The sequence below is a fragment of the Tamandua tetradactyla genome, chromosome 2 (assembly GCF_023851605.1).
Source record: "Tamandua tetradactyla isolate mTamTet1 chromosome 2, mTamTet1.pri, whole genome shotgun sequence".
In the NCBI taxonomy this organism is placed as follows: domain Eukaryota; kingdom Metazoa; phylum Chordata; class Mammalia; order Pilosa; family Myrmecophagidae; genus Tamandua; species Tamandua tetradactyla.
Window position 1 is genome coordinate 22,510,538 of NC_135328.1, and position 72,089 is coordinate 22,582,626.

Consider the following 72,089-nt stretch of genomic DNA (forward strand, 5'->3'; position numbering starts at 1 on the left):
CCTCTACTGAGATCACCCTCTTATAAATCATTCACATGGCACAAACATATCTTCACGATTTTCACCCATTAAGAAAGTTCTACACACATAGTTCTCCCCCACCAATTTTTGACAATTGGTGTCAAAAATTGCTTGACACCAATTTTTCAATCATTTTCCTTCAAGTCTCCAACCATACAGCCAAACCCTTGGCAACAGCCCATGGATCAGTATGTAAATGCATTTCTGGCCATTTCCCTGTTCAAGCAAAATGAACCAACTGGTGCACTGCTAAAGTTCTGCCCACTGGGAGGATGTCCCTTTACCAGTGTTGTCAAGAATGTTCCATTCTTGACAACAGCTCTCCAGTATTGGCATATTGCACAGAACTGTCTGTGTCTTCAGGGATGATGGAACTGCTCTAACAAATTTATTCCTCACAGTTGTGGTGAAAGGAGTGCCTTTGTACATTTCTCTGGTGGGTGAGACGGTCTTACATGACGTCACTCTAACATTCCAATTACTCAGAGACTTTGATTATCAGTATGTTTTGTTTCAGTTTGTTAATGCTGCTGGAAATGCAATATACTTGAAATGGGTTGGTTTTTATGCAGGAAATTTATTAAGTTACAAGTTAACTGTTCTAAATTCATGAAAATGTCCAAACTGGGATGCATAGGGAAAGATACCTTGATGAAGAAAGGGCAATCTGGGGAGGCACATGGCAGGTGTCTGCTGGTCCTTTGGCTTCTGGTTTCAAACAGATTCCCTTGTGGTGTTTTTTTTTTTCTTTCTCTGCATCTCCAAATGTCTCTGTCTGCGTCAGCTCTTAACCTTTCTGCAAAATGAGTCCCTCTCAAAGAACTCCAGTAAGTGACCCACCTTGAATGGGTGGAGACACATCTCCATGGAAACCACCTAATCAAAAGGTCCCACACACAACTGGATGGGTCACATCTCCATGGAAACAACTTAATAAAAAAAGATCATACCCAACAATATTGAATCAGGATTAAAGAACATGGCTTTCTGGGATACACGGCAATTTCAAACTGGCACATAGTATATCATAGTGTGTTGACATTTCAAATTCACTCAGTGTAAGCCACCCTTCTGTCCGTGCTTCAGGCAACAACCTAACGAATTGTTAGAGAGTGTTCTAATCCTTCAAGTTCCAATACTATGCCCAGAAATGCTGCTTAATTGGTCCACACCAACAAATTTTAGCATGATACAATGTTACATTCTGCCCACCACTGTCCCATATGCTAATATCCATTCCCATACATATTGTCCTGATAGCAGTAGGTATAAAATGAAAAAATAATGCACTTCTTTTGCAGTATAGTGCAACATCTCATGTGTCAGTTTGCCCTCATCTTGGGGTCATTCTGGACTTAAGTCTAGGTATAGGTTTGGAAGAAATGGATAGTAATGGGTGTGGGTCCAGAGAGAAACTAGCAGTGTCTTGGAAATCAACTACCTCAAGGGATTCCATTATAGTTTCATCGGGTGAAACAGGGTTACTATCTTCACATGGAGACTGTTTCCATAGAGTAGGTAATTATTGGTTTATCAGGCAAAGCTATTTTGTCTTTTCCAATGGATATGGATCAGGTGATTACTCAGAGCAGGCTATGACAGATTTATTTGGCAAGGAAGACTCAGCGGAAATCAGGGGTTCAGTTGTCACCATCATTATCATGATCAACACATACATCCTGCTTACATCTCAGGGATTACTTTCCCTCCCAAACATTTCCCTCACTTTAGCAGCAGACACTCTGTGATCTGCAATGTTGGGAATTCAGTTTGTGTTGTAATACGGTTACTTGTATGATGAGACTCTGCATTTGGTTTTCAGAAAACTCCAGGCTGCAGCTATAAGAAATGAAAGTTTCTATCAGGGAACACCATAGAAATGATGTCATTGGTGAGGTGCATGAGCTAGGAATTTAAAGCCAGGGCCCAACCTTTTTCTTAATAATGGATCCAGTGTATTTAAGAACAACCAGTCATCACTTAAAGGTGCTCCAAAGAGTGCGTTCTATAGACCGCAGTGTAAAAGTATGCCCTTGGATTGGTGCATTTGGTGAAGTGGACTTTGTCCTACTAATCTTTATTGTCTCCTGCCCCAGGTTGACTATAACTGGCCATTTATACTGTGGTAGTTAGATTCAGTTGTAAACTTGGCCAGGTGAAGGCAGCTAGTTCTGTTGCTGTGGACATGAGCCAATGGTATATGAACCTCATCTGTTCTGATTTACATCTGCAGTTGGCTAGGAGGCATGCCTGCTGCAATGAATGATGTTTGACTTAATTTGCTGGTGCTTAAATGAGAGAGCTCAACATAGCATAGCCCAAGCAGCTCAGCATACCTCATCTCAGCACTGGCAGCTCAGCCCAGGCCTTTGGAGATGCAGAAAGAAGTCACCCTGGAGAATGTTGTTGGAACCTAGGGGCCTGGAGAGAAGGCCAGCAGAGACCATCCTGTGCCTTCTTACGTAAGAAAGAACCTCAGTGGAAAGTTAGCTGCCTTTCCTCCGAAGAACTAATGAAATAAATCCCCTTTTATTGAAAGCCAATCCATCTCTGGTGTGTTGCATTCCAGCAGCTAGCAAACTAGAACATATACCAAATAGTATTCCTTCTGACATGCCACTTGCCAGGATCTTTCATTTACTTCAATTTTTAATGTCAGACTTCAAGTCTATATTGGATTTGTTTCACTTTGCTTGTGATACTTATAATTGTTACATATTTTTGTCTTCAATTAAAAAGGCTTTTATTTTAAAATGACACCATATCTGACTCATTTTTATTGTCCATGTACCAGTCACAAGGTCTTGCACAAAACACATGCTCAAAGAAATGTTTGTTGGATTGACTTACATCTACTTAGTTAACATGGGGACATCATTCTTAACATATGCCTTTACAGCACCGCATAATTTGTTAACTCAGATTTTTCTTTAATCTGAATTAAATGTTTTCTTGAAGGAAAATAGCATTTAATCTTGGATTTTTAAACAATGTTAAGCTATGAAGACAGTATGTCACATGAAAAGCAGTGCAGAATAGCTTGTAAAACTTATAGATTCAGAGCTTCTCTGGTTGGAAAGAAAGAGTTTGGGGAAAGGTCCTTCTCCTATTCAGCATCCTTCATCCCCTCAGTGGTCACTGAGTATATACCACTGCAAGGAATAACTATAAATATTAAAGCCACATATGATTTCGTAATATACAAAATATGGTGCAACTGTTGAGGAACTAAATATCTGCAGGTAAAATTGGCTATCAAACCACCACAAGTATACGTGCTGTCTTCCCTAACTAAAGCTCATCTTGCAATAGTGATGTTATGTAGAAAATTAAGAAGCAAACTTTCCATGGTGAAGTAGATTTCAATTTTTAGGAAAACTTGGCAAATATATGTTATCTCAAGCAACAAACAATGAGTGATAAACGCCAGTGGAGGCATCTACATAAACTGCTGAAAACATAGAGATAAAGCAAAAAAAAACAGAAAAGAAAAGATGAAATAGGACAAAAAAAAGCTGTCTGACATGTTCTGTATAAAATCACTTATACGCATGTAGAGATAATATATCCAGGCACCAAAGTTCCAAAGAATGGATTCTATTCCACTGAGGCATGACAGGAGCTGGCCATTTCTTAACCTAACAAAAAGAATGTGCCAATCACAAAAGGGGCTGGTCAGTAATGAAACTGGAAAAAATCCTTTTCCTAGGACATGTATTGTCAAATTGAAACTTCTTCTGAGCTTTGTAGGATCAGAAAATAACAATCACATAAATTTATGGTAATGAAATCTAGATTTTTGGTTGCTCAAGAAAGAGGTAAAAAAATGAAAAGGGGAAGGATAGAGTTTGGTGTTAGATTGAAATTGGGTATATCAATAAAAAGTCTTGCTTTCAAATATATATATATATATGTATACATATGTAGATATGAAAATACGTTTATAGAGGTTAAATTACATATACAAGTGTTCAGGCCAAGACTGAGCAAATGCAGAGCCCAGGAAGGTGTATTTACTAGACTGAAAAACGCACTGGGCACATAAGTGGACATGGAGATTGGCACTTATGAACACAGGTTTTCTGGTGGTGGCCATTCAGAAGTTGAAGGAAGTGTAGGAAACGTAAGTGCACAAAGCAATATATGATTTTAGTACAAGACATTTCATATAATATGAAGACATTGGTTCTTCATATTATAAAGAGGCTTAAGACCTGATGTTTTACTAAGGTTAATGGTTGAGGTTAAAATACAATCAATGCTGTTTTCTACATCTGTAGTTACATTCTTCCCTTTGGGGAGATTGTTTACTTTTTTGAACTTTGTCTAGGCTAAAGCAGGTCTATTACAGGCTTTTGGGAAGATACTTTGGCATCAGATTTCCACATTCCCACCCCTGTAACAGGCTGCGTAAACCAGAGGACAGATATTGCATCCATGCACCATAATAACCATATAAAATACAACAGAATAGTAATCATCCACCACAGGGCAGATAATCCTATAAAGAAGTGCTGCCAAGGGTGAGAAAGCGAATCAAACCAGATGAAAAGGGTCAGTAAGTATTGATCAATACTGAATGTGTGCTCTTGCATATGATTTAAAGCTTGCAAATTGTTATGGGAGTGATCAGGAATATGAATACAATATGCACCACACTGTATGTTTCTAAGGACAGAGTTTCCACCTTGTACCAGAGTAAAAATATCTAAAGCAATTCTGTTTTGTAAGACTATTCTCCACAATTGTGTGGTCTTGTCATTTTACAATGATATCGCCAGTTTAGATTCATTAAGCACCTGAGCTGTGTGGTTGGCTAAGGTTGTTATATACTTTAAAGAATAGCTAAAAGATAAAACCACCGTAGGTTAGGCTTTACTCAATATCTAGATTTAACCACTTCCAAGTTACCAGGAGTGTGTCGGAAAGAATGACATAACATGGCAGAAACATACAGCTGCTGCTGTCCAATTTTAAGCTAAATAGGGACATCCATTTTGCCCACAAGCTTATAGATAGCCACCCTCATATGGAGAATTCTCTGCCATATGAGCCACAGGAGAGGCATATGCTCTGTGTCTGTCGGAGGCACTTTGGCACTGGAAGAAGGCTATCATTTTGTAGCTTAATGGTAAAATTATATACTTCTGAGAGTAACCATCCCATGTCTCAGTTCCCATAAAGATGTTCCGTGCAGACAATGGTGATACGGTCTAAGGTTACTGCTTCCGCTGTCACCCATCTTATTCCATCATGTACAGCATACCCTAATATGGGCCAGGGTTTATTTACTTGTTCCCTCACAAGGGAAAAATATGAGCCCAAGTCTCATTATAGGACAGTAATTGGATTCACTCTTAAAATAGAAAGTCTCATCCAGATCTGTCAGTGTGTCAGATTCTGCCATGTCATCGGGGCATTCCACGTAGTCCAATTAGCAGGAGCCATGGTCCAGGGAAGGCTGGTAGCATCTGAACGTGGCAAGTCTGTGCAAACCCATATTGGATTTGATTGTGGGTCACACTGAAGCCCACTATAGAAAAGTATTTGCTTGGGCACTGGTGGAAAGAAAGATGTTCATAGGGAAAAATAAGAAGTAAATATTGTTGATCTAGTAATATACACACAGGAGTTCTATTAGTAGGCAGAAAGGTATCAGGCAAAGGGATATTATGGGGAGGTTTTAAGTACCAGATATTCTCCCCCTGTAAATCTTGCGAATTCTCCACCATGATATCAATTGTTAGTCTAGGTATAAGAAGGGACCACATGGTTATACATAAGGTTCCTATGGGAATAGGAAGCCCCAAATTGGTGATAAAAATTTAACAAGCAGTTTTTGTACAAATTGTGGCCTTATTACAATATGTTGGGTGACTCTTATTCCCCATGGGCTGAAGGTTCTCAACCAGCATGTCTGCAAAGGCCAGTGCCAGGTCCAAAAGACCTCATTTTCCTCCATTTGTATGGTCTGAGCCATAGGCAACAGTTAATTATTATTGTTGCCCCTTTTAGTCTGTAAATTGGCTGGCTCTTTAATGTGTATTCTCAGTGCCTTCTGTTAGTATTTCAATAAGGGAAGCTACAGCTTATGGTATAGAGTTTAGGCTGGTTAGGGCCTGATATACCCTTTTAGTCCATTGTTGTAAGGATTTCTTATCATCTTTCAAGTGTTCCTTTAAGAGGACATTCATCTTTTCTATAAGACCTGCACCTGTGAGCTTATAGGGTGGATGAAAAAGTCCACATTATATCAAAATCTATAGCTCATACTTGGGTCATTTGTTCAGTGAAAAGTGTTACCCAATCACTGTCCATTTGTATAAGTATCCCATAGAGGTACTTACCTTTTCTAGACAGTATATGGTGGCTCGCTGAGTAGCTTTCCCCACCAGAAAAGCTAACAGAAGTCCCATGGTAGTATCTACTGCAGTGAATACATACCTTGTCCCTCCCAAGAGCGAAGGGGGATAGTATAATCTAGTTGCCACCAGTTCACAGGAGCCTGTGTTTGGCTGATATGTGTCTCATCTGGTGGGGTAATCAACATGGTCATTGCAGGGAGCATTATGGGCACTCCCATGTGATAATTGTAAGTGTTGGCAAATGATAGATAACTAGGACTGCTGTACTACACACCATAAGATTTGATAACCTTCAGTGCTCTTTCAATGAAGCTACTTGGTTGTTTCTGGAGTTTCGGTAGTGTGGCTCTGGACATGAGTGAAGGCACCTGGCTCAACTTTCCTGGGTAGCATGTTAGGAAGGTGGGTAGGGACATGTTAGACAATTACCTTTCATCACTGGCAGGTGTCCCACATGCCTTTCCACAGCTCTCATCCCCAGAGGGGGTGACACATGACTGCCCATTGTTTTTATTTACAAGTTGCCATCCAAATCATGAGGCTTTTATAAACAGGCCAGTTGTCAGTACCTACGGGTACTTACCTAGAATGTTGCCTCACCACAAACCCCACATAAAACCAATGTCAGTCCTAGCCACATTCAATTGACAGGGTAAATCAGGATCTACCCACTTCAGTGCTTGTGCTGTGCTGTTACCCATTTTGCTTTTTCACAATAAACCTGCTGGGGATCATCCCATTCTGAAGCATGACTTTTTCTAATTAGGATATACAATGGTTTTAATATTTGAGCTAAATGAAGAATAAAAGGTCTCCAATATTTAGTAGTCTTAGAAAGGCCATGCATTGCTTTGGCATAAGGAAAAGCACCTTGTCAATTATTGCAGAAGTAATAATTTTTGTCTTTCCTAAACATACAACACCCAAGAATTTGGCAGAGCAGCCAGGACCTTGCAGCTTGCCATAACTGATTGATCTCAAGACGGGCCATTAGTGTTTCTGGCATGTCTTTTAATTCTGAAAGACAATTGCTTGTTAACATAATACCATCTATATAATGAAATAAAGTCATAGAGTAGTGTTTCTCCCATTGGCCAATTCTTTTGCTATTGAGCCATGGCAAATGATCAGACTATGTAAATAGCCTTGAGGAAGCATGGCAAGAGTCCTTTGTTGTCCTTCTCAGGTGAAGGTGAAAGAAGGCTGACTGGCCTTTTCTAAGGAAATACTAAAGAAAGCATTAACTAAATCTAAAATTGATGACACAACTGGGTGCTTATTTCTGTAGTAAGGAGGAAATGTTTGAAACCATTGCATACAAAAGTGACATTACTTTATTTAATTTGTGGTAATCCACTGTCATCTCAGGTTTCCATATTGGCCACATGGGGCTAAAAAAGGGTCTATGGGTTGATATTAATATTGCACTCTTTCCAGTTCCTTAATGTTCCCGTGAAGCTATGTTGTTTAGTGGCTACAATCCTCTGAGGTAGCAGTACTTTTTTTTTTTTTTTCACATGGGCAGGCACCAGGAATTGAACCTGGGTTTCTGGCATGGCAGGCAAGAACTCTGACTGCTTAGCTACCATGGCCTGCCCCGAGGTAGCAGTACTTTTATATGTTCTTTTAAGAATGCTTTCACTATTCTAGACTAGAAGCAGAATCCTATGGTAGCTTGCAACACGAAATTTAAGAGATCAATTCTTAATATATATATAGGTATAGCAGAAATATATAGTATATTCTTGTGGTTGGGGTAGGGAAAGGCAATCTCCCAATTTGCAAAATCAATTATGCCCTTTGGCTCTGAATGTCTTTCCCTCATAGCCATCTATGGCCAGCATGGGTCCAGTTAGTTCTTTTGTCTTTAGGTAATTTGCTCCACCATATAACTAAAACAGCATTTGGTTGTTTACCTATGGTTTTTAATTGATTATCCACATGACATAAGAACCCCATTAAGACATATTTCATGCTTTCTTGAGTGAGTTGTGTGTCCCTTTCTAATATTAATTCTTTCTCTAGATGGTGGGCTGCCATCTTTGCTTTTTGTTCTGCCTCTCTGGCCATATGTAAGGTTCCTAAAAGGGGCCAGGCTATGACTGCCACTACTTGACTTTTTTTCTTTCTTTGTACTAAAATTAAATTGTCCTTTTATTTTTTGCAAAAGAGTTAGCAACCCTGCTGGAGTTCTCAGGGCATCCCCACAATCTCACAGCAGTCCCCATCCCTCCAAGAGGGCAGTTACCTTTCTCCTCATGAACCATATAGGTCAACTTAGGAATTTGCTATGGATTCTCCCTTCCCTGGACCCATACTTATTGCTACCAGCAGTGCTTTGGTCTCCTGACTGGCTTGCCAATTGTTCTGGCCCAGATCAAGCTTTTGCAGAGCTAAGGAAGGTATAGCTGCTAGACTGAAAACACACCAGGCACTTTATTGGGACTTACAAACAGAAGAATTTTTCTTGTGGTAGCTGTCTGGACATTGGCACTATTCAAAGGGAACAGAAATGCACAGGCAATACATGATTTCAGAACAAACTATAGTTTGAGGACATTGAGTCTCTAGTATCATCATTAAAGGGGCCTAAGACCTGATGTTTTACTAAGATTAGTGTTTAAGGCAATGATACAATCAATACTGTCTTTTATATCTGTAGTTATGTTCTTCCCCCTTTGAGGAAACTGTTCACATTTTGACACATATCCTTGGCTAAACAGGTTATGGGCTTTTAGGAAGGGGACTGGGCATTGAGCCACCACAACATATATGTATCTGCATATGATTATTTCACAATAGTGATTGCTTAAAGGGCCTAGAAAGAATGGCATACTGGTAGCAATTAATATACCAAGGGCTCAGGTCATGGCTTCTAAATACACTCTCCAATAAAAGAAAGCAAGGCTTCTTGGAACTATGACTGATCCCAGGGCTTGAAATAAAAAAGCAAGAGTGTGTGCCAAAAATTGGGGAAGTGCTCCAAAATAATGGGAACCAATCAAAAGGAAACAGGATCTAGTTTGAAGAGGATGCCATTAAGAAAACCTGAGGGAAATTGAGCATTAAAATTGATAATTGTAAACATGCAGTATAACACAATTTGAATGAAATAAGAAGACTTGAATCAAAGTAAATTTAAGTGAATTAATGGAGGAACTAAAAGTAAGAATGAAGGAAAGTACTTTCTTAGAGAAGAATGGCAATGGATTACTGAAGAAGGAACAATGATGTTAAAAATAATACCATTTGATGCCATGATAACTAAGCTAGATTAAGGTAAGAAAGATCCATGATCCTAAAACTGGTGGGTGTTTATTGTCAAAGAGAATATACACAGTCTCAAAGTAACTTCACATATGATACATCTCACATAATGCATTAGTCAGGGTTCTTCAGGAAACAAAACTGGCAAGAGATTATGTGTATATACATATATGATATTATATATATATATATAATATATGATAATATTATGAGATTTGTTATAGGAATTGCCTCATGTAACTGTAGGGATAGGAAAATCCAATTCCATAGGGGAGAATGCAAGCTTGCATCAGTTCTTTCTTTCTTTTCTTTTTTTTTTTTGACAGGTAGGCTCCAGAAATCGAACCCAGGTCTCCAGCATGGCAGGTGAGAATTCTGCCACTGAGCCACCATTGCACCACTCTGGGAGAGTTTTTGATGAATATCATAGGACTAACTGATCAGTTTAAATAGAGATGGAAATAATTATTCCTTCTGGCCTTCAACTGACTAGGTAAGAATTTTCATTCTTGAAGGCAATATCCTTAGTTGATTGTACATGTAATCAGCCACAAATGTAATCAACTTACTGGTAATTTAAATCCATGGAATATCCTCATATAACAGCCAAGCCAGTGCTTACCTGACCAAACAATTGTGTAGCATAATCTAGACATGTTGAAACATAATTTCAATCATAACACAAAGTAAAAGGAGAAATTTTACAGTAGGGATATAAATAGTTGATACCATATATACCATTTATATCTCAGTAATAGAGATAAATCAATATCAAGTGACTTCTAGTCAAGCCAATGAGAAAGACAAAAAAAATCTATGATATTTCTAGCCAAAAAAAGGAAAAGATGCAGGTATTCAATCAAATCATGAGGAAACATGATAAACACAAAATGAGGGACAACTGGAAGAACAGTTGCCCTACAAACTTGTTTAGATCATGAAAAACACTCGCAGGAACTAATGCAGTGTAGATGTCTAAATGACAATAAAGAGTCATGAAAAATAATTTTGGAATAAAACATGGTAGAATTTACATATTTAGAATTTACACACTTAAATAATCAGGACTAAACAGGAATAATGTCTCTACTTTCCACCTAATGTGGTTGTGGTAGAGCATAACTTCTATCTATACCGGTCTATCTGAATTGTATGAGTGATGTTTTTCCCTATGTTGCCAAAGGTAAGACTTTAAGAGAGTGCATTATCTTTGTGAACTCTTTAAGAGAATGCATCGTCTTTGTGAAATCTGGTTCATTGTACATGTAATCAGCCATAAATGTAATCAACTTACTGGTAATTTAAATCCATGGAATATCCTCATATGACAATCAAGCCAGTGCTTACTTGACCAAACAATTGCACAGCATAATCTAGACACGTTGACACACAGTTTTAATCATAACACAAAATAAAAGGAGCAATTTTACAGTGGGGATTTTCCATAAGGAAATCTTTCTGCTAATTACACAAAGATTTACATTTTCCAGGTTTCTTATTGGATAGATTTACAAGTGAACAGGTATTTCACAGCAGCTTTTACATCCTTATTCCTCAAGCTATAGATGATAGGATTCAGCATGGGGGTCATGGCCCCATAAAACAGGAACATAAGCTTGTCTGAAGTTTGAAATTTGTCTTCTCCAGGCAGGTCTTGAGACACGGGTTTTGCATACATAAAGAAAATGGTACCATAAAATATGATCACCACAGTCAGATGCGAAGAGCAGGTAGAAAAGGCCTTGCCTCTCCCTGTGGCTGATTTCATTCTCAAGATGGTGTAGAGGATGAACATGTAGGAGAAGAAGATGACCAGCAGTGGAAGAACCAGGAAGACCATACTTGCCACTAGCATGCTGGTAACATTGAGGGATATGTCAGCACAAGCTAACTTGAGGACAGCTAAGATTTCACATCCAAAATGATTGATAACATTATTCCCACAAAATGGCAACCTCATGGCAAGAGAAGTTTGCACAGTTGAGTTGATTCCACCAGACAACCATGATGTGGAAGCCATCAGCACATACACCGCCTTGCTCATGATGATGGGGTACCTCAGAGGGTTACAGATGGCCACATAGCGGTCAAAAGCCATCATGCCCAGGAGCAAACACTCTGTTGACGCCAGAGCAAACACAAGGAACATCTGCGCTGCACATCTAGAGAAGGAAATGGTTCTTTTCTGTGATATGATGGGCCCCAAAGTTGAAGGAATAGAAGCAGTTGTATAGCAGATATCCAGAAATGAGAGGTTTCCCAGGAAGAAGTACATGGGTATATGAAGACGAGCATCAAAGATGCTTGCTATGATGAGAACACCATTGCCCAGTAGAATCACTAGATACATCACCAGAAGCAGAGCAAAGAAAATGATCTCAAGATTTGGATGCCCTGAAAGACCCAGAAGAAGAAATTCTGACACAAATGTCTGGTTGTTCTGATCCATGTCATTTGCTTTCCGTATGTCAGAGGAAGACAAACCTAAAATGTATTTGGTGTCAAGGGACAAATGTTTCAAATAACCTGATAAATCATTATTTTAGGATGTAATAAAAGTAGTGTTTGCTTAAAGCTCTGATATGCACATACCCTCAACAATGTGTGTGGCTATAACACAATGAAACTGGGGATGTTGGATGTACCTGTGCCCCATAGCTAATGTCTGATGATCTATCTATGGTCGCATCTTGATCCAGAAGTAATTTGTCCTGCTTTTGAGGACATATTCCTAAATTGAAATTTCTAAAACCCATATTTGATGATAGGCTTCAAACTAGACATCTTCATTTCATCTGACCCAGGATTCAGCTAGTGACAATGATAAAATTCACTGCAACAAGGAATGAAATTTTGATTCATTAACTTACATGGACTAAATGTCAAGGCATCTTTGATTTTTGTGCATATTTCTTCCTGTGGCAGAATGCTAACCATTTTCCAGTCTTTTTCATACTGTGCTATATACATATTACCATTTTCCAGTCTGTTTCATTGTGTGTTATATACATTTAATCATAGAAAAAGTAAATCACATGCACCACAATTAAACGTCTAATAGGGCAAAGTAAATTGTTGACCTGTTATTAACTTTCTTATGGCAGGACCCCCTGATGGACCAGTTCTGCACAGATGTGTTGTAGAAACTTGGAGAATGTTTTGTTTTGTAGTTTCAGAGATAATTGATAATTTACTTGTTTAAGCCAACCTGAGAAAAGAAAAAAAGTGCATAAATATATCATGTATGTTTATGTGCATGTGTTTGTGTATACACTACTGCATATTTACAAATCATCATTATTTATATTTTGCTGATATTTTTACCATCTTGAGAGGAGAACTTAAAAAAATGTTACCAAACTTGTAAATAATAGTGTACCCTGAAGCTCAGATCTTTAACACCACGTCTAGAGTACAGCGTCACCGATTTTAACATGTGCATAAATTGTTTGATGATCTTGTTGAGCTTCTGTTTTACTGCTCAGGTCAGGGCCTGGGAATCTGCATTCTTGTAAGTTCCCAGATGGTGTTGACAAAATTGGTAAAGAAAAATAATGCTGAATATCAAGGCTTCATTCTACACTGGGTGGCCAAACTATTCAGATTTTCTGATCCAAAGAGATTTTCATTTTGTACAGATTCACTTAACAGTCTGGAAAATTATAAGAACATACTTCTGTGTTTTACAGTAAACTCAAGGCATACCATGTCATCAAATATTCTTAACAAAAATATAATCTTGAAAAAGCCATTTTTTGAAAAGCAGAGTTACTTATGCTAGTCTCTAAAATATTTTTAGGAATTTCCAGACACCCTGCTGAGCTTTGTCATATTCCAGGCATAGCAAATAATGAAATCAAGAACCTAAGGTGCCTATCATTACAATGTTCACAGTTTTAGGTGCATAGTAAAACTTATCATGAAAATATAAAATACATGTAATTATGTCATGTAGTTTGGCATAAAATTATAAGTTTTCCTAGAAAGAAGTTTCAGTGCAATAAATCACAGAAGGGATAATTCAGGAAGAGTTTTAGACTCATCCAGATGAGGAAATATGGAAATCATTAGACAACTGCAGAAAAGAAGAGAGGAGATGGGTAATTCAGAAGAGAGAACAAGTTAAGCAATGTTTAGGAGTAATAAAATGGTAGAAGCTCTTTTTGGATAAGGGAATTTCTGTAGAGGAGAAGTGACAAATACATCTGAGAAGGCAAGTGTGATTGGAGTATAAATAATCTAAAATCTGGCAGAAAATGTACATCTCTTTTGGTGGTAAACAGTCCCATTAAACCAAGCAAGGCTGGGGTTTCAGAACCTATGACTTTAACTCACACCCAACTAGACACATGCAATATGAGTCTATAAGGTTTTGGAGTACAGATATGGCACAGGAATTAAGAAAGTTAGAGTAATGCATTAGTCGTTAATTAAGGACTGGATTTGAAAATTGATCTTCCCATAATCACCATTAGATTTGAAGTTGGCCAAAATCATTTGTTATTCGTAATGTGAGCTATTTTGAGTTATTGAGTTTGTCAGGCCCACTCCTTTCACCCATTCTACCACTCAATTTGTTGTGTAATAGTAGATGGGAAACTTGCTGTAGAGCAGATAAGAACTGGAAATGAGAAACCAGACTAGTCAAATAGATTCTCAAAACAGAATCAATTGTATTAAAGAGGACGGTAGAGCTATTTGATCTTTGAAGGAAAAAGCAGAAGATGCACTGTGCTATCTTAGTTTCAGAGAAGAAAAAATTATCAAGTAAATTTTAATTAATTCATATAAAAGTCAGATCTATCTGAAAATATTGTGCATTCACTTCATAGAGCTGATTTTTATAGCAAGCTCATAGGTGTCATCTCATGTCCTTTAAATTAGTTTACTTGACTCAGGTCTAATGGCAAATAATGGGCAGTGGCAAGACAGAAAGCCCATGCTTTTTCCACTATTAGCTTGATTAATTGGTGCAATGAAATCTGCATAGAGATCAAATGCCACACAGAGGGAACAGTCAACAACAAAACAGAATCTATCAGGTTCCAGGACAACGTTGCCTGTGCTCATTCAACAGTGACCTGAGGAAAGTGACAATGGTTTCACACTCACTGTACATAACTCCTTATGATAAATCAAAGTTCTCTTCATGTAGTACCAAGAAATTAATCAAAGGATGCCTTGGAAAGGGTACAGGAGCACTGTGATCTGCCCAGTCCTGAAGGTAAATGGAAGAAAGATGGCAGGACATTGAACTCCCTGGGCAACATGCCAAGGTTCCAGGCCTGGCCCTTGGTGCAGGTCTGTAGAGGACTTCTCTTCTGGAACAACTGTTTGACACTGCATCTTAGGCCACCTCAAAGCTCCCCCTGCCACTTGCTCCAGCTTTCCCCTCACAGGTAGAAATACTTTTTCATTACAATCCAACATGGAGCTACTTTTGTTTTTGCTTCTGCCAACACCTTTAACTGCTTTCTATTTTGCAACATAACAAATATTTGGGGGAAGGTGCCTGTCTGTCTTGCTTACCCTCTTCCACACAGAAGCTGCAAATAATAGGTTGTTCTCAACTGAATAGATGTATATTTAATTCGTACATTTTCAAGCAATTTTCCTGTGCAGAATTAACAGATTCAAGATTAGGACAATTTTAATATGCACCAATTGTTGTTTGGCAACAAGCTTTAGGTTTTTTTGTTTGATTATTTCTTTTCTTCCTTTAGTTTCTTTCCATTAGTACAAACAAGCTGCGTGCTAATATCTATAAGCATCAGTTTATGCAATATAAGTATAAGGGATCACTTCCTATCCACTTGAACAGATGTCACATGGATTCAGCTTGATAGAAAAGTGATGGGCACATAGCATCAAGACTTTCATTTTGAGTTTCCTTGCTTCTGACTTAAAGATTCATTTTTCTCATTTGTAAAATAGTGATAAGTATACATGTCTTAATTTTCTCTGTTATGAAAATTTAAGTTAGCATTTCAAAATTGCTTTATGGTTTCGCAGTCATTATCAAAATGAGACTAATAACAAATTGTTGCTGTATTATTGCTATAATAATGAATTGGAAGGTATATTCTTCAGGTTATTCATATTAGATAATTGAAAAGGTACAGTTTCATGATATTTAGGACTTACCTTAAACAGAGACATTATTTCCACCTCTTGGAAGAGCAAGTTATTTTTCCATAATATTTGCATTATTCTAAATTAAGATCAGATTCAAAAAGTGATGCCAAGTTCCACACAGGTAGAAGAGTAAATATTTGTTATTCCAGGTTGATTGTAATTGTTCCCCAACCACCAAAGCAATTTAAAGTTGGAGTGAGAGATAAGTGGAATGGAGAAATTTCTTGTTGCATCAGGCACAGTGTCCCACAGACCCAATTAAGAGTGGTGTTGGGAATAAATTAGGCTGAACAAGAGTTCCATAAAATGAAATAAAATTTATCTGCTTATGTAGCTTTTGGAGTTAGGGTAAATATTAACAAATAACTCTTGGGAAATGTGAGAGCTTTCAAATTTGAAATATGTTTACCAAAGCAGTATTAATCAAATGTTAGTGCTTAATAAATTAAATGACAGTTTAAAAAGACAAATGTAGAATTGAGCAATTATCTAGATATTATAAATGAAATAAAACAATTGTATTGCCATGAATAAAATGGCTAACGTTTAATTTTTTGTTGGCTTTACCTTCAGTCTTTGAGCAGATATGTTCATGCAGGATACCAACCTTATGCTTTTTTATGGAATGAAAAGAAATCCAGAGAAGCCATAAAATAAATACGTCTACGAGACAAAAGTGAATCCACAATTTTTCAGGGACAGAAGGAAAAAGAATCCCGAATCCAGCCATGAATACTGATAGTATATTGTACATTATCGAATTAAATTGTTATAGAAAAGTCTGTTTTATATCATTGTTTTACATATCAACACTTAGGGTCTGACTGTAATATTATTATGGATCATATGTTTTCTCTGTAAAATATATGGGTTCTGAGAAATAACAGTTTTCTTAAGAAAGCAGGAGAAATATTTACGCACCTACCTAGATACACATGCATACATAACACCCCATTATCTACTGCATTTGCATCAAAATATACCCAGAAATATGTTAGTATTTTTAATATAATATTATAAAATCATAGACATTTAGGGCTGTGAAACTCTACAAATTCTATCACAAGGCATCCCTTTCTATAGATAGGTATGTTGAGGTATGAAGCGGCAAAGTGGGTTTTTTTTTTTACAGAGTAATATTGAATAAGTAACAATTACAAAAGTTGAATAAACTGAATGACAATACAAATACTTTGTCCTATCTCTACAACTTCTCCTTAATTGAAAATGATTGAAAAATAGCAAGTTTATTCAAAAGAATGTGCCTGGGGAGATTATAATTCCCATGTTTTGAATCTTAATTTCATAGCTGTTAAGGGCTGAAAACACTGTAGAAATCAACTAAGATTCTACTTTCTGTACATTGGTGTGTACTGAGGTATAAAGTAATGAAATAATGTCCCAAGTTCACAAAGTCCCTTAATACTTTAATTAGTCATAACTAGAAAGTCAAATATTGTAGATGATAAAAATTACTTCAGAACAAATTCTTTTATTTGGAAACCGTGGTTTGTTTTATTTTTAATGATGAGAACCATTTCCAATATCCCACTTATTGAATTAATTTGTTAATTATTATTTGTGTTTTTACTGAGCACCACTATTTGTTCTGGACATGGGATAACAATACTCATTGAGCATTTTGAAAAGTGTTTGCTGGATGATAAAATTGATTTAAATCCACATAATAGTGAATGGACAACTTAGTTACGTGAGAATATAATTAATTCTTACAGAACTCTCAAAAGTAGCAACATTTTTTCCAAATGAACATGGTTTTAAAATAATGTTAGAAAGTCCCATTACTTTAAGGGAATAGACTTGTATGAACATTTTGTGATAAAAAATGACATTAGCAATACAGTCTTATATAACTTTCAATATATTATAAAAAGGAAATGGAAGTGAGCTGTGTGACTATATTTTTTCCTTTTTCTTTCTCAAGGAATGAAAAATGTTTTTATACAAATATTCATTACATTAAAAAAATTTATTTCTACCAAGGTCATATGAGTGCTAAGAGATCATTTTAATGAAACAATACTTTTATCATCATTTCCTATGCTTTTCTTCTTTAGTAGTAACAACTCACAGCAATAGAGTCCATATCCATTACTACATATAAACAACATTCCTGAATATCTTATACTTCAAGAGAATCATGTTGTTAAAATAGCTATTTTCAAGAGATCTGAGTAAACAGGGTAAGCAGAACTATAGAATAATGCATATAAGACAATTTGGGAAGTACTGGGCTTTTAGTAATCCTGCCTAGATTCTGTTATTGGAGTTTTCCACTGAATTTAATTACAAGTCACCAAAATATTAAGGGATGTCCTAAGGGGTCTCTTGCATTCCAGGCATACCCTTCTTTACCTCCCTCGGTAAGAAAGATTGGAACTTCCTTTGCTTTTTGATTCACACATGAGCGGTACAAAGTGTCTGGGTGATAATCTTAACTTCTGTTTTAGCAGAATCATAGTTGTGTCTCCCAGTGGAAATACACCTACATACCTTTAGAAATAAGATCTCTAGACCATCAGAATGTAAGGTCACAGAGACAGGAAACAAACATTTTTTGTTGAATCACCGGAGGTTTTAGTCAGTGGTGCTACTCTCATTTCCACCTCTTGATTCCTGGATCCATGAAACCTGGTCCTGGGAGAGACAGCACTATAGATAGGATGTTGATTTGTAATATACACAGCTTCCTACACAGCATCATCCCAACCCTGTAAGGTAGTGCCCTCAGCTGATGCTAATAATTGAATTCTTAAATCCTTAATGGCATTCCACAGTGTTATCAATCCAGCTGTTTCAGGAAGATGGGGAACCTGGAAGGGCCAGTGAATTCCACAGGCATGAATACATTTTAACACTTCTCTGTTAAGTAAAGTTGCATGGAATACCATAATGTTGAATAAGGCATTATGTAAGTTCACAATGATAGTTTGACAGAAGCAGTATCTGTGGGAATGGTAAATCTGTATCCAGAATTCTGTCTATTCCAGTAAGAAGAACACTGCCACATCCACGAACTGGTCCAAATGTAATCTATCTCCCACCAGGTGGCAAGTTGAACATCTTAAGGAATGATGCAATGTAAGGAATGAGCATTGGTCTCTGCTGCTGTCAGATTAGGTCTTCAGCAGAGGCTGTAGGCAGGTGGGCTTTGGGGAGTAGAAGTCCACGTTGCTGAGCCCATGCATAACCTCCAACACAGCCACTTTTTCATGTACCCTTTGTGAAAAGACAGGAGTGAATGGGGAAGGAAGCTAACATTTTCACATAATAGGCATATAATAGGCATGTTATCCACTAGTTTCTTAAAATCCTCCTCTGCTAAGGTCACCTGCTTATAAGCATTCACATGGGACATGCATAGCTTCATGATTTCCACCCATTCAGAAAGGTCTATCCACATTGCTTTCCCCTAGACCTCTTTGAAATCACTTTTTCAATGATTTTCCTTCTACAACTCTGACTAACAGCCAAACCTTAGGCAGCAGCCCATGAGTCAGTGTGTAAATGCATTTCTTGCCACTTCTCTATTAATGCAGACAAAGAATGAGGTGCACTGCTAGAAGTTATGGCTACTGGAGGATGTCCCTTTGCCAATGTCATACAGGAACGTCCCATAAGGGGTTCTAACATACAGCTGTTCAGATTCTGGGGTACCTATATTATGCAGAATTTTCTGTTAACCAGGATGGAGTTTACTCTTCCTTAGGCAATGATTGTAGGGAACTTCCCAAGAAGTTGTACCTGCAAGCTGGAAGAAAGAAGGCAACACTCTAGAAATGAGAACCATGGGTATTTATGCTATTTTGTTTTCAACCTGCTTTTAACTTGATGGCCTTCTCAGGCCAAATCTCAAATTAACCATTTTCATTGATAATCAAGTGCTGTGTGAACACCCAACTTTGTAGCTTAGTGGGTCAGACAACACTCAGTTCATGGGGGACAGCTCAGGTCTCATGGTATATTGGTGGCCTAAGGGTCAGTGTTGTCTCAACTAAGACCCATGTTCCAGTTTGCTGGCTGCCAGAATGCAGTATACCAGAAACAGAATGGTTTTTTAAAGGAGGAATTTAATAAGTTGCAAGTTTACAGTTCTAAGGTTGTGTATGTGCCAATTAAAGCAAGCCTATAGAAATGTCCAATCTAAGGCATCCAGGGAAATATACCTTGGTTCAAGAAGGCCAATGAAGTTCAGGGTATTTTTTTCTTAACTGGAAAGGCACATGGTGAACATGGTGACATTAACTAAGTTTCTCTCTAGGCTTCTTGTTTCATGATGCTCCCCCAGGGGAGTTTTCCTTCTTCATCTCCAAAGGTCTATAGTTGCATGGGCTCTGGTAGTCCTGGTGGCTCTCATGGATCTCTCATTATTCTCAAGCTTTCTCCAAAATATTTCCTCTTTTAAAGGATTTCAGCAAACTAATCAAGATCTTCCTGGAATGGGTGGAGTCACATCTCCCTCTAATCAAATGTTAATTCCCACAATTGGGTGAGTCACATCTCTTTGGAGATAACCTAATCAAGTTTTCAAACTACAGTACTGAGTAGGGATTCAAAAATCCACAAAATGGATCAGGATTAAAACATGGCTTTTCTAGGGTACATAATCCTCTCAAACCAGCACAACCCAGGAACAGGGAAATGCTGTTTCTCAAAAGGAGAGTAGTGATTTGCAGAGGATGTAAGGACTTTGCCTAAGAATCCTAAGGGTCTACATTGGGATGTTCCTATGCAGGTCTACCAAAGACTCCAATTAGCATCTCTAATGGTCCTGACATCTCAAGGACCATTTGATCAGCTGGATCACACGACCTAAGTCACAGAGAAATTTGCATAGCAGCCCAGACTTGCTGCAGAGCATTCTTTTGTTCCTGTCCCAACTCAAATCTACCAAAATTTCACATTACTTTGTAAATGGGCTGGACTAACACACCCCAATCAGGAATATGCTGTCTCCAAAGTCCAAAGAGGTCAACTAGAAGTTGTGTTTTCTTTTTGGTTGCAGAAGAGACCAGGTGCAATAGCTTATTCTTCACTTGGCCAGAGTATCTCAACATTCCCTACTTTGCCTTTGGTCATTAAGTGTTGCCTCTTGGTTCTGCCAATCCAGAATCTGATCAGGCCCATTGTGTTTAAGGATCCAAGTTCAGTGGCAGCAGTTTCCACAGTAATATTGGACCTATAGAGAGGAGCAACCATGGAGTCCTCAGGGATGACGGAGCTGCTTTAACAAATTAATTCCTGATAGTCATGGTGAAAGGTAAACTGTGCCCTTGTACATTTCTCTGGTGGGTGAGAAGATCTTACATGGTAAATCCACTGTAACATTCCAATCACTCAGGGCCCTCATCTTTCATGACAGTGCTGGCACTTCAAATTCTCTCAGTCTAAGCCACCTTTTTGTCCATGCTTCAGGCAACAACCTAATGAAGTGTTAGAGAGTTTTCTCACCCTCACACTGTGTCTAGAAACTCTGATTAATTGGCCCACATCAATAAATTTAGCAAGATGCAACTTTACATCCTATCTGCCACTATCCCACTTGCTTAACATCCATTCCCAGACATAGTCCCCTGATATTTGCATGTCTAAACTGAAAGAATATTGCACTTTGGCAGTGTTGCAAGTTTTCATGGATCACATTTCGTACCTCACCATTGTGGTCTCTCTAAACATTAGTCTAGTTGAAGGTCTGGAAGATAATAAGGGCAGTGCCAGTGGGTCCAGAGAAAGATTAGCAGTGTCTTGCAAATCAACTTTTTACAAGAGGAAAAAGTTGGAGGATTACCTTACAGTTTCAGCTGGTAAAACAGGGTTAGTCTCTACAAATGGAGACTGTTTCTTCAAAGAAGGCAATTGTGGGTTTATCAGGCAAAGCAGCTTTAACTCTTCCAATGCACATGTGATACCTGATTCCTTAGAGCAGGCCATTACGTGTTTATCTGGCAAAGAAGACTCAACAGAATCCAAGAGCTCAACTTTTGCCACCATCATTATGATCAGCCAATAGGTCACTTGTAAGAGTGTAGAGATAACATATCCAGACACCAATTAGATTCTATTCCACTGACAGTACACAGGATCTGGCTTTTTCTTAACCGATTAAAAAGAAAGAACATATCAACATCAGAATATGTCATCCAGCCAGTAACGAAACTGGAAAAGAAATCCTCTATTTTTCCAGTGGCATTTATTATTAAATTGAAACTCTTTCTGAATTGTCTAGGATGATGCTAATAATTAAACAAATTTAGTGTAATGGGTTCCAGATTTTTGATTGCTCAATAAATAGGTAAAAATGCAAAAAGAGGAAGGGAACAGTAAAATTTTGGTTTTGGAGTGAAATTCAATATATCAATATAAACTCTTGTTTTTAAACATATATACACATGTAAATATGAAAATAATTTTATAGATATTAAAATAAGTATACATATATGTATAGAGATATATGTATTTCACAATAGAGATTGCTGAAAGCTTCTAGAAAGAATGACATCATGGTAGTAATTTCATACCTAGGGATCAGGTCTCCAATAAAAGAAACCAAGGTTTCTTGGAGATATGACTGACCCCAGGGCTTGAGATAGGAAAGTTCAAGATAAGCTTGTAATGATGGGAACCAACCAAAAGGAAACAGGATCTAGCTTGAAGAGGATGCCACTGAGAAAACCTGAAGGAAATTGACCATTAAAATTAATAATTGCAACATGTATTGTGACCCATTTTGAATAAAATAAGAACTCTTGGGCCAAAATGAATTTAAATGAATTAATAGATGAATGAAAAGTAAGGATGAAAGGAAAGTCATTCCTTAGAGAAGAATGGCAATAGATAACTAAAGGAGGAAGAATGGAGTTGGAAATAGCACCATTTGATGACATAATAACAGTATAATAATTAAGATAAGAAAGATCAATGGATGCTAGAACCGATAGGTGTTTATATACACATAGTCTCAAAGTAACTTCCCACAAGACACATATCACATAATGTGTTATTCAAGGTTCTTCAGAGAAACAGAACTGGCAAGATATTATATATATGCATATGTATATATATAACGGTAATATTATGAGATTTATTATAGCAATTGACTCATGCGACAGTGGGGTCGGGAAAGTTCAAATTCCACAGGGCAGACCACAAGTGGCGAGCTCTTATAAAGGTTTTCAAGGAATATCGTAGAAGTTGGTTTGTTTAAATAGAGATGGCAATCCTTCCTTCTGGCCTTAACTGATTGGGTAAAACTTCTCATTGCTGAAGGCAATATTCTTAGTCAAATATAAATGTGATCAACCTTGATGTAAATCTACCAAATAGCCTCACTTAGCAATCAAGCAAGTGCTTCCTCCAAACAGCTCCATACCATAATCTAGACAAGCTGAAACATGAACTTAATCATGTAACTTAAAAAAGTAAAAAAGAGTATTTTACTGTAGGGATATACTTAGCAGATACCATTCTACCAAGTGATCAAGTTTATATTTCCGGTAATAGTGATATAACAAACTGAAATCAAATGCCTCCTGATATAAGTCAATGAGGAAAACAAAAAAAATGTCCATGGTATATCTGGCCAAAAAAAAAAAAAAAAAAAAGAAAGTAAAATTAACATATCTTCAATCAAATTATGAGGGAACATCTGCCAAACGCAAAACGAGGGACAGTAGAAAAACAATTGTCCTCCAAACTGGTTTAGATCATGAAAAACAATCACAGGCACTACTGCAGTACAAATGTGTAAATGAGATTAAAGAGACATGAAAAATAATATTATGGGAAAAAATTAGTAGTATTTCTCATTTTTAGAGAATACACACTTAAGTAATTAGAGTTAATGCTCTACTCTCACTTAAAATGCTCTGTTGTAGAGCAGAATTTCCGTCCCTGCCACCTATGTATGAACAGTGTGAGGGTTTTTTCCCCCTAGGGTGCCACCCAGTATGCTAAACACTCGAACCAGATATCACCAAAAATAAGATTCTAAAATAATTCATTTCTTTGGGAAATCTGGATCAGAAGATGTTGGAAGCAAAATTGATAACAGACTGTAGCCCGTAGTGACTGTAGTTAAGCAATGCTAGTGAAGGCGAAGAATGAAAACATCTCTTCCTAGCTGTGCTTTCTTCAAGGCAGTTCCTCATTGACTTTTTTGTTGCTAATGTTTTCTATTTATATCATCAATAAAAAGTTCATAGTACAAGCCCTTAACAATAAACTCTGGATGGCACAAACATGATTTGTTTGGCATGATATAAATATTTAAAAGCAGTAATTAACATTTAATATATCGCACGACCATTTTTTCTTTTAACAAAGTAATCGTCAGACATGGTAGCCAATACTTGATGATTTTTCATTTAGAAATATTATAATGCTAGGACTAAACTTACTATTGCCACAAAAAAATTTTATTCATTAACTGAAAACTGTTTTCATTTTTCCTTCTTCAAGTTGCTGTGCTGTGTCTTAAGATGAGCTAGTCAAATTTTAGCACAGCATTAATTTAAAGTGACAGACTTTCATTTAGAGTGATGAACTTCCACACTATCCCATCACATACTACAAAGGCACAGAAAGTAACATGGAATAGCTGTACTCAAAAATACGACTTACTAACTATGGAATCGTGATTGGATAGATACATCATAAAATCTTTTACTATAAACATTGCCAATATTACCTTTTTCCATATGAAAAGCAAAAAATTACTTTGCATATCAGAACGTTGAATGGCTCAAAAGCAAAATAAACTCTTAATGGCATTTGTGGAATGTTTAAAAGCCCAAGGTGATTTTGAGATATGGGGTTTTATCTTTCTTTTTCCAGGCTATTTTTGAAGTATTTTAGTCATAGTTGAGGTACCTGTTTACAAAGTCAAGTAATGATTTAATAGTTTTCTTAATAAAAAAAACATATGTAGAAACTAATAAATAGAATTATATAAATTGCTAGTTACATTAACAAGAATACTTTATGTGCAGCCCATTATCTTTTCAGGAATGCAGGGAAATTTTACAAGCAAAAAATAAGACTTAAATACGATAGAAACTTTTATTACTAATTAAGTAGGTGGTTCATATAAGAAAAGGCTAAAATCCTAGATGTAGTATGTAACAGAAATAAAGGACTAGAAATAAGAATCCAGATTTTCAGGTGTCTAGCTACCACTAGACAATCTGCTTCCAAGTTACAGTATTTATTAAACCAAAACCAATTCTCAGTTGTTTCTGAGCCACAGAGTCAGTGTCTGTCAGGGATTGGCTCTGAGGCAACTTAGAGAGCAGACTTTTGGGGTTTAAGGGCAAGCCTTCAAGGTTCAGGGGACAAGAGCAGAAAAAGGAAATGTCACCAGATTTTTCTCTATCCTAAACTAGGAACAGCTTAAGCCAGGAACCGAACAGGAACACCTGCTCTGCCTTAAACACTTTACCAGGATGGCACTGGGAAAGCTTCCAGTAAGTCCCAGCAAGAGAAACAGCTTTTCATTTATGATGTTCTGTTCATTTATTCAGGATCTGATGAACCTGTGTAACCCTTCTACTAGCACAAGTAATTAAGAGTTGGTTATATTTTTTCAAGAAGGCAAGTACAAAGCCAAGATATGCAAGGAGGAATGCAAGCAGCTAATATTGGATTATGTGGCCAAGAACGTAATCAGTGAAGGGAAAAATACCTCCATGAGTGTCACACAACTCTATCAGAGGCTCTGTTAAACAGCACATGATAGGGAGGCTTATTCAATTCATACAAGTAATTTTTCAGATCTACACAATGAAAAGCTAGATTTAGGGGAAAAAGCCCTTGGGGAAGAAAGATTGATAGTGAAATATTTTCTTACATAGTCATATAGGTCACACAAGCATTTTTAAATGGCAATTATATATATGTTTTTTTCAAATTGAATAAAACAATGCAACTTTTTCTTATATTTCAAAAATAAATTCTCCCTCCCAGCCCACTCTATCCCATTACCTAGAAAGGAATAAGGGTGAGAAAAGATCCTTGATTGTTTCTCATTTTCCTCTTTTCCCTTGGAGTAAACTAAGAATTCAATTTAAAAAAAGTTTTAAATCAGACATCAATAACCAAACAGACCCACATAACAGCTTTAAGATAATTTCATTTTAACAGGGCAGTGTTAGAATACAGAAGAAGCTTCCAGAGAGGCACTCATTTTAACAATAAATTATAACTTAAATTATTATTGTATCAATTGTACCCAGCAAAGCAGAGTTATTTTTTTTTCTTTTCATGAACTCTTGTAAAGCTAAAGTGAAGTAGCTTATAAAAGTATTATAATGGAGTTATAATGATAAACATCCACCATATCGGTCAATCATGTTTATTTAGTTTTCTTAGCATTAAACATTTTCTAATGTGTGTAAAAAACTTAGTACACTATTTTATTTCTTCTTCTATCCTACTCACATAAGCGAATTATAATATATGGTGCAGATTTCAGCTGTAATTTATATAATATTCAAGGGCTGCCACAGTCCCAAGAACAAGAGAAAACTTGTGCTAACATATAAACTATCAAGGTAAATATAAATAAAGAGCATCTCTAGTTTTCATTCATACAATCTCAAATAAGTCCAAATAACCACATACATACCTTATGGTAAGTAGCATTTTTTTTTTTAATTGTATGGGCAGGCCCCGGGAATCGAACTCGGCTCTCTGGCATGGTAGGCAGGAATTCTGCCACTAAGCCACCATCGCACCACCCCTAAGTAGCAATTTTTAAATCTATCAAAGCTATTTGTAATATTTAAATGCAGGAATCTCAAATTTCCATCAGGCCAGAAATCATCCCAAAAGTTATGGTCACATTTACAAATAGAATGAATGGAATGTTTATGTTTAGGACAACCAAAAAAAGCCCTTGGTAACTTTTTAATATATAATTTACTCAAATAAACTATAATTAGGAATGGTGATGAAACAGGAAACAAAAATAAGCTTAAGCGAAATTTCTGAAAGCTAATGAAGACAATACCACCCCATATGGCAGATACAAAAAGAAAAACAGTTATAATGGAATTAAGAGTTCTCTGGTCATCTTCCTTCATTTGGTCATGCAGGAGTTTAAGTATTTTGACTTCCCATATCACAAAGTTAGTCCATAGGGGCTGGTGGATCTTGTCCATTATGAGCATTGGTTGGCTTTCCAGGTAGAGGTTGGATCCTCTTACATTAGGAGGTCTCAGTAAGAACAAGATCACTGCAATAACCATCCAGGCCATCAAGATGATGGTAATACTGGAGCCATCATCACCAAAAGGTCCTGGATATTCCTGAAGACAATTCTCTGTCTGTGTAGTAGTGCTGGGACTGCATCAAACAGATCAACCAGCCTCCTCATCACATGTTCCTGAGTGCAAACTCATTCACAGGGATTGAATCCACATTCTACTATGATTACTCAGCATGCTACAACATGACTGTTTAAATCTTTTCTGAAGACAGGCCAATGGCATTCTAGGTTCCTCTTTCACATAGGAAGGCACATGGCCAGCATCTGCTGATCCTTTTCTCCTGGGTTTCCTTGCTTTCAGGTTCTGGCTTTTCCAGTTTCTGTGGGTCCTTGCTTGCCTTTCCTGAAACTGTTCTCTCCAAGCTGTCTGGGTGTTTCTCATATTCTCCTCTTACATTTTACTAATAGAGCCATCTCTCTGCTAATTACACAAAAATTTACAATTTCTGGATTACTTATTGGATAGATTTGCAAGTGAACAGATATTTCACAGCAGATTTTACATCCTTATTCCTCAAGCTATAGATGATAGGATTCAGCATGGGGGTCATGGCCCCATAAAACAAGAACATAAGCTTGTCTGAAGTTTGAAATTTGTCTTTCCCAGGCTGGTCTTGAGACATGGGCTTTGCGTACATAAAGAAGATGGTACCATAAAATATGATCACCACAGTCAGGTGTGAGGAGCAGGTGGAAAAGGTCTTGTGTCTCCCTGTGGCTGATTTCATTCTCAAGATGGTGTAGAGGATGAATATGTAGGAGAAGAAGATGACCAGCAGTGGAAAAGCCACGAAGACCGTAATGGACACCAGCATGGTGGTAACATTGAGGGATATGTCAGCACAAGCTAACTTGAGGACAGCCAAGATCTCACATCCAAAATGATTGATAACATTATTCCCACAAAATGGCAACCTCATGGCAAGAGACGTTTGCACAGTTGAGTTGATTCCACCAGACAACCATGACGTGGAAGCCATCAGCACATACACCGCCTTGCTCATGATGATGGGGTACCTCAGAGGGTTACAGATGGCCACATAGCGGTCAAAAGCCATCATGCCCAGGAGCAAACACTCTGTTGACCCCAGAGCAAACACAAGGAACATCTGCGCTGCACATCTAGAGAAGGAAATGGTTCTTTTCTGTGATATGATGGGCCCCAAAGTTGAAGGAATAGAAGCAGTTGTATAGCAGATATCCAGAAATGAGAGGTTTCCCAGGAAGAAGTACATGGGGGTGTGAAGACGAGCATCAAAGATGCTTGCTATGATGAGAACACCATTGCCCAGTAGAATCACTAGATACATCACCAGAAGCAGAGCAAAGAAAATGATCTCAAGATTTGGATGCCCTGAAAGGCCCAGAAGAAGAAATTCTGACACAAATGTCTGGTTGTTCTGATCCATGTCATCTGTTTTCCATATATCAGAGAAAGACCTAACCTAAACTGTGCTCGATGTCAAGGGACAAATGTTTCAAATTAGCCTGATAAATCATAGTTTAGGATGGAATGAAAAGAGTGTTTCTTGGAACTCTGATATCCATATACCCTTAATGATTTACATGGCTATAATACAATGAAACTGGGAAAGCTGGATGTACTTGTGCCCCATAATCTATCTATGGTCACATCTAGATTTGGAAGTAAACTATCCTGATTTGAGGACATATTCCTGAATTGAAGTTTCTAAAAACCCATATTTGATGAGAGACTTCAAACTAGACTTCTTAGTTTGATCTGGCCCGATGTGTATGGACCTGGTGGCAATGGCAAAATTCACCTCAACCACAAGGAATGGACTTTTGATTCATTAATTAACTTACATGAACAAAATGTCAAGGCAACTTTTATTTTTCTGCATATTTCTTTTTGTGCTGGAATGCTTACCATATTCCAGTCTGTTCCATTGTGTGTTATAGACATTAAATCATAACAAAGTGAATCACATGCACCACAATTAAATGTCTAATCAGGGCAAAGTAAGTTGTTGATCTCTTACTGAAGTCCACTCTTAATATCTGGTTTGATTATTCTTAACTTGATGGAACAGTTCTGCATGGATGTGTTGGAGAATCTTGGAAGACATTATGCAGTCTCTTTGCTTGTTTCATTTTGTAGCTTCAGAGAATACCTTGATAATTCACTTGTTTAAGCCAACATGAGAAAAAAAATAATTATGTGTAAATATATTATATGTATTTGGTGCATACACCAAAGCATACTTTACAAATAATCATTCTTTATACTATGCTGATATTTTTTCAATCTTGAGAGAACTTAAAAAAAGACCACATTTTGTAAACAATATTTTACATTGTTTTACAAAATAAAACTCTATTTGTAAACAATAGAGTGTGTTTGAAGCTCAGACCTTTGGCACCCTGCCTAGTTCACAGCTTCACTAATTTTAGCATGCATGTCGTTTGTTTGATGAACTTGTTGAACTGCAGATTCTGTATTACTACTGTTTAGAACAGGGCCTGAGAATCTGCATTCTCATGAGTTTCCAGATGTGTTGACAAAATTGGTAAAGAAATAACACTGAATATAAAGGTGGTAATCTACAATGGATTGAAAAAGTGCCCAGATTTTCTGATCCTGTGAGATTGTCTTTTGTCTCATTGTGTACATTGCTTTAATGATCTGAAAACTACAAGAATATGTTTCATCTTTTTTTGTTTTAAAGTAAATTCCAGTCATACTGTGTTATCAAATATTCTTCATATAAATATAATCTTGAAAAAGCCATTTTTCAAAAGCAGGTTTACTTATGACAGGCTGTAAAATATTGTTAGGTATATTTTATTTTGGTACCCTACCTGAGTCCACTAATATCTGAAACACAGTTAGAAAATGAAACCAATAACCTAAGGTTTCTATCATTACAATGTTCACTGTCAGTTAGTTACATAGAAAAACTTCTTATGAAAATACAATATGCATGTAATTATATTGTGTAATTTGGCAGAAAATTAAATTTTTTTCTAGAGAGAGGAAGTTTATTAGTGATAAATTTCTCAAGGGACAATTCAGGAAGAGTTTCAGACTCAACCAGACAGGGAAATATGGAAATGAATAGACAAGTGTGGAAGAAAAGAAGAGTAGCTTAGAAGAGAGAACAGGTTGAGTGAAATTTTGGAATAATAAAATAGAAGTACCTCAATTTTGAGGAAGGAAGTTTCTGTAGAGAAGTGGTGACCAGCTCATATGACAAGGAAAGCGTGATTGGAGTACATAAGACTAAAATCTGGCAGAAAATGTACAGCTCTTTTAGTGGTAAAGGGTCTCATTAAAGCAAGAAGGGCTGAGATTTCAGAACCTGTGACTTTAATTCACACCCAACTGGATATATTTGATATGTTTCTATGAGGTTTTAGAGCTCAGATATGCCACAAGAGTTAAGAAATTTAGAATGACCTGTTTTTCTTTAATTACTGACTTGGATATGAATATTGATCTTTTCATAATCCATTAGATTTGAAAGCAGCCAATTTCATGTTATTCCTAATGAGAGCTATTATGAGTTATTGAGTATGTCAGGTCCACTCTTTTCATCCACTCTATCCCTCAATTTCTTGTGCGATAGTGGATGGGAAAGTTACTGTAGAGCAGATAAGGACTGGAAATCAGAAACCACACTTGTCAAAGGCATTCTCAAATTAGAATCAATAAAGTTAAAGAATAAATAGTAGAAATATTTAAACTTTGAAGAAAAAGACAAAGGGACTGTGCCATCTCAGTTTCAGTGAAGAAAAACTTGAGCAATAAAAAGTTTATTTTTATAATTTAATTCATATAAAAGTCAAGACTACCTATAAATATTCTGTGTTCATTTATTTTAGCCAATTTATATTGCAGGTTCGAGCTTTTGTATCATGTCATTTAAATTAGTTTACTTGGCTCAGGTCTCCTGCTTAATAAAGGGCAAAGGCAAGACCCAAAGCCCATGCTTTCTCTACTGCTACCTAGACTAATTTGTGCCAATAAAATATACCTAGAAGTCAAATGTCATACAGAGGGAATGCTCAACAACAGAGATTAATGAGGTCCAAATACGACCTTGACTGTGCTCAGTCAGCAGTGCCCTGAGGAAAGTCACAATAATTACACACTCACGCTACAATACTTCTTATGACAAAGTTCTCCATGCGTAGTGCTCACAGACTGATCAATGGAAGCCTCGGAAAGAGGAGAGTAGCCCTGTGGTCTGCTCAGCCCTGAAGCTAAATGGAAGAAAAACGGCAGGACATTGAACTTACTGGGCAACACACCGAGGTTCCAGGTCTGGCCTCTGGTGCAGGTCTGTAGAGGACTCCTCTCTCGGACAACTGTAATGACAGCACATCTTACACCACCTCAAAGCTTCTCCCTGCTACTTGCTCCAAGCTTCCCCTCCCAGGCAGAAAAACCATCTGCATTTCAAACCCACATGAGCACTGGCCTTTCTCTCGCCTTTGTTTTTCTCTGCTGCCAGCACTTAAAACTTCTTATCTTGCATTTTGTGAGATAACAAAACACATAGGTCAAGGTGATGGTCAGTCTTGATTATCCATCTGCAACTAGTACCTAACATAGTAGCTGCAAAAAATAGGTTGGTGTCAACTGAATACTTAAATTCTAGGTTCTTAAGCAATTTTCTGTGCAGAATTAGCAGATTCAAAATCAGAACGATTTTAATATGTGCCACTTGTTGTCAGGCAACAAACTTTAGGTATTTCGTTTGATTTTTGTTTCTTTTTTCTCTTAGTATATTTCAATCAGTCAAAATAAGCTGTTTGTTAATATATGCATAATCAGTTTAGACAATTTAAATATAAAGTATCACTTCCTACCCACTTGAACAGATGTCACATGGTTTTAACATAGTGGAAAAGTGATTGGCATTTAGTATCGAGATTTTTGGTTTGAATTTCTTTGCTTCTAACTTATAGATTTATTGTCTCATTTGTAGAATAATGATAAGTATGCATGTCTTACTTTTCTCTCAGGAATGCTATGATGAAAAAATAAGTTAGCATTTCAAAATTGCTTTATGGTTTCACAGGCATTTTCAAAATGACAGTAATAACAAATTGTTGCTGTGTTATTGCTTTAATAGTGATTAGGAGGTGTATTGCTTCAGGTTATTCATGTTAGAAATTCATATTTATTGTTTCCTTTAATTATAATTGAAAGGTACAGTTTCATGATATTTAGGACTTACCTTTAAATAGAGACATTATTTCCATCCCGAGGAAAAGCACATTATTTTCCCTTAATATTTGTGTCATCCTGAATTAAAATCAGATTCAAAAACTGATGCCAAGTTCCACCCAGGTAGAAGTGTAAATATTTGCTATGAGAAATGATTGTATTGTTCCCCAAACACCAAGGCAATTTAAAGTTGGAGTTAGAAATGACTGGAAGGGAGAAACTTGTTGGTGCGTCAGGGACAGTGTCCCACAGACCCAATTAAGAGTGGTGTTGGGAATAAATTGGGCTAAACAAAAGTTCTTAAAAAAATGAAATAAAAGTTGTCTGCCCATGTTCTTTTGGAATGAGGGCTAATGCTTAACAAACAAAAGTTAGGAAAGGTGAGTGCATTCAAATTCAAAATATGTTTATCAAAGGAAAATTAATTACAAGTTAATGCATATTAAATCAAATGATAGAGAAAAAAGTCAAATGTTGGAATTGAGAAATCATCTAGATATTCTAAATGAAAGAAAGCCTAGCATTGCAGTGAATTAAATGATTACCATTTAACTTTTGATGGCTTTATCTTCAGTCTTCTGAGTAGATAAATTCATGCATATACCAACCTTACAGCTTTTATGGGATAAGAAATGGAGAAAAGCCAGAAAATAAAGTCTGTAAGATAAAAGTGAATCCACAATTTTCAGGCACAGAAGGAAAAAAAAAATCTAAAAGTAGGTCCTAAATTCATATATTTGTGTTGTACATTATTGAATAAATTGTTTTAGAAAACTCTTGTTTTATATAATCATTTTATATATCAACACCTAGGTTCAGATTTAATTTTCTTATAGATGTCATGTTTCCCTGTATGATATTTGGATTCTGAGAAATAAGTTTGCTTACTAAAGCAAGAGTGGTATTTATGCACCCACATAGATATACACACACAGCCCAAAACCTAGTACGTTTGCATCAAAATACATGTGGAAATACGTCAGTATTTTCTGTTATAAAATCATAGGTATTTAGAGTTGTGAAACTCTTTACAATTAATATAGTAAGGTATCTGTTTGGTGCTAAAACTTCCAGAATGCAATATACCAGAAATTGGTTGGCTTTTTCAATGGGGATTTACTAGTTTACAAATTTACAGTTATAAGGTCATGAAAACGTACAACTCAGGCTTCAAGAGGAAGGTATTATCTCTGAGGAAAGGCTGCTGGCATCCAGTGTTCCTCTGTTAGAAAAAACAGCAATATCTGCTAGTCTTTTTCTCCTGGGTTCTGCTTTCAATGGCTCTTTCTCTGAGTTTCTGTGGATGTTTGTTTCTCTCTCTAAACTTCTTTGCCTTTTATCACCTCATAAAGTCTTCTATTAAAGAATTAAAACCACCTTGAATTGTGTGGCTCATTATCTCCATGGAAACAGCCTAATCAAATGGTTCCACCCACAACAGGTCTGCATTCAGAGGGACAGATTAAGAGAACACGGCTTTTCTGGGGTACAAAACAGCTTCAAACTACCACAACATCCCTTTCTATAGATGGGTATGCTGAGGTATGAAGCAGTTTGTTTCAGTTTGCTAAAGCTGCTGAAATGCAATATACTAGAAATGAGTTGGCTTTTTTAATGGGATTTCATTATGGTAAAAATTTACATTCTAAGGCCATAAAAATGTCCAAATTAAGGCATCGAGTAGAAGAGATCTCCTCTGAGGAAATGCTGCTGCCGTCCAGGTTTCTTCTGTCACATGGGACAGCACATGGTGACATCTGCTCATACTTCTGACCTGGTTCTGGTTTCAATGGCATCTCTAAATGTGTCAGGGCATTTCTCTCTCAACTTTTTCAAAGCAAACTCTGGATTTCATCCCCTACTTTCTCTAAATTCACTGGCCTTTACTATCTTTTATTCTCTCATAGAGGGCTCCAGTAAAGGATTAAGACATACCTTGAATTGGGTTGGTCATATCTTCATCGAAACAAAGTAAGCAAAACGTCCCACTCAAAATAGGTGTGCACCCACAAGGATGGATTAAAAGAACATAAGCTTTTCTGGGGGTACATAGCAGATTCAAACCAGCACATGGTGAAATAGGGTTTCAAAATTACAAAGTAATATTGAATGGATAGCAATTGCAAAAATCTTAGCAGTCTTATTCAAAAGAATACTGTTTTGGTTTGCTAAGGCGGCTGGAATGCAAGATACCAGAGGTGAATGGTTTTATAAAGGGTATTTCATTAGCTATAAATTTATGGTTCCTCAGAGTAAAGGCAGCTAGATATTTCTGTCACATGGGAAGACACATGGCAATGTCTGCCAGCCTTCTCTTCTGGCTTCTGGGTTCAAACAGCTTTCTCTGGGACATTTTCTTTCTGCAGCTCCAAACATCTGGATCTGTATCGGCTCTGAGCTCAAATTAAATGTCAATCATTGCAGAAGTTACTACCCATAGCTACCCACAGATGTAATCAGTCATAGTTGAAATTCATGTGCTCATGATTTAGATCCAGAGCAATGAAACAACTGGGCACCAATAGCTAGTCAAGTTGACACATGAACGTAACTATTACAAACACCAATTAACTTATGCCTGGGGTGGGGGATTATATTTCATATTTTTTTATTCTTAATGTCGTAGGAGTAAGGGATCAACTAAGAGTCTACTTTCTATAGGTTGATATATACTGAAGCATAAAATAATGAAATAATGTCTGAAAGTCATAAAATCCCTTAATATTTTAATTAGTAATAACTACAAAGTCGGATATTGTAGACGACAAAGTATTACATTAAAACAAATTCATGTATTCGGACACTATGGTTTATTTGTTATATTTTAAATGTTGAGAATTTTTCCACTACCTAACTTCTTAAATTAATTTATTAATTAATAGATGTATGTTTATTGAGCACTGCTCTATGCTCTGGGCTTGGAATAACAATACAGTAAGCATTTTGAAAAGAAATGTGTTCTAGAAAACAGAGTTTATTTAAATACACTTAACATTTAATGACAAACTTATTTACATGAGAATGTAATTAATTCTTCTTAGGAAACTCTCAAGGTGGCAACATTTCTTCCAGATGAACACAGTTTTAAAAAAAAGTTAGCAATTCCAATTACTTCAAGGAAACAGGTTTATGTGAACTCTTTATGATAAAAAATGACATTTGAAATTCAGTCTTACACAACTTTCAATATTCCATGATAAAATTGAAATGAAAGTGAGTTGCTTCTTCCTTTTTCTTCTTCAGGCAGTGTAAACAGTGTCTTCATACAAATGTCTATGACGTGTTATTGATTTGTGTTGGCCGTAGCTATGACCCTAAGGAATGTTCAAGTAAAACGAGAGAGAGAAAGGGATCAGGGGATCTGGAGACATCAGTCTTCAGACAAGTTTATTTCAGGCAGGTGCACAATTTATATACTTGCAAGAACTATGATAAATGTTGTTTGTGTATAAAAGCTAAGAAGCGTATAGTGCAAAAACAAGTGAAGTAAATACTTTTAAGGGTAGAATGTTCTTTTCCTTTAAGCAAGTCTCTTCTGCACGCCATTGTGCTTTATCTGCACATCTAAGTTTCTATTGAAGTTTCATGCTGTCAAAATGTATGCCTTCACTTTCTCATGGTTTATGAACCAAGTCTACAATTTCAAGTTAAGCATTAATCTTTTAACTCCTACATTTCCCCCTTTTTGTAAAGCTATGGTGACTGTGCCTGTCTTAGGTTGCCCTTATTCTCTGAAGTAAGGGTCTTACCTGTCATTGACTACCAGCCAAGCGCTATAGCTTCTTCAGGGGAGAAGTTCAAAGCTTTTATGAACATTACGTTGAGAGCTTTTGTTTGTTTATGCACTGATGAGATGACAGACAGCAAATGGTGCTTCAGGACACTTAAAAAGAAAAGAAGTAATATAAAAAATAAAATTCCTATTTCCAATGTTGTCAGAAAATGAGAAGATTTTCACCAATAAACAGGATTAAGATTTTTAGCTCTTGGGTAAGTGATTGTATAACATCATCTCCATTGGTTATACGTAAATTATTCTGAGATATTTCTAATACCTTTTCTTGTATTTTTAAGATGTCGAGACCTAAACTGTCTGAATGCCCCAAAAGAATCTTCTTTACCTTTTCCCATTCTGTTTCAGATTGATTATCTCTTAAAAGGGTAATACAAAAATTGCTCTTATTCCAGTCACATTTTAAACTTCGTAAAAAATTTAAATTATACATTGGATCTCCAATATGAACCAATGCTGTCTTTATATCATTTAGTCTATTATTAATTTGCTCACCAATATGAGATTGACTATGCCACAGTTCACTGGCATGGTTAGCCATTCTCTAACATAATGCTGCATCTGTATAGTTTGATGCAATGCAGTTCCAGCGACTGTAGCCACCATGATAATGCCAATGATTCCAATGATTGCTGCAATAATGAGTACAATTAGTCTCTTAGTCCCTTTCAGATATTCTTTTGCCAAATGGATCAGGATTTGTGTTTCTGGAGAGGGTTGCCAAGATCTTGATATCTGCACCGGCAGCTAAATACCTCTTCTTCTCCTTGCTGCTACAGTCGTCTCATTTTCTGCAACATAAATGCTTGGAGACACGTGAATAGAGAACAATTCTCACAATTAAAAGTTTGTTTTTTTATATGCATATGACTTAACAAGTACATATGGATTTGTAGTACATATTTGCATATAGTGTTTATGGCTGCTATTTAAAGAGAAGCTATAGTTATTAGAATTCACTATAAAAACTGGTCCCAGTCTTAGGAAAATTTTCTATAAATTTCTCTGACTAATGTTATATTTATTGTCCCATAGATTTTGCACAAATCGTCCTCTATGTATTAAGCTGCCTGTCCATATAGTCTCAGTTATCTCTGAGTTAGAGATGGGAGGCCCCACAGTGACTGCACCTCTTACAATTCCATAGGAATCATTAATTATGATAACTGCTCGATCCATATGACATAATTGCCATCTATTCCAACTTTCTCTCCCATCTAACAGGCAAGTATTATTTGATTCCATACAGTTAAAAGAAGGATATACATATAGGTAATTATGAGAATCATTCTTGATCTTAAACCATGTAGTTCAATTACTTATTGTCATACATGGTAATTCATTACCTATGCATATGGGTTTTTCTAAAAATGGAAGAGTTAAATTTGACACCATTTTTCTTTCTTCCTTAAGTTGTTTTAGAAGCGTTGAAGCTACTGGACCCGGGAATCTTAAACTAGTATTCAGATATATTGGTACAGTTGGATCTGTCCATGTTAGGGTCCGCAGCAGAGGTGGGTTGGGAATATAAGCTCAATAAGTATAATTATGTCCCTGTTCTTCAGCAATTAAAGTTATATGTTCTACAATGTACATTACCCATTTAGTTGTTTTCATCAGGGTTGACATGTCTGGGTTTTATTCTTTTCGAGAGAATCCAAACCAAGCTTCTGTTATCTGTAATGATAAGAGCAAATCCCCTACCCCACACCTTTATGATGCCTGGTTTTCATAAATCATCGGTAACATCTTTCCAATAGATCAGCTGCAGCTGCAGTTCTGTTTGGGTTGTATCATTTTTCTTTTCCAAATTATTAAAATGTTGTTCTGCAGGAGTCTGTGATGAATTATCATAAATGTTTAAAAAATTTAAAGCAAACAGTACTTTTGCTAATTGATCTTTTGGGGTAAACATTTTGACAACATCATCTTCCTGAGCATCATCTCCCCCTTTTCGTTTCATGAGCATAGAGTCCGGTTTGTTCGTTTAATAATTCCTTGCCCAGAGGGATTATGTGGGATCCCTGTGATATGAGTAATATGAAAAGTAGTACAAAATTTATGAAATTGCTTCTCTGTATAAGTGGGACCAATGCCCATTTTTGTAGACTGAGGGCATTCCATAACAGCAAAAGCATTAAGTAAATGTGATCAAACATGGCAGAAATGTTCTCCAGATTGTGCGGTGGCCCATATGAAATGAGAAAAGGTATCTGGGATAACATGTACATATTGCATTTTACCAAAATGTGAAATATGAGTGACATCTATTTGCTATAATTCATTTGCTTTCTGACCTCGAGGATTAACCCCTGATGCAAATAGGAGTGCATTTAAAGGGCCACATGTTGGACAAGTCTGAACAATGTCCTAAGCTTGCTGTGTAGATAAAGACAGAAATTTCTTTTGCAGCCCTTTGCTATTAATATTAGTCAATTTGTGAAATGTAGTGGGATCTTGAATTACCTCCACAGGAGTATCTGCTTGCTGATTTTGTAATGATAAAGGACCCGGAAGATTAGTATGAGCTCTTATGTGCATGACTAAAAGGGGATTAATGCGACTTCTGACTAATGTTTATAAATGTAAAAACATTAGGGATAATTTTTTATCTCCTTCAAATAAAGAAGCTGTCTCAATGTGAGTAACTGTTTGGCAGACATATTCAGAATCAAAAACAATATTAAGAGATTGTGGAAAATTTTGCAGTACTTGAATTACAGCTGCTAATTCAGTGTGCTGGGCTGAGATATAAGGTGTTTTCCAACTTTTGCTTTCCCCTGGAGTGACATATGCAGCCTGTCCATTGTTGCTATCAGGAAAGACAGTAATGGCTCCCTCTAGCAGGAAAGCCCGAACTATTTTAGGCAAAATTCATTGTGTTTTTTTTTTTTTTTTTAGAAATTGTGAAAGTTTTGACATAGGCAAATGATTATTAATTTGTCCTTTAAAATCATTTAATGCTATTTGCCAAGAGGTATTGAAGACAAATAGACTTTGGACCTCTTTTTTGTGAGATCACACACTATGCGATTAGGATCATGATCTCTTAATTTGATAATATCTTTGGCAACTTTTTAAAGAAATGAATTTTTTGCAGATATGTATTTAAACGTTTTTGTTGATTGTTTGGTAAAAAAAAAAAAAAATCCATTTTAAAGCACCATCTTACCAAAATAGGCCTGTGGGAGATTGCAAGGTAAAGAAAATAATAAAATCAACAGGTTTTTCTAGATCTATTGGAACAAGCTGTCCTTTTTGAACGCATTGTTCAATTAATTGTAATTCTTGTTCAGCCACAGCTGTTAACTGCCTTTTGCTTAATAAATCAGAATTTCCTTGTGAAATATCGAACAGGTTCTGTAACATATAATTAGGAATCCCTGAAGTGGCAGGTAGCAAAAATGAAAGCAGAGTTAAGTGTCAATAGTGACATGTACCCATGGTAAATGACCAGATTTTTTAAAATGAACTCATTGGATTGATTGAAAAGGAATGCAGGAATGAGGATTCTTTATAACTGATTGTGCATTTTTTGGTAATTCAAATTTATCGCATGCAGTTTTTATTATATTTTCCACAATAGAGGCCAAATTCCAGTTTGCTTACATGACCGGGCCTAGTTGGGTCCTCTGGGAACTGGTTAGGGATCAAGAGAAGCTTCCTGGGACCTAGATATTTTTATTAAAGTACACCTCCTTCTGGGAGGATAGCCAGTCCTCCCAGCTCTAGAGTACATTTTAACTGTTTCTTACCAAGGTCAAACAATAGCAACATCAATTACATGTAATGGCAACATCAGCTGAACAAAACAGACTCCACAAATATATTTTTCCCTTGCATTCAGCCCTCAAATATGATCTGCTCCCAACATAAGCCATGGTTATTTTGGGATAAATTTAGTTTATACATATGTAGTTTATATAAACACTGGACAAAGCATTAAAATATTTTGGCTTAAAGGAATTTAGGTATTTATATGATTTTAATATTATTTAGCCAGTAATAGATTCATTTATAGCAGTATTACTTAGATTAATAGATTAAGCCACCTGGTTTGGGGCAAGAAAAGAAACAGTTTTTGCCAGCATAATGATACCCAGGAGAAAATCAGTATTTTTTACACAGATAATGACATGATAAAAGTTAACATAAGTTATTCTGATAAAATATAGACTCTTTGCTTTTTAAACTGATTATCTAGAAAAAAATTTTTATTTCTTTTCATTAGAACAAGCTAAGAGTCCAAGAAAATGTTGTCATTTTAGACTCACTAAATCTTTTTTGATTTTGACCATAATTTCCATTTTTACAAAGCCTCAGCAATTATTATATTAGTTCAGGGTTTGTCCTACATTTTTCTCATTTTTTAACAGTTATTCATTTTATCTTAGGATAAAGTGATTCTCTTTTTTTATTAATAAAATACATCTTTTATATTTTTCATGCTTAAGTTATTATTTTAAACAAATATTTTATCACATATATTACCATCAAAATTAAATTTGTTAGAATTTAAATACTTAAAATACTTTAGTTAGTGCATGTTTGAAACATCAATATATAGATTTCAACAAGAATTTTCCATTTTAAAGTTCTTAAAATATATTTCTTTTTCAAATATGAATAGGAACTAAACTCATGGCCAGTTTCCAAATTGCTGTTTGTCGAGGATCTAAGTTAACAAAAGAAAATGGGGCTACCATTCCCACTCCTTGGCATAAGATATTATTTGTAGCACTGCTATAAATTGCAGTAGAATAATTATTTAGATTAAACCAAGATAACAGAACACTTTGAGTCAGAACTACAATCCTGAATTGCATGCCCCTTAGGGGACGGATCTGTTACAATTCCATAGGAAACATTAATGAGTACTGAGCTTTGTTTGGCATGGCATTGTTCCTATTGAATATTTTCTGACTCAGGTGTGTATGAATTTTTATATAAAGGCAGTTCATTAAGAACAAGCTCAGAAATTAATTTTTCTTTATCTTGCTCTGCTAAAGGTATGGTAAAGAAGCAATCTTTTAAATCTATCATAATAATAGAAAACATTACGGCCTTGAGGCTGAAACAAGTAACAATGCTTCTGTACTTAAGAAAAGAGCTCTAGTGACTCTGAAGCCTTCATTGAGACCCCTGTAGTTTCTAACAGTTTTCAACAAACAAATATACTCTTCCATTTGCCCACTATGATTTCCCATTACCCTGATGTAACAAAGAAATTTAAAAATTACCTTAAAATACTTACAATGGCCTAGGTCTGTTCTTGTGGAGAATCCTCAGTGTCCGCAGACACACAGTTTCCTTGGATACTTTAACACGAAAGCGGAGTAGTCCTTTCTTAGGGTCTTCGTGGCCGCCATCTATTGGCCGCAGCTATGACCCTAAGGGATGTTAAAGTAAAACGAGAGAGAGAAAGGGATCAGGGGACGGAGACATAAGTCTTCAGACAAGTTTATTTCAGGCAGGTGCACAATTTATATACTTGCAAGAACTATGATAAATGTTGTTTGCGTATAAAAGCTAAGAAGCGTATAGTGCAAAAACAAGTTGAAGTAAATACTTTTAAGGTTAGAATGTTCTTTTCCTTTAAGCAAGTTTCTTCTGCATGTCATTGTGCTTTATCTGCACATCTAAGTTTCTATTGAAGTGTCATGCTGTCAAAACATATGCCTTCCCTTTCTCAAGGTTTATGAACCAAGTCTGCAATTTCAAGCTAAACATTAATCTTTTAACTCCCACAATTTGTTTTTACCAGGTTCCTACAAGATAATTTTAATGAGATGGTACTTTTATCTCCATTTCCTATGCTTTTCTTCTTTAGCAGTGACAACTGACAGCAACAGAGTTCATAAAGTCTAAGCAACATTACAAGCATCTTATATTGTAAAACAACAATGTTGCAAAATTGCTGCCTTTGAGAGATCTGTGGGTAGCGGGATAAAGCAGAACTATAGAATAATGCACATGAGACAATGTAGAAAGTAGTGGGCCATTAGTAATCCTGCCTGGATTCCATTGTTGTAGTTTTCCACTGAATTAATTTCAAGGTGCCTGCATTCCAGGCATACTCCTCTTTACTACCCTAGGTAATCAGGGTAGCTCACCCCACCTCTACAGTAACTCCTTCTACATGCCTTTTGATTCAAAGGCATGAGCAGTCCAAAGTGGCTGGGTAGTAATCTTAACTGCTGACAACCTAGAGGTGAAAACAAAAACAGAAAAATAGAACAAAAAAATGCTTTCTGATAGGTTCTGCATAAATTGGCTTGTGAGAGTGTAAAGATAAGATATCCAGACACCAAAACTACAAAGAATGGATTCTATTCCACTGAGATTGGACAGGATCTGGCAATTTCTTAAAGTAATGAAAAGAAAGAATGTGCCAATCATAAGAGTGCTGGTCAGTAATGAAACTGGAAGGATTCTGTTTTTCCCTGTGGAATTTATTATCAAATTGAAACCCCTTCTGTGTTTCCTAAGTATAAGTAAATAGATGCATTCAATGTGATGAGACCCAGATTTTTGATTGCTCAAGAAAGAGGTAAAAATATAAAAATAAGGATAGTGTAAGATTTTGAGTGTTGGAATGAAATTGGGTATATCAGTAAAAACTCCTGCTTTTAACAGACACACATATAGACATGAAAATAATTTTATAGATATTGAAACAGGTATATGTATATGCATATGTTTATTTCACACATAGTGATTTCTGAGAGGGCCCAAGAAGAATGACATCCTGGTAGCAATTAGCATACCTAGGTCTCAGGTCTTGATTTATAAATATATCCTCCAATAAAAGAAATCAAGGCTTCTTGGAGATATGGTTGATCTCAGGGCTTGAGATAGGAAAGCAGGATGAGTTTGTGCCAAAAAGTAAGACAGTGCATTAAAATCAAGGAAACCTGCCAAAAGAAACTAAGAATGAACTATGCACTGAGAAAACCTGAAGGTATTGAGTGTTAAAATTAATATTTGTATGCATATATTGTAACCCATTTTGAATAAAATAAGAAACTTTGGGGCCAACTAAGGTTAAATGAATTAATGTATGAATAAAAACTGAGGATGAAAAGAAAGTAATTCCTTGGAGAGGAATGGCAATAGATAACTGAAGAAGAAACAATGGAGTTAGAAAGAGTACCATTTGATGGCATGATCACAGAAATTGATTAAGATTAAAAGATCAATGGATACTAAAATTGGTGGGTGTCTATTGTTAAAGAGAATACACACATAGTCTCAAAATAACCAAACAAGATACATATCACATGATGTATTAATCAGGGTTCTCCAGGGAAACATAACTGGCATGACATTAGATAAGTAGATGGATATAATGGTAGTATTATGAGATTTATAATAGGAATTGGCTCATGTGACTGTGGAGATGGAAAAGCCCAAATTCCATAGGGCAGACTGTAAGCTGGGAGCTCCAATAAAGGTTTTAGAGGAATATCATAGGTGACTTAAATGAAGATGAAAATTCTTCCTTTGGCCTTCAACTGATTGGGTAAGACTCTTCATTGTTGAAGGCAATATCCTTAGTTGACTGTAGATAAAATCAGCCTTAAATGCAATCAATTTACTGATGATTTAATTCCACCAAATATCCTCACGTAACAATCAAGCCAGTGATTCCTCCAAACAGCTCCATACTATAATCTAGACAAGTTGGAACATGAACTTAATCAAATAATTTACAAAAGCAAAAAAAAAAAAGAGGAGTAATTTTAAGGTGAGTATATACAAAGCAGATACCATTTTAATAGAGTGATCAAAGTTTATAATCCAGTATTGGAGATACAACAAGCAAATATCAAGTGCCTTCAAATACAAGTCAATGAGAAATACAAAAAATTCTACAGTATTCTTGGCCAAAAAGCAAAAGTTTATCTTCAATTAAATCTTGAGGGAACATGTGACAAACGCAAAATTAGGGACAGGGGGAAAAACAATTCTCCTCCAAACTGGTTGAGATCATGAAAAAGCATAGCAGGAGCTATCACAGCATAGATGAGATTAAAGAGACATGAAAAATAATATTCTTGAAAGAAGATAGCAGAATATCTCATTTTAAGATAATACATACTTAAGTAATTACCGCTGAAGAGAGATAATGTCTGTTGTTTCCACTTAAAGTGGTTTGTGGTAGAGAACAATTTCTATCTCTGTCTTTTTGTATCTGAATTGCATGTGTGATTTTTTCCCACTACCTTGTCACACAGTACAATAGAACCAGTCAATCTGAAAATAATTCCCAAAGAATTCATTGCCTTTCAGAAATCTGGGTCAGAACATGTTTGAAGCAGAATTTATAGACTGTAGCACTTAGTGACTCTAGGTAAGCAAGTCTAGTGAAGGCTAGGGAAAAAAGCATCTCTTCTTAATTGTAGTTTCTCTGTGGAAAATACTCATTATTTAGCCTATAAGGCCAACTTTCTGCTTAAGTACACAAAGATTTACAATTTCTAGGCTTCTTATTGGATAGATTTGCAAGTCAACAGATATTTCACAGCACCTTTTACATCCTTATTCCTCAAGCTATAGATGATAGGATTCAGCATGGGGATCATTGCCCCATAAAATAGGAACATGAGCTTGTCTAAAATTTGTAATTTGTCTTCCCCAGGCAGGTCTTGAGACGCAGGTTTTGCATACATAAAGAAAATGGTACCATAAAATATGATCACCACAGTCAGGTGTGAGGAGCAGGTAGAAAAGGCCTTGTGTCTCCCTGTGGCTGATTTCATTCTCAAGATGGTGTAGAGGATGAACATGTAGGAGAAGAAGATGACCAGCAGTGGAAGAACCAGGAAAACATATTTGCCACTAGCATGGTGGTAACATTGAGGGATATGTCAGCACAAGCTAACTTGAGGACAGCCAAGGTTTCACATCCAAAATGGTTGATAACATTATTCCCACAAAATGGCAGCCTCATGGCAAGAGAAGTTTGCACAGTTGAGTTGATAATACCAGAGAACCATGATGTGGAAGCCATCAGTACATACACCATCCTACTCATGATGATGGGGTACCTCAGAGGGTTACAGATGGCCACATACCGATCAAAAGCCATCATGCCCAGGAGCAAACACTCTGTTGACCCCATGGCAAACACAAGGAACATCTGCACTGCACATCCATAGAAGGTAATGCTTCTTTTCTTTGATATGAAGGTCACCAATGTTGAGGGAATGGAAGCAGATGTATAACAGATATCCAGAACTGAGAGGTTTCCCAGGAAGAAGTACATAGGGGTATGAAGACGAGCATCAAAGATGCTTGCTATGATGAGAACACCATTGCCAAATAGAAGTACTAGATACATCAGTAGAATCAAAACAAAATAAATCATTTCAAGTTTTGGATGGCTAGAAAGACCCAGAAGAATAAATTCTGACACAAATGTCTGGTTATACATATCTATGACATGTGCTTTCAGAATATCAGAGGATGACCCAACCTAAAATATATTCAGTGCCAAACAACAAATGTCACAAATTATCTCAGAAGTCAATTTTAAGATGGAATAAAAGATGTGTTCTTTTTGAAGCTCTGACATCCAGGTACACTCAATAATGTGTGTGACTCCAAACAATGAAACTGGGAATTTTGGATATGCATATGCCCGATAGATTATGTGTGATGATCAACCTATGGTAAGACAAAGATCCAGAAGTAATTTCTTCTGGTGTAGAAGATATGCCTGACTTGAAGGTTCTAAGATCTGTGGTTTATTACAAGCTGCAAGCCAGAGTTCTTCATTTGATCTGACCCAAATTCAGGAAGTGGCAGTGGTAAAGTTCACATCAGCAAGGAATACAGTTTGATTCATTAACTAACCTGCATGGTCAAAATTTCAGAGCAACTTTGTCTTTGTGCATATCCCAGTCACTTTTATTATATATGTTATAGATATTTACTCATAATAAATTGCATCACATGTGCAATTTAATATTCAGTCGAGAAAAAGTCTTGATCTATTGAAGTCCACTCATAATATCTTCTTTGCTTTTTCTTATGGCAAAACAACTTACTAGATCAGTTGGATATGCTGGAGAATCTTTGGAGAAAATTACATAGTCTCTTTGTTTATTTTGCTTTGTGGTTTTTGCCTTTAGCTTGATAATTAATTTAAGTCAACCTATGAAAAGAATAATAATGTTTAAACATGTTATATGTGTACATGATGTGCTTTACTAGCAATCATTCTTACATTATCCTGACTTTTTTCATGCTTGAGAGGCAGAACTTAAGGGAGGTTACCAAGCTAGTATAGTAAGGTGGAGTATGTAGCTCAGATCTTTGATGCCATGTCTAGTTCTCAGCTTCACTAATTTTAACATGTGATGAATTTGTTAAACTGCAGATAGAAGCTGTTTTACTTTTCAGAACAGGGCCTGGAAATCTGCATTTTTCACAAACACACTGATAATGCTGACAAAATTGGTGAAGAGTAACAGTGGCTACCAAAGCAGTAATCCACAATGTGTCTGCATACCATCGAAATATTTCTGATCCAAAAAGATTTTTGTTTTGTCTGATTGGATAAATTGGATTATCTGGAGAGTTATAAGAATGTACTTATTTTTGTGTTTTATAGCAAACTCCAGTCACACTGTGTTGTCAAATGCTCTTAAAAATATATTCTTGGAAAATCCTTTTTTTTTTAAAGAGGGATACTTATGCTGGGATACAAAATACTTTGAGTATATTCTTGACAGCCTATCTGAGCTCAGTCTTATTCCAAGCACAGCATGAAAATGAAACCAACCATATAAGGTATCTCTCACTGCAATGTTCACAATCACTAGGTAAAGTAGAAATACTCATGAAAAAGTAATATAAATATAATTTTATTGCATAGTTTCATAGAAAATTTTGTTTTCCTAGAAAGGAGAAGCTTATGTACAATGAATAGTACATAATTCAGGAAAAGTTTTAGACTCAGACCTGACCTGGAAATATGGAAATGTTTAGACAAATGTGGAAGAGAAGGGTAACTTAGAAGGGAGAACAGAATGAGCAAAGTTTAGAAGTAATCATATGGTACAAAGGAGTTTCTGTAGAGGAGTGGTGACAAGCACATCTGACAAGGAAAGTGTGATTGGAGTACATAAAGGCTCAAAACCTGGCAGAAATGGACATCTCTTTGGTGGGGAAAGGTCCCATTAAACCAAACAGGGCTAAGGAGCCAGAACCTGTGACTTTAATGCCCAACTTGACTCATGAAATATGAATCCATGACAGAAGGATTAGAGTATTTTGTTTGTTTTTAATTACTAGCTAGGTGTGAAAATTCATCTTTCCATAATCACCGTTAGATTTGAAGTTGTCCAAAACTGTATGTTATTCTTCGTGTGGGCTATTGTGAATTATAGAGTATTTCAGCCCCATTACTTTCACCCCATTCTACCAATCAGTTCGTTGTTTGATAGTAGATGGGAGACAGTAGAGCAGATAAAGACTGGGAATCAGAAACCAAACTTGCCAGAGTGATTCTCAAAATAGAATCAATTGAGTTAAAGAAAAAATAATAGAAATATTTGAACTTTGAAAAGGCAAAAGCGGTAATGTGGCATCTTAGTTTTAGAGAAGAAAAAGTTGAGCATAAAAATGGTTACTTTGTTAATTAAGTCACATAAAAACCTGAAGATATCCTGCATTCATTGCATTTGGCCAATTTTTATAGTAAGCTCCTAGGTGTCATCTCATGCCCTTTATATTAGTTTACTTGGCTCAGGTCTGATGGCTAATAATGGACAGTGCCAAGACCCAAAGCCCATGCCTTTTCCACTACTAACCTGATTAATTGGTGCAATGAAAATTTGCACAGAAATCATATATCAGCAAGAGGGAATGGTTAACAATAAACAGATGCAATGTGGTCCAAGGACAACATTGACTGTACTCATTCAACTGTTCCAGGTAGAAGTGACAATGATTCCATACTTACTCTATACCATTTCTCATGATAAATCAAAGTTCTCCCCCATAGTGCTCAAAATTAATCAATGGATGCCTTGGAAAAGGGACAGGAGTACTTTGATCCGCCCAATCATAAAGGTAAATGGAAGAAAGATGGCAAGACATTGAACTTACTGGGCAACATGCCGAGATTCCAGGTCTGGTCTCTGGTGCAGGTCTGTAGGGGACTTCTCTTCCAGAAAACTGTAATGACAGCGCATCTTAGGCCATCTCAAAGCCTCCCCCTGCCACCTGCTCCAAGCTTTCCCCTCCCAGGTAGAAATTCCAAATCCACACGAGCACTGGCCTCTCTCTTACCATTGTTTGTTTGTTTTTTTTCTGCGGCCAGCACCTTGAATTTATCTTATATTTTGCGAGATAACAAAAGGCACGAGGGAAGGTGCTCATCGGTCTTTCTCATTCCTTTGCAACTAGGACCTACCACAGAAGCTGCACATAATAGATGGGTCTTAACTGAATAAATATTTAATTTCTTGGCTCCTGATCAATTTCCCTGTGTAGAATTAGTGGATTCATAATTAGGACAAATTTAATGTGTGCCAATTGTCTTTTGCCACCAGCTCTATGTTTTTTATTTGTCTTTTTGTATCTTTCTTCTTGTATTATCTTTCACTCTGTTCAAACAATCTGCATGCTAATTTATATAATCATCAGTTTAGGCAATGTAAGCACTGAGAGAACACTCTCATGTCCCACATACATTTCAATAGTTGTCAAATAGATTTAGCATAGTGGAAACTGCTTGGCACTTAGAATAAAAATTTTTGGTTTCAGTTTCCTTGCTTCTAACTTATAGATTCATTTTTTTCAATTGTAAAATAGGGATAAGTATACCTTTTCTCATAGGACTGCCATGATGTAAATTAAGATAGAATTTTGAAATTGCTTTATGGCTTCACCGTCATTATAAAAATAATAGTAATGATAGATTTTTGCTGTATTTGGTGATATTAAATGGCAGTGTTGCTTCATATTATTCATATTAGAAATTCAGATTTATTACTTCCTTTAATTATAATTTAAAAGGTACTGTTTCATGATATTCAGGCCTTACCTTTATACTGATCCATTATTTCCATCTCTTGGAAGAGCTGGTTATTTTTCCTCAATTCATTAATTCAGATCTTAATATGAGTTAAGATCAGGTTCAAAAAGTAATGCCACAGGTGTTGAAGAGTAAATATTTGTTTTGCAGTAGTGCTTGTAATTGCTCCCCAACCACCAAAGCAATTTAAAGTTGGAGTCAGAAATGAATGGAATGTAGAAGTTTTTTGGTGCACCAGGGACAGTGTCCCACAGATCCAATTAAGGGTGATATTGGGAATAAATACTGCTGAACAAGAGTTCTAAAAAATGAAATAAAATTGAACTTCTCATATAACTTTTGAAATGAGGGCAAATATTTACCAAACAACTGTAAGAATATGAGCAATTTGAAATTCAAAATAGATTTATCTGAGCAAAATTAATTAAACTTTGGTGCTTAATAAATCAAATGACAGTTTTTTGGGGGACGTGGGGAGGGCCGGGGTGCATGGTCCGGGAAATCAAATGACAGTTTTAAAAGTCAAATATAGAATTAAGCCATTATCTAGGTATTATAAATGAAATAAAACATAGTACTGTGAATTAAACAGGTATTTTCTAGCTTTCTGTTGACTTTATCTTCTGTCTTTTTGAGCAGATAAGTTCATTGATGATACCAATTATACCTTCTATGGAGTGAAAAGAACTAAAGGGAAGTCATAAAATAAGTCCATAAGACAAAGTGAATCCACAATTTTCAGGCATAGAAAAAAAAAAGCAACCCGGAATTCAGTCCTGAATTCTGATATTTATATGACACAAATTAAAGCATCTTAGAAAAGTCTGTCTTCTACAATTGTTTTACATAACAACCCTTAGAGTCTGACTGGAATATTCTTATAGATGGCATGATTCTCTGTAAAATATTTGGGTTCTGAGAAATAACAATTTGTTTAAGAAAGCAGGAGCAGTATTTATGCACCTACGATACACACATACACACACCCTAAAACCCTCAATAGCTATTTTCTTCCAAAGAATTCAAATGAAATTATGCGGGGAGGGGGAGTTATATTTTATACTTTTCAAATCTTAATGTCATAGAAGTTAAGGGCTGAAAACACTGTAGAAATAAAGTAAGATTCCACTTTCTATAGGTGGGTATGTATTGAGGCATAAAGTAATGAAATAATGTCCCAAGGTCACAAAGTCCCTTCGTATTTTAATTACCATTAGCTACAAAGTAGAATATTGCAGATGACAAAAACAAAAAAAACTTAAAACAACCTAGCTCATGAATCCAGGTTTTATTTGTTATATTTTAAATTTTGAGATTTTTTTCCCCACTATCCAACTTTTTAGATTAACTTGTTAATTAATAGATGTTTGTGTACTCGCACCCTTATGTGCTCAGCGTATAGGATAACAATATCTCATTGAGCATTTTGAAAAGAAATATTTGCTGGGAAACAGTTGATTTATATGCACATAACACTTAATGGCTAACTTATTTACACGAGAAAATAATACTTCTTCTCAAGTATTATACTAGCAATAATTTTACTAAATGGACATGGTTTTTAAAAAATATTATAAACTCCCACTACTTTAAGGGAATTGATTTATGTGAACATTTTATGATCAAAAATGACATCTGAAACACAGCCTTACACAACTCTCAATATGTCATGATAAATTTGAAATGAAAGTGAGTTGCCACCAGGTGGCAAGCTGACCACCTTGATGAATGGTCAATGTCAAGAATGAGCGTTGGTTATTCTGCTGTTGTCAGATCTGGCCCTCAGCTGTGGCTGTAGCCAAGTGGGTCTTAGTGACTAGAAGTCCACGTTTCTGAGCCCATGTATAACCTCCATCCTTACCATTTTGTTCATGTGCACATTGGGCAAGAGCATGAGTAGCTGGGGTAAAAAGTCAACTTGTATTCACAGAACAGGACATCTTTAATAACCACTGGGTGATTAAAATCCTCCTCTGATGAGGTCACCCTCTTATAAGCATTCACATGGGAGAAGTATATCTTCATGATTTTGACTTGTTCAGAAAGGCGTACACACATAGTTCTCCCCCAGACCTCTTGACATCAATTTTTCAATCATTTTCCTTCCAAGTCTCTGACCATAGAGCCAAACCCAAATCACTATGTAAATGTATTTCTTGCCATTTCTCTATTCAAGAAAAGTGAACCACCTTGTACACTGCTAGAAGTTCTGCACACTGGGAGGTTGTCCCTTCACCCGTTTTGTCAGAAATGTCCCAGAAGGGGTTGTAGTATTACAGCCCTCCAGTTTCTTGTGGTATCAGCATATTATACAGAACTGTCTGTGAACCAGGCCCAAGTTATCTCCTTCTCATGCCCAAGTTATTCACATCGTGGTGAATTCCCCAAGAGGTTAAAGCTGCTAGCTTGGAGAAAGAAGGTAAAGTACCAGGAGTGGGACCATGGGCATTTGGACTATTTTCTCGTTCAACTTACTTGTACCTTCAGAGCCTGCTCTGGCCCAATCTCATATATACCACTTTCATTTGATGGTGAAGTGCTGTTGTGCACACCCAACCCTATGGCATGGTGGGTGAGACAACAGTTCATGGGGAACGTCTTGGGACTCTTGGTATATTAATAGCCTAGGGGTAAGTGTTCAGCACTACTAAGGCCCAGTAGCAGGCAAAAAAACGGTTTCTGAAATGAGAGTAGTTCTCTGGAGAGGTTGTCAGGGCTTGTCTCCAAAGTCCTAAGGGTCTACATACACTGTGATGCTCCAAAGTTCCACTGACATTGCAAGTACCATCGGCTCTAAAGGATCTCATTATCTAAGTTGTAGAGAAAATGGTATAGCAGCCCAGACGTGGTGTAGAACAACTGCTTCTTCTAGTCGCTACTCAAAACTGCCAGCTTTTCAGGTAACTCTGGATATAGGCTGGATTGGCACACTCCAATGAATAATATGCTGTCCCCAAACTCCAAAGAAATTGGGGTCAACTGGAAGGGACCAGATATAACAGTTTATCCTTCAACTTAACAGGGATATCTCAACATTTCCCATTGTGTTTTGGGTCATTAGGTATTGCCACTTGGCTCTGCCAAACCAGAAGCCCTTTAAGGATTCAAGTTCAGTGGCAGCAGTTCCCATAGTAATACTGGAACTACAGAGAGGAGGAACCACAGAGCTTTCATGGAAGATGGAGCAGCTCTGACAGACTTATTCCATACAGATAGGATGAAAGATGTACTCTTGTACATTTCTCCAATGTGTGAGAAGTTCTTACATAATAAATCAACTCTATCATTCCAATTAGTCAGAGCCTTTGAATATCTTTATACACAGTATATCATGGTAGTATTGACATTTCAAATTCACTCAGTGTAAGCCACCTATTTGTCCATGCTTCAGGCAACAACCTAGTGAACTGTTAGAGAGCTTTCTAACCCTTCAAGCTATAACACTGCATCTAGAAATTCTGATTAATTGACCCACATCAATAAATTCAGCAAGATGCACCTTTACATCCTGTCCACTGCTACCTCATTCCCTTAATAACCATTCTCACACATAATCCCCCATATCAGTATGCATAAAGTGAAAAAAACATGCAGGTCTTTTTCAAGGTGGTTTAACACTTCATGGATCCCAGTTTGAACCTCACCTCTCACCTTTAGAGTTTATCCACACTTCAGTCTAGATCTAAAATTGGAAGAAATGAGGAGTGGTGGACACGGGCCCAAAGAGAAATTAGCGCTGCCTTGTAAGTCAGCTAACTCAAGGAATTCTGATACTGTTTCATCTGTGAAACAGAGTTAATTTCTCCAGATGGAGACTGTTTCTTCAGAGGAGGCAATTATAGTTCTATCAAGCAATGCAGCTTTATCTCTTCCAATGAAGATGATGAACCATATCAGATTTATATAGCAAAGAAAACTCAGAAGAATATAGGGGTTCAATATTCTCACATTATCAAGATCAGCCCATATGTCTCCTATAATTCCCAGAAAAACTTCCCTTTCTATTCAATGCCCTTACTTTAACAGCAGACACCTTGCAATGTTGGGAATTCAATTTGTGTTGTAATACAGTTACTTGCATGATGAGACTCTGATTTGGTTTTCAGATATCTCAAGTCTGCAGCTATAAGAAATGAGTTTCTTTCAGGGCACATAAAAATTTTTGACATCATCCATGAATCACCTGAGCTGGGATTTTGAGGCTCTGAACCTACCCTTTTCTTTAATAACTGTTCCATTGTATTTAAGAGCAGACAATCATCATTTGTATGTTCTCCAAGGGGTGCTATATACAATGATGTGTACGGTGCCCTTGGGTTTGTGCACTTGTGAAATGGATTTGCTCCTTACTAGTCTTTATTGTCTCCTGACTCAGACTGAATATAATTTGCCACTCGTACCAAGCAGGCTTTCCTCTGAAATTCTCTTATTAAGCTTTTCCATGTATCTCAATTTTTAACATCTGACTTCAAATCATTACTGTATTCATTTCAATTTGCTTATGATACCTGTCATTTTTTTGTGCCTTCAATTAAAAAAGGCTTCCGTTTGAAAGCAACACCACATGTTAGTCATTTTTATTATCCATGTACCAGTCACATGGTTTTGCATAAAATACATGCTCAAATAAATGTTTGTTGAATTGAATTAAAAGTATTTGGTAGAGATGTGCATATTATTCTTAACACATGCCTTTATAAAAGCTACTTAATTTATTAATTCAAAATTTTTTATCATTTGAATTAAATGTTTATTGATGAAAAATAACTTTTAGTCTTGGGTGAAAAGCAGAAAAAAACAGTAAAATTTCTCATTTTAGGATATGCATAGTAAAGTAATTAGGGCTAGAAAGAGATAATGTCTCTACATTCCACTTAAAGAGTATCCAATACCATTGAAGTAGTTTGTGGTTGAGTAGTATTTCTATCTGTCTGCATCTGAATTGCACATGTGATTTTTCTCCTTATGTTACAATACTGTACAGGAGAACACTCATTTCAGATATCACTAAAGATAATAATCTAAAGGAATTCATTGTCTTTGGAAAATCTGGATCAGAACATGCTGGAAGCTGAGATGACAACTCAGAGACCATTGTCCCCAGTGTTTCTAGGTTAGCAAGGCTAGTGAAAGCAAAGAATAGAGATATCACTCCCTATGTGTATTTTACTCAGGGAAGTTCTTCATTGATTTTTCTATTATAGGAAACATTCTACTTTATAGAGTATGATTTTCATTTTACAAGTTTCCTACTGGATAGATTTGCAAGTGAACAAATATTTCACAGCAGATTTTACATCCTTATTCCTCAAGCTATAGATGATAGGATTGGATATGGGGATTATTGCTCCATAAAACAGGGACATGAGCTTGTCTGAAGTTTGAAATTTGTCTTCCCCAGGCTGGTCTTGAGACACAGGTTTTGCATACATAAAGAAAATGGTACCATAAAATATGATCACCACAGTCAGGTGTGAGGAGCAGGTGGAAAAGGCCTTGTGTCTCCCTGTGGCTGATTTCATTCTCAAGATGGTGTAGAGGATGAACATGTAGGAGAAGAAGATGACCAGCAGTGGAAGAACCAGGAAGACCACATTGGACACCAGCATGGTGGTAACATTGAGGGATATGTCAGCACAAGCTAACTTGAGGACAGCCAAGATCTCACATGCGAAATGATTGATAACATTATTCCCACAAAATGGAAATAATATTATTTCCCTTGACAAGGGCTGTTTGCAGAATTGAGCTGATTCCACCAGAGAACCATGACGTGGAAGCCATCAGCACATACACCATCCTACTCATGATGATGGGGTATCTCAGAGGGCTACAGATGGCCTCATAGTGGTCAAAAGCCAACATGTCCAGGAACAAATACGCTGGTGACCCCGTGGCAAGCACAAGGAACATCTGCACTGCACATCCACAGAAGGAAATATTTTTATTCTTTGATATGAAGGTCACCAATGTTGAGGGAATGGAAGCAGATGTATAACAGATATCCAGTATAAAGAAGTTTCCCAGGAAGAAATACATGGTATGGAGATGAGTATCCCAAATACTTGCTATGATTAGAACACTGTTGCCGAGTAAAAGCAGTAGATACAACAGTAGACTCACGGCAAAGTAAATCATTTCAAGTTTTGGATAGCCAGAAAGATCCAGAAGAATAAATTCAGACACACATGTCTGGTTGTACTATTTCATGTCATCTGCTCTCCATATGTCAGAGAAAGTCCTAACCTAAAATATATTCAGTGTCAAGAGACAAATGTTTCAAATTACCTGATAAATCATTATTTAGGGTCTAAAAAAAGGAATGTTAATTTGAAGCTCTGACACCCTGATCCCTTCAACAATGTGTGCAATTATAATACAGTGATACCGGGGATTTGTGTATGTACCATGCCCCATAGTTAATGTGTGAAGATTGATCTATGAAAAGGTATAGATGCAGAATGTGTGTGGAGGACGAATTCCTGAGTTAAAGATTCTAAAATCTGTGAATTATGACAGGCTTCAAGCCAGACTTTTAATTTCATCTTGCCCAGAAAAATTCAAGTCAAGAAGCACTGGAATTTTGATTCATTAATTAACCTACAAAGTCAAAATTTCAGAACAACCTTGATTTTTGTGCATATTTCCTTCTACGCCTGACACTCCGTACCACAATCATGTTAGTTTCATTGTGCATATTATAGACATTAAATCAGAATAATTAGAATCACATGCACTGCAATTTAACATGTATTTAAGGCAAAGTTGGTTGTAGATCTTTTGATTTTACTCTTATTATCTGGTTTGATAGTTCTTATGAGAAGCTCACTTAATAGACTAGTTCTGCATGCTGTATAATGAAGAAATTTTGAAGAGCATATGTACTCTTTGTGCTCATTTTACTCTGCAGCTTTAGAATTTATCTTGAAATATATTGTTTTAAGCTAACTTGAGAAAGGAATAATAATGTTTAAATTCATTATGCGTGTGTATATCATTTGATGCTTTACAGTTAATCATTCTTTATATCATCATCATTATTTTTCTAATTTGAAAGGCAGAACTTCGCAAAGGTTAACAGGTTAGTAAATAGTTCCCTGGATCTTGAAACTCAGATCTTTGACACCAAATACCACTTAGTTTTTCACTGATTTTAAAGTGCATATGAGGACGGTCCACGGTGGCTCAGCAGGTAGAGTTCTCACCTTCAGTATCAGAGACCTGGGTTCGTTTTATGGTGCCTTCCCATGTTTCAAAAAAAACAAAGAAGAAATCTAGTTTTCCTTTGTTCCATGAAGTTAAGTTCTACTTTCATCCTGGCTATTGCAACCCCTGAATAAAGTCATCCTTGCCTGGCTAACATGAAAAAAATAATAACAAATGAAAGTGCATATGAATCATATGGTGATCTTGTTAAACTATAGATTCCCTTTTAGTGTTTAGGGAAAGACCTGAATTTGCATTTCTAAAAAGCTTCCAGGTCATCCCGCAGAACTGGTGTATAAATGACAATTAATATCAGGGCTTTAGGCTACCTCAGTCAGCAGATTATCCAGATATTTTTGCTCCAGAGATATTTTGTTTTTCCTTAGATAAAGATTGGCTGAATGAGTTGGAAAATTCAAGAATATACTCTTTTTGTATTTTAATGAAAATTCCAGGTATATGATATTGTCAAATATCTTAAGAAAAATATTGCTGGAAAACACATTTTGAAAAATTGAGTTAACTTATGCTGGACTCATATAAATTTAGAATATTGCTGACAGCCTACCTGAGCCAAGCCATATTGCAAACAAGGAGGAGAATAAAAACAATAATCTAAGGTGTCTGCAATTGCAATGGTCACAATCAGTTAAAGATGCAGGAAAACTAAGCAAATTATGCTGTACATATAATTATATTACGCAGTTTGAAGGATGTTTATAAGTTTTCCAAGATGGAAGATGTTTATGAAAAATCCATCAAAGGATAATTCAGGAAGAGTTTCAGACTCAGGCCAAATCTGGAAGCATGGAAAAGATAAGAAAGGTGTGGAAGTCTAGAAGGAAAGAGGAGGATCTTGGAAGGGAGAACCTGAGTCCTTGTTTAGAAGTAAATAGATAGTAGTACATCCTTTAGGACAACTGAGTTTCTGCAAAGGAGTTGTGATAAGCCCCTTGAGAAAGATAGTATGGCCAGAGTACTAAAAGGATTAAAGTCTGGCAGATTTGGACTCCTCTTTTGGTGGGGAAGGAACCCTTTAGCAGAACGTGCCAAGTTTGAGATGAGTACTCAGACTCTGACAGCTCCACTCTAAACTTGACAATATGTTTTATGAAGTTTTTGAGCAGAAATGTGACTCACAGATTAACATATCTAGCTTAGAGGGTTCTCAATAAATACTAACTGGATGTCAATCAATCTATCTGTAATCACCATCAGATTTAAAGTTGATCAAAATCACAACCTAGTCCTCACCTGGTCTAAGAGGACTAAGAATGTCAGACATCTTCTCCTCCCCACTCGCCCACTCCATTTGTTGTGCCCTAGTTGTTGGGAGCTTTACTGTAGAGTAAATAATGACTGAGAGTCAGAAACCAGAATCAACAGAGGAATACTCACCATTGAATCAATTAAGAGAATACTCAGTTGAAATTTTTCAACTTTAAAAAGAAACAAAAAAGGAAATGGGTAATCTCAATTTTAGAGAAGAAAAATTGGAGCCTGAAAAATATTTTTTAAAATTTTATTCAGCTTAAAGCCACAGCTGCCTAAAAATTCATACCTTCATTTGAGTTATTTAGCTTTTATTGCAGAATTCTAAGTATCATATTTTGACCTTGACATTAGTTCACTTGGCCAAGGTCATCAGCTAATAATGTACAAATGCAAGACTCTAAGACCATGCTCTTTCCATTACAACCCTGCCTAATTCGTAGTATTAAAATCTGTATACAAATCATATATCAACAACAGGAAATAATCATCATAAGCCATAGATAAAATGAGGTCCCAAGAAAGAGTTGACTGTATTCACTCAAAAGAACCCAGAGGAAAGTGACAATGATTCTACACTCACTCTATATGACATCTTGTGAGAAATTAAAGTTATCTCCATATAGTCTCCAGAAATTGATCAAGGGGTGCCTTGGATAAGGGACATATGGACTTTGACCAACCAGTCATGAATGCAAATGGAAGAAAGACGGCTTGATATCGACTTACTTGGAAACAAGGTAATGTTGCAGGTCTGTAGAGCTTGATTCTGCTTCCAGACAATTGTAAAGACAGGGAATTTTAGGTCACTTTAGCAGCTTCTTTCTGAAACCTGTTTCAAGTCTCCCACATTCAACAACAACCCCCCTAATCAATTTAAATACAACTGAGGCAGGTCTGTCTTGCTTCCCTTATTATCTTCTGTTCCCAGCACTTTAAACTGGATAACTTGTATTTTGTTAAATTACAGGAGACAAGGGGAAAGAAGCTTATAGGTCTTGTACACCCCTCCAAAGAATAGATGAAAGGTGATTTTCTAGGGTCTTAAGCAATTTCCTTGCAGGTTCATGATCATGAGAACTTTAATGTGAGCCAATCATTCGTTTTCAGCAGACACTCATTTTTCTTCGTTTTGTTTCAGTTTTTAATATCTTTTAGTTGGCACTAATTATCTGTCATCCTGTAAAGATAATTACCAGTTCAGACAATAGTAGTTCAGAGAATGAGAATCACCTAATACTCATTTGAACAGGACATAAATCGTCTTACTGGGCAAGTGGTTGGGACTTAGGAACAAAGTCTTGGATTTGAGGTTCTTTGCTTTTAATTCATAGTCTCAGCTTTTTCATAGATGAAACAGTTTTAAAAACACCTGCTTTGCTTGTCTCATAGGGTTTTTGTGAAGAAAAATTAGATCGCGTATATAATTTGCTTCATGTACTAAAAGGCATTTCACAGATTTATAATAATAGTGGTGAATATTATAATGGTAAAGTTTTAGTTGTACTTTTATAATGACAGTAAGGTAGCTATATTTCCTCAGGCTGCATATAGAATAAGTTCAAACCAAATAATACTTTTATTCATCTCTTGAAATTGTACATTCTCATAGTATATAAAGCCTACCTTCATACTGAGAAATTCTCACCTTCTACTTGCTCTAACTCCAATCTTTGTGAGATGAAATTCATGCATGTATTTTTTAGAATGAAAGGAATACAAATAAACTGTAAAATAGATATTTTTGCAGGAAAAAAATGAATCTAGATATTTAAGGCCACAACAGGAAAAATCCAGAATTGAAGGACTGTTTCATGAATTTATAAGGTTACGTATCACCTTCTGAATAAAAGTGCTTCAGGAACTCAGCTTAAGTTGACAACAACTTTTCATGTGTCACTGAAAAATATTAAGGTTCCTGGAAATAACACAACTCACTTAAAGAAGCAGTTTCATTATTTAGGTGCATGGTATAATGACAAACACAAGACTCCCATAAGCTATACAACGTGTGCTTTAAAATACAGATGAAATTTTCTCAAGGTTGTTTTAGAAACATAAATTCATAAATTTTTAAAGTCTGGAGGAGTAGCTCCCATTTATGTAGATTAGTAATTAAATGTAATTATAATGTATTTAATGGTAAAATGATGTTCTGAAGCCATGCAGTCACTGGTGATAACTGAATCAGTAACAATCACAAAAGTCTAGTAATACTCTAGATGACAAATAAATGCTTTTAGGAAAATAAAATAATTTTTTTTATATTTTGAGACTGAGAAGAAACTGGATTTATTTATTAAATTTTAAAATCTGAGCATATCCTCCAGAACCATATATATTAAATTCCTTCATTCAATAAATATTTGCTGAGCACCCACCAAGTACCAAATACTGTTCTTGGTTCTGATGGTACAATATCTGGATGGACATTTCCCAAGAAAATGAGTGCTAGAAAAACAAAGTTATGTTAAAGACTTGTAACAGGTATATGCTAAGTTATATACAATAGAAAATATTCAATAAGATTTATGAAATTCTGAGGGTTGCAACATTTATCCCAAAAGCATGGTGTAAAGAACTTCCTGTAAACTTCCATTATTTTACTGGTATAGATTTACATCTATATTTTAGAATCAATATCAAAGTTTGAAATATACCTTAGACAATTCAATCAACAAAACATTTAAAAAATGAAATAAATGTGAGATCTGTTTCTGCATTTCTTTTCTTCCTAAAGCAGAGAATAGGATACTTTTTGCAAATATTTCTGACATTTCATACTTTTGGCAAGTTCAATGTGTCCCAGGGAATATTTTTAATAAAACAGTATTTTTACCTTTATTTCCTATGCCTCTACATTCTTAATGATACCTAAAACATTTGAGAGTTCATAAAATATGCTCATAATCGTTATCATAATTAGATTACATTTCTGACTATGCATCGCCACAAGAAGACAGGGTTCTTAAAAATCTATCTCCTAAATGGCATCTGATTACAGTGGAATAAACTGACCTATACCATAATAGATATAACATAACTTGCTATGTACTACAAAATAGATGAAAAAATATAGGTTAGATTATTTGTATGATGATATTAAAGTGTCCCATAATTTTATGGCTTTGAACTTGGTAATGACTGATGCTGTGATAAAAACCACTCTACCTGCTGGGACTCCTTTTATGACTTTATGGTTGGGAAGGCAATTTGAGGATTGCTTTTGCACTTGGTTTGTCAGTAATGCTCTGCTAAACCAAAGCCTGGATTTTATGTAGAGGGTATAATTTTACTTGACGGTCTTTTAAAAACTAAGCCAGGGTGCACTGGTATTTCAGTGGCAGAATGCCAGCCCACCACACGGCACCCTTGCTCTATTCCCAGCCTCTGCACTGCCTAAAAAAGAAAAATAAATAAATAAATAGTACTAAATTAAAAAGAGCATAGAAATAAGAAAACAAACCAAACCAAAGTACAAAACTTCACCAGTAGTAGGTCCCAAAATCAGAAGAAAAAACCCCAAGATATATTGGGGATAAACTCAAACTGGTGCCCACAGAAGGGAGAGAAAATGAAAATTAAATGAAATTTAAAAATAAAATAATATAATAAAGCAGTGGCAGGATGGCTTATCTCAGGGCACAGGATGGGGGAGCCATTCCATGCCCTTGAGGGAGCAGTTGACCAACAGCAATGTGCCAACAGGATGTCAATTTGAGACACCGCACCAAGCGACCACTCCCAGTGCTCAAGGGCACAGCTTTTCATGGCAGACAGCTGGGCCCGCCTCTGCAGTGTTCACGGGTGCTGCCAGCAGTGACTGCACAGGGAGGGAGGCTTCCCCAGCCAACAGCAGGGGCAGGCTGGAGTGGAAAGAGGTCAGTTCTCTGCCACCTCTCTGCACACCACCGCCTGCCTCTGGTGGGAATTCCTGCTGATCCAACCCAGCCCACTCTTCCATCCCATTCACCCACCCCTTCCTCCCCATTATGCCCTGAAGACGCTCTTCAATTATTCACCCCTTGGGACTACAGTCCAGGTCATTTTCTGCCCATCCCCTCTCTTGCACCATGGAGAATGGGTGAACTCAATCCACCCCACTCCACCATCTTCCTGGAAGTTCCTTAGGGATAAATTTTTCCAAGAAGATAGAAGACTTGTACAATGAAAACAACAAAATGTTTCTGACAGAAATTAAGAAAGAACTAAATAAATGGAAAAAAATCCACTTCATGGGTTGAAACACAAAATTATTTTTAAGTGTCAATATTCACAAATAGATTTATAGATTCAATGCAATGACTATCAAAATTCTGTCGTTTTTGCAGAAATGGAAACAATCTGATCCCAAAATTCATATGGGACTGAAAGGATGCAGAATAATCAAAACAATCTTGAAAAAGAAGAACAAGCTTTGAGGGCTCAAACTCCCAATTTAAACACATCAAAAAGTTACAATAATCAATAGATAAACCAATGCAACAGAATTAAGAGTCCAGAAATAAACCCATACATCTATGGCCAATTGATTTTCAACAAGGGTGCCAAAACAATTCAATGAGGAAAGAACAGACCTTTTAAAAAATGGTACTGAAATAATTGTATAGTATCATGTAAAAGAATGAAGTTTGAAGCTAGTTCAAAATGTATTAAATACTTAAATATAAGTGCTAAACTATAAAATTTGTGTAAGAAAACCTAGGGTAACATTCTTATGACCTTAGATTTAACAGTGATATCTTAGATATGGCAAGAAATGCATGAGCAACAAACAAAGGATAAAAATTAGGCTCACTAAAAATTGAAAACATTTGTTTATAAAAGACAATATCAAAAAAGTGAAAAGACAACTGATAGAATGAAAGAAAATATATGCAAATCATATATATACGTGTTGAAAATCCGTAATCTATATATACCACTTAGAACTCAAAACCAAAAGACAATACATTTAATAAATGTGCAAAGGGATTGAATAGACATTTCTCCAAAAACAAAGATATTTCCAATAAGCAGATGAGATGTTCATCATAATTAGATACTAGAGAAATGCAAATCAAAACCACAAAAGGGGACAACTTTGGCTCAGTGACAGAGTTCTCGCCTGCCATGCCAGAGATCTGGGTTCAGTTCCTGGTGCCTGTCCATGTTAAAAAAATAAAAAAATAAAAACAATAGGATTCTACTTGACTAGGTTCCTCCAGAATTTCTATCATTGAATCAAATAAAAATCAGACAATAACAATTATTGGTAAGAATGCTGAGAAATTTGAACTCTCATGTATTTCTAGTGAAATATAAAATGGTGCAGCTAGTATCTGGCAATTCCTCAAATATGTAAACATAGAATTACCACAATTCCCAGCAATTTAAATCTTAGGCTGATAGCCAAGATATTTGAAATAGATATTCACCAAAAAACACAGTTTGGTTATAAGGTCAAAAAGTATAAATAAGCCAAATACCCATTGACTGATTAATGAATAAGCAAACATATGACATAGCCATACAAAGGAATATTATTCAAACGTATGAAGAATGAATTACTGACACATGTTAGAACATGGATGAACTTTGAAGACATTGTGCTCGGTGAAAGAAGCCAGACCTAAATGTATGATTAAATTTATATGAAATGTTCAGAATAGGCAAATCCATAAAGATGGAAAGCAAAGTAGTGGTCAACAGAAGCTGGAAGATCGGGAGAAGGCTGATTGCTCAATAGCTCAGGAGTATAATTATATTGATGAAATGTTCTGGAATTTGAGAATGATAATAATTGTACAACAAATTGAAGAAACTGCCACTGAATTGTACTTTAGAATGGTTAAAATGCTGAATTTTATGTAACTTGTAACTCAGTAAAAAAATAGCAATTTAGGAATGGAAGTTATGAATGCTTATTGCATCATTTCTACAAGAAAGCTTAGGGATGTATTATATGTCTGAATGGAGGATCCTTCCCTTATCAAACCATGTGTTCATTCAAATCTCTCTTCCTCCTTTTATAATCAGGCAAGAAACATGGGAGCCTTTAAAATTACCTATTACCACTCAAGTCATTATTTTAAAAAAATGTAAGATATCCAGAGATTATCAACAAACCTTGGCCTTGACTAGCAATATGTGTATAGTATACCAAAATTTCCTCTTCAGCTTACAAATATGGCCTGTGAGCTGATGCATCCTGGAGTGTAACTGCAGATTATAGAGGACTGAATAAAGTAGTGCCCCAAATAAGACAACTATGGACAATTAGGGTTTAACATTTCTACTGAGCATGAATTTAAAGGAGATGAGTCATCTCTAATCCATTTGGCTATCACTTTATTTTTCAATTTCCATTTCAGAAGAAAGCATAAGCCAATTCACATCCATACAGAATTTATGGTACAGCCACAGGGATATTTAAATTATCTGGTTTATTGGCAGATGAAATTGAAAAGTACTGCTATGAATTATATTGATATTATAATGTATAGATCTCAAACTGAAGATGAGACTCACAGGAAATTACCATGTCAGTTAATATCCTCCTAGTCACCAGGGAATAAAGCTGAACTTCAATTGTTTCTTAAGCTCGAAAAGGCATTATTGAAACCACTCTTCTAAATTACTAAAAATGCCAGGAAAATGCAATCAGGCTTACCATATAGCATTTGGCAAAAACCCACGATGGTTGACCATCAGCAATCTTTGGAATTTGGATCTTTTTGAGCTTTCATTGTAGCTGTTTCTGCTATGTAGGTGCATAAAATTATTTGAGATCTGAAGTTCCCATCATGTCACGGACATCATGGGAAGAACATGATGTTGTCACAGCAACACTGTGACTTGAGAAGGGGGTTTCTATTACTTTTCGTGCCAAATGTATACTAAAGAGTTACTCTCCATATCTCTTTACGATGAATTAAAAGGAAGCCAGACAAGCAACATGATTTCCAGACAGTAGTTCAGAGCTTGAGAGTTGGCATTAAATATTAAAAGTAGCTACACCATGAGTGATTGATGGCTGCAATATTGACTGAAAAAGGAAATTACAAGAACACTCAATGTGTATAATTAAGAGTGGTGTTCTTCACTCAACAGTGAAAGTAGAGAATAACATTTCTTAGGGTATGACTATTTACCAATTCTTGGACAATAGTCAACAGACTGGCAATACAAGATGTAATATCAGGAAGGCATTCAAGCAATGCAACAGTGTGTGGAAAATAAGATGTATCAGAAGACCAAAATGGGAAGAACAACTGCTCAGTTTGAGAGGAATATCAGAAACTAAATACAACTATAGACCACCTCCCAAGAGGATCTAGCTAGGCCCATTGCTGGCAAGTGGGTTACATGGACTTACTACTATGGCACCACATAGATACTGATGGTTCTTGACTGGGATAGATACTCATTATGGATTTGGATTTATTTGCCTAGTAGACAAAGCAAATATCTCTAACATTGTTAAAGGCCTAGGGTAAAAAAATATTATTTCAATTTGCATCTTGATCATCTGAAGAAACCCCTTTTGCTGCAATTGCAATGAAGTAAGAACCAGTTAACATTATCTTCAATGGACTAACCATGTACCATACCATCCCCATGTCTCAGCATACAGAATATATAGACATTTAGACATATTGACATTCATAAATGTAGATACGTTTGGTCTTGGTTGTGATGGTCTCCTCCAAAGCTAAATCTGGAGCAATTCTGTAGCTACTTAATAATGTAAGCATTCAAGATTTCAAGACTCATACCCCCACTCTTTATAACCTTTTATTCTTTTCCTCAAATGTTAAGAGGTTAAGAGCACATACTCTACCACACTGTCTGGAAGCAATTCCCAGATCCCAATTCTTAGGACCCGTACAATCATGGAAAACATGCTCTATTTGTGTTTTTTTTTTTCCTCAACACAAATCTGTAAAATGAAGATAATAGTAGCACTTATCTCATAAAACAGTAATAAGGATTAGATAAATTAGACTTGGAAAATCTTTCCCCACTCAGCTGGTTTTAGGCTATTACTCTTTGTCACTAAATGACAGGTGCCCAAACAACATAACTTGCTGAATTTGAAACAAATATAAGAATTTAAGAAGAACTAGGTATAATGATTAAGGAGAAATTGCAAACTTGAAAAATGGACTTATTGGTAGAATGATTTGAAAAAGGAACATGCCTTTCTGTGAGAAATGATGGGTTTTGGTACAAACCCATGGCATTAAGTATAGAAGAAGAATTGTTTTTTACTAAAGATTATATTTTGTTATGTATGCCTCAAAGCTGACTTGGACCTGGAGAGAATCATAGCTCAGTGTGCTAATTTGGAGCTACTATGTACTCTAGAAAGAGCCATGTTCTTTTCATCCATTCCTGCAGGTGTAGACCTTTGTGGATGTGGATTGTTTGGTTAGGTTATTCAATTGAGATGTGATCCAGCCTAATCAAGGTAGGTCTTAAGCCTTCCCTTGAGTCCTTTTTCAGAGGATAAAAGACTGAAAAAGCCCAGAAGCATATAGAGAAAAAGTCCCGAGTAGGCCTGAGAGAGGAAGCCACTGAAGCTAGAAGCTGAAAGCAATGAAACCCTGGAGAGAATGACCAGCAGACTTCAACCATGTGTCTTCTGGTGGGACAGAGGCATCCCGGATGCCAGCAGCCTTTCTCCAGAGAATGTATCGTCCTGCTGATGCCCTAATTTGGACATTTTCACAGTCATAGAACTGTAAAGTATAACCCAACAAATCCCTTTTAAATTATAAAGCCAACCCACTTCTAGTTATTGCATTCCGACAGCTTTAGCAATCTAAAAATCTCAGTTTTCATTTTTACTGACATTTAAATGTTGATGTAAATTGTTTTCATTCTTTTAAGTTTTCCTAGTCTCATGGACAGAAGTCCTCTCAAAGCTCATTTGACAGTATTATCATTGAGTGCTGTGACAGGCCTACAGATTGCAGAAGGAGGAGAAACAGAAGTAGAATTGAGTTCTTTTTACTATTTTCTATACAAATTTCAGCAAACTGTTCCCACTTACACAGTCTCAGTACTTCTACAGTACAGTGTTCTGAGAACCCCATTTGATATTGGAAAGTATTATGGGAATGAGGTCAATTTATACTATTATTTATGGGAACTTTTTCAGATAGATAATTTCAAAAAGGTAAAGGCAATGTTTCTTAAACACTTTTTGTTTACTTGATTCTTAAAAATCTTCAAATATTGTGGTAAAATATATAGGAATACTTTTTTCTTATTTCAGCTGCATTACTACAAGAACGTAGGAGTCATAATTGGGTCTTGGAACATTGTCCCTGGAGTCTTGGAAAGTTTCTAATCCTCTGTGTTTTCTTCTCTAACTTTAATTTGTTGCAAATCCTGGATGTCTTTCCCTCCCTCTTCACAAAAGAATTTAAATTGCCTTGCTGTGCTAATGGCTGGTCCTTTGGAGGATGTCTTTGGATCTCAAATTGTAGAGAAACACTGGGTTCACAAAGACCAACCCAAGAACCCACGGGGGAAATTTTTGACTGAACTTGATCAAGAAACTCTGACTCTGATGATCAAATATATTAGATCACGTCATCCAACAGTTTTCCCTGAGAAATGATCTACTGGTAAGTGAAAAATTGAAGAAAATAACTACAGAATCCTGCCTGCTTTATAATTCTTATTAATATACCTTCACTGCATCTAATACATCATCACTAAAAGGGAGAATTTTTCTTGAGGTGTAAAGCAAAGCAACTCTTAGGGAAGGCTGATTTCAAATCAAGTAAAGAAACCATTCCAGAGTCCCAAAGGTACATAATAATATCATATTCCATCATCTTTTTCCTAGCTATCCCTTCTGAAATTACGACTCAGATATTAATTTTATACGTGTCAACTGTATTTATGTAATTTTCTCAACTGTCCTATATGCCATTGTCTGGGCAAACTTCCAACATTGCTTTAAGGCAAGCATGGATTGCCCCCATTTAAGAAGATAAAAAATAAGCGTCCAAGTGTTCAAGCTTCATATGTAGGTACTCTAAAACCAAATTCAGAGCTCTTTTCCAATATCACATATCCTTCTTGAGGAGGCATATATTATGCAGATTATATATACATTCCCTGCAGATAGAAGGACAAAACCAAAATGTTTCACTCTGGTGTTCTGATCTACAAAGCAAGTGTGTTAGTTCTCACTTTTTTAAGTAGCCAAATTATTTGTGCCCTATTATTCGACCTATAGTATGCTTAAAAAATTCTTTGTTCCAAATGTATGGCATTGCTAATACAAGTATTTAACTATCTGCAGCAGCTATTTTGACCACCATGTTTGAAACATTTTTTAATAGCTGAGTTAAATTACTTCTACACTTCTGTTCAAAATTATTAGAGAACTAAAAGTATAATAAAAATCAAAATATGACTCCTATACATAACTCTCTCCATGTTAAATGAATCTAAACTCTCTCTTCTGTTAACTCATTCTGCAAGCCCCTTGGACCATTTATGATCAGTTGCTCTCTGAGTACCTCAAGAACCTCTGAGTGCCAGAATGACTTTTGGTCAGTGTTATTTACGGTCCAGAGAATAAATTGTGTGCAGGGAGAAGAGAACCACAGGCCCCTAAGCTCTGTTTTATTTTCTACATTACTGACATGGATTAATCTTGGCTAATAAAGATGGTCCATTAAGAAAGCATATCTGAGCATCTATTCCTGCATTTTGCCAAATGCTCTCATTAATAGCAGAGAAAATGCTCAGTGTATCAACTACTTGGTTGCCATATTCTCAATAATGTCTATCTTTCTGATGGGATTTAATTGTCCAGACAGGTCTGCTGCCTCTTTCTGATTGCATTAAACTGGTTAAGATTTGCACAGCATATATTTCCCTGTCTGAGGTAATGCAGTGCTTTGGAAAGAGTGTGGACCATAAAGTCTGTCAACACTTGCTCCCCACACACAATCAACTATTCGCAGAATACTGCTGTCATTTACTTTTGTCTTGCTTTCTTGATTCCGAAATGAAAGTATAGTGTCATAGGACAAAATTTCCTTTAAGTTTAAAATCATCAAATCGTATGAAAAAAGAAATACCTACATGAAGGATTATCCCTTGGCTTTGAGAAAAATAGACTTTAAAATAACTCTACTTCTTCACCTCTGTCTCCTTACCATCAATCCCAGAAATAATGAGCAGCACAGCATATAAGACCATTGCTACATAAGTATTGAATGAATGAATGAATGAATGTGTGAATACAACATTTAGTTTGTGAAGTGCTCTTACAGAGCATGTCGCTGAATCCTCCCTTTAAATCTATGAACATGCTATTAGTATCTTTACAAATGAAGAATCCTAGTCTCTGAAAAGCTGTGCAATCCTGCGTCAATTGCCCACTTTGTGGAAGACATGGCTCTTGGACTTGGTTGCCCAAAACTGTAGATTTTGGTCTCACATTCTTTTTCTTATTATGGAATAGATTTCAGTAGAGGTTACAGTTCCACAATTTCAGATTTTTCCTTTATTGCTCCAAGACACTGGAAATTGAAAGAAATATCAGTATATCACATATCAAAATATCTTCTCTGTCATAGCTCCACCTTCTCCTTTGATTTCTTCCTTTATGAATATTCTAACTTTTTCATGCTGGAAAGGGCTGTCGATATTATAGGAGCATACTCTTTTAATTTAAAATAATTGTGACCCACCAGGGTGTCAGACATATTTTATATTCCTTCTGTGTACCATCAACCTAGCACATGTGATCACGTTTAACCTGGGACCAGGCTAATGAGCCTCTCCTAGCCCCAATATGTAGGGGAGGACACAGATGCTGAGAGAAGCTAGAAGCTTAGCATAATATCATATAGCTCATAAGACGTACAGCCAAGATTTTTCAACTCATTTATATTTGAATACAAATTGCTTCTAATACCCAAAAAATGCTTGGACTTTTGGTGGGAAACTGAAATCATTGTGTTGAATCCCTTAAAACAGTTGGCAATTGGTGAGAAAAGTCCATGCACTTGAAGATGGTTCCATCTTAACTCTCTTCAGAGTTCTCATATTTCATGTCCCCCAGATAAAACTGTAATAACTCTCAATTATTTGAAGAAAAATGTGTAATTCCTTAACAGTCCATTTAATGTTGTTCACCAACCCACCAGTTTGTCTTGCCCCTTTTTTAACTGTCTAGCACTCCTGTATCTGTAGTAACCCTGTGGATGCATCCTTTTCCCAATTATATTGGTTTAAAACTTTAAGTTTTGATTAAGGAAGTTTATGGATTTTCTACATATTAACCCTTTGCCTGCTTTAGATATGTCTTCTAGAGTCTGTCAACCTTATTTGATGTCCTTTTCTGAAAAGTGTCTTACGTCTAATAATATCAAATCCATCAAATTTTTATTAGTTATGATATTTCAGCTTTGCTTTAAAAACCTACATTACACAAAGATACTCTATATTGTCTTTTATTGATGTCATGACTATATTTTCACATCCAAATCTTTAATACAGCTGATCTGCAACTTTATGTATAATAATCCAATAAGCTAATTTTATCTCTCTTTTTTTTTTTCACTGCAAAATCTACTAAGCTGTCACTTCCCCCTTGCTTTGGGGTAGTGGTTTTACAAAATATATCGTTACCATAGATACAAATGACTAGTCCAAGATACCTTTTCTTCTTCATCAGACTATATCAATGTCCCTTTATCATACTATTTTTAATGCCTTTTTCTTTTAACATGGGCAGGTACCAGGAATCGAACCCGGGTCTCCAATATGGTAGGCAAGAACTCTGCCACTGAGCCACCATGGCCCACCTTATCAAACTGTTTTTATTACTGTGAATTCATAGTATATTTCAAATATGGATCATTCCCTTTAGCTTTCTTTTATAAAATTAATGTGCAAGACATCTAGTTTTATTCTTTCATATAAACTTTAGAGTGAGTATTCACATTCCTCAAAAAAAATTCAGTTAAAATTGTGAGTGCATTCAATTGTATCTGTAGACAAATCTAGGGAAGAACTGGCAGACTTATTGAGGTTTTAACCCATCTGTTAATATGTTATACCTTTCCAATTACTCATATTTGGGTATCTCCCATTTATAATTTTGGGGGGGGGGATGGGCAGCCTTCAAAAATAGAACCTGGATCTTTAGCATGGCAGATGAGAATTCTGCCACTGAGCCCATTTATAACTTTTAAATGATATGGTAAATGTCTTGTGTATACTTCATTAAAATAAATGCTTCTTATTTCTATTACTGTACCTGTTATATTTATTTCATTTTGTTTTATAATCAGTTTCTTCTAATATAGGAAGAACTATTGATTTTTCCATTGATTTTACAGCCAGCAATCTTATTAATTATTTTCATGAAACGTTTTTATATATATCTATATGTATATTTTACTATTAAAATCTGCCCATTTCTTGTCTTATCGTTTTGACCAAGGCTGACATATATACTAAACAGTAACATCTCAATGAGCCTGAGTTAACTGCTTCCATTTATTATGATCAAATAATAATTTGGTATAGATTTGTGATTTTCTTTCTTTCGTTCTTTCAAGTTGAAGATTGTTTTGAATTTCTGAACATCAGAGAATTTATACAAAAATTACAGTGAGTGTCACCAAATTCTTTTTCTGCAATTCTCTATAGAAAGAATGACATTTTGTTCTTCAGTCTATCATATCATCATTTATTGGTGAAATTCACCAAATGTTTTAGGAAGGATAACCTCTATCTCATACAACAATAGTTCCTACTTCCTTGGGATAAATGCACTTAGAGATTTGTCTGGCACATAGTAATCCATTAAAACATTAATGCCTCATATTATTATCATTGTAAATTTAAAAAGTACATAAAGTATAGATTATTAATATTACTATTAATTATTATGTATTACTTTGATGGGTTTCAAACTATGCTCTCGTATACTTCTTAAAATGGATGATGGGGAAGAGTGAATAAGGCCCTAAAGAGATAGCACGTCACTTCTATGCAAAACACTAATTCAACCATAGACACCCTCCTTTTTATTTGTTTCATATATTAGGCTTCTGTATAAATTTTATTGTCAGAAAATGAGAATTGGATATCAGTAGTTTATTTAAATGTGTACATTTTGAATAAACCCACTATTACAGATTTGATTTGGAAGTGATGGTTTTTGCATGAAATGAGATAAATTTAATGGAGCCTACAATACAAAACCTTGCATGCCTCTCTTATGGTGAAATTGGCTTTATAAATACTTCAGACATTTTAATTACAAATTAATTATGTGACCACCTACTCAGTATCAGGTTTAGGAAGATATTGGAGGAATCAATCTGAAGATGTGTTCTTTTATCTATGAGGTGATGGGCACTACTCATGCCACAGGCAGATCAGACTGAGCGCTAAAAACAAGCTCAGCCACAGGGGCCACAGCTTGAATTGGATGGGCACTTTTGCCTTCAGAGCCGTTTTGATCCATTAAA

At 36.0% G+C, this 72,089-nt stretch overlaps 2 protein-coding genes and 3 pseudogenes across 2 annotated transcripts; all 5 read right to left on the reverse strand.

Moving 5' to 3' along the window:
- Positions 1 to 11,148: 11,148 nt before the first annotated feature.
- On the reverse strand, positions 11,149 to 12,102 carry LOC143655713 (olfactory receptor 13C3-like). Its single transcript, XM_077127097.1, has one exon. It carries the CDS (start codon positions 12,100 to 12,102, stop codon positions 11,149 to 11,151), a length of 954 nt encoding a protein of 317 aa, XP_076983212.1.
- A 10,303-nt stretch (positions 12,103 to 22,405) lies between these two features.
- Positions 22,406 to 28,481, reverse strand: LOC143659209 (olfactory receptor 13C4-like). Its single transcript, XM_077131922.1, has 2 exons — positions 27,553 to 28,481; positions 22,406 to 22,415 (listed from the first exon to the last, which is right to left on the reverse strand). Exons 1-2 carry the CDS (start codon positions 28,479 to 28,481, stop codon positions 22,406 to 22,408), a joined length of 939 nt encoding a protein of 312 aa, XP_076988037.1.
- LOC143664991 (small integral membrane protein 14 pseudogene) lies at positions 26,934 to 27,486 on the reverse strand (annotated as a pseudogene).
- Positions 28,482 to 44,551: 16,070 nt separating the features above from the next.
- Positions 44,552 to 45,926, reverse strand: LOC143655719 (olfactory receptor 13C4-like; annotated as a pseudogene).
- An 8,433-nt stretch (positions 45,927 to 54,359) lies between these two features.
- On the reverse strand, positions 54,360 to 55,320 carry LOC143655723 (olfactory receptor 13C3-like; annotated as a pseudogene).
- Positions 55,321 to 72,089: the final 16,769 nt, after the last annotated feature.

Bases quoted from the DNA above. Each gene is read 5' to 3' on its own strand.
- LOC143655713 (XM_077127097.1), bottom strand. From the start codon at position 12,102: ATGGATCAGAACAACCAGACATTTGTGTCAGAATTTCTTCTTCTGGGT.
- LOC143659209 (XM_077131922.1), bottom strand. From the start codon at position 28,481: ATGGATCAGAACAACCAGACATTTGTGTCAGAATTTCTTCTTCTGGGC.